The 72,089-nt window shown below is 34.5% G+C and overlaps 3 protein-coding genes across 3 annotated transcripts; 1 reads left to right on the forward strand and 2 right to left on the reverse strand.

Moving 5' to 3' along the window:
- Positions 1 to 40,364: 40,364 nt before the first annotated feature.
- On the reverse strand, positions 40,365 to 42,632 carry LOC142634307 (exocyst complex component EXO70A1-like). The gene has a single exon (XM_075808599.1). It carries the CDS (start codon positions 42,574 to 42,576, stop codon positions 40,456 to 40,458), a length of 2,121 nt encoding a protein of 706 aa, XP_075664714.1. The 5' UTR covers positions 42,577 to 42,632; the 3' UTR covers positions 40,365 to 40,455.
- A 2,588-nt stretch (positions 42,633 to 45,220) lies between these two features.
- On the reverse strand, positions 45,221 to 55,702 carry LOC142633912 (coatomer subunit beta-1-like). Its single transcript, XM_075808173.1, has 4 exons — positions 53,443 to 55,702; positions 49,234 to 49,746; positions 47,942 to 48,027; positions 45,221 to 45,747 (listed from the first exon to the last, which is right to left on the reverse strand). Exons 1-4 carry the CDS (start codon positions 55,492 to 55,494, stop codon positions 45,543 to 45,545), a joined length of 2,856 nt encoding a protein of 951 aa, XP_075664288.1. The 5' UTR covers positions 55,495 to 55,702; the 3' UTR covers positions 45,221 to 45,542.
- A 6,281-nt stretch (positions 55,703 to 61,983) lies between these two features.
- Positions 61,984 to 64,441, forward strand: LOC142635859 (uncharacterized). The gene is made up of 7 exons (XM_075809922.1): positions 61,984 to 62,560; positions 62,646 to 62,743; positions 62,868 to 63,070; positions 63,186 to 63,813; positions 63,890 to 64,036; positions 64,156 to 64,236; positions 64,319 to 64,441. Exons 1-7 carry the CDS (start codon positions 61,984 to 61,986, stop codon positions 64,439 to 64,441), a joined length of 1,857 nt encoding a protein of 618 aa, XP_075666037.1.
- Positions 64,442 to 72,089: the final 7,648 nt, after the last annotated feature.

Below are 72,089 nucleotides of genomic sequence, written 5' to 3' on the forward strand. Positions count from 1 at the left end.
CAGATGTTTTATCATTCAATTTTATACATTAAAATAATATTTACTACACATTAAAAATAATATATTATCTCCTCCCTATCCTCACCATCAACATCAACAACAACAACACATCCACCACTGCCACAACAACAGCCACCAACAACCACTGCCGCAACAACATCGACCACCGGCACAAACTCACATCCACCAATGCCACCTTATACAAGAAAAAGAAAAAGAAAAAAACAAAACAAAACACAACCAAAGAGATCGACACAAACCCACATCCACCAAACCAAACAAACCCACATCCCAAATCCACCAAATCAAACAAACTCACATCCCAAACCCACTACCGGCACAAACCCACATCCACCAAATCAAACAAACCCACATCCACTAACACAAACCCACATCCCAAATCAAACAAACCCAAAAGAAAAACCCACCACTATAGGCCGATTGAGAGAAATCTGATGGTGGGAGGTTTCAATGACGTGGTGGACGGCACGGCAAGCTCAGCAGCGTGGTGTGGTGATCAAGCCATGGGTTGCTGTGGATGTGGTGGGTTGGGTTCGTGTGGCTGTGTTGGTGGACGACAATCTGAGAGTGTGAGGTGGATGGCACTGGGTGCTGGACGGCAATTTGCCCATCCAAACCCACCCACCACCAATTTGCCCATCCAAATCTACCATCAAATCACAAAAAAACCAAGAGAAAAAAAGAAACCACTGCCACAAAGATCTGCCTGCCATAGAGATCGGTCAAAGAGGGAGGCAGTGACGTGAAGTAGAGGGAGAGAGAGCAAAGAAATGGTTGAACATGGAAGTGAGAGAGAGAGAGAGAGCAAATATTGGTCAATGAATGAAATGAGGAGACAGAGGGAAGAAAGAAAAAGGTAAGAAGAAAAGGAAGTGGGCCCATCATGAATAAAAAATAATATAAATTATAAAAAAGGTAAATAGTGCGCTCTCAAATTTGAGAGCGTACTATAGCATGTTTCAAAAAAAATGGCAGATATGAACACCTCATGAGGCTCATATTTTGGGGTTTGGTGTGTCAAATGCCAAAACTTTGGCATATGGCACACCTGCTACAAATGCTCTAAGAGAGAAATAAATGAATTTATTAGTAGCAGATTATGCTACTATATATTGACAGAAATTCCATTATTTTCAGTTGATGTCATTTTCATAATATCTTATCCATTATTTCAAAACTACACTATTTTGTACTTTATTTATTACATTTACTTTTTTTTTTTTAAATAGTACAACAATTGAGGAAGGGGGGGGGGAGAGGGGGTAATACTAATATTTTAAAGGTAAATGAATATTTTGATGTATTAATCTTGTTAAATAAGACCTTCATAATCAATAATTCAAGCACGCTTTCTCTCCCTCTTTTCCCTTTCTTTTAATTTCTTTTTTACTTTAGTCATGGCAAATCTTTCTTTCTATCTCATGTCACTTAGCCTTTTTAATTTTTTATGATTCATTCTTATGCATATCTCACTAGATAATTCAGTATTAGTATTAAATATGGGATTAGTTTATCTTTCACAGAATTTGGTACTTAGATCTATCAATTAATTGAAGATGCAAAAAATATTAATTGAAAATAATAAATGAGGAGGAGTATTTTTTTTCCCAATATAAATTTTATCGTTTATGTGTATAGCATTAACAAATACAAAACAACATGTACGTATGACATAAACATAGAATATTATATAATTTATTTTATTTTTTTATATACAAATTTATGTTTACGTATATGTATATGTTTATGTTTATGGCTATTTCTTTTACTAAAAAAATCATTGAAAATTTCACAATTGCACTATTGTAGTAAAAATGATAGTAACCAAAACACTATATGATACTTTACTCTCTTTTAATGCATTCCTCATTCTAAAGAAAAAATGAAGACACATCACCTTTTGCTAGTTGCTACTTCAATGGAGGCTTTGTGTTGCATCACGACACTTCGGAGGTCAAGGAATGACAACATGACTACAAATTACTTGATCGCCAAAATGCCCGCAACGTCGAGCATCCACCACCTTGGATGCAAACTTTTTCCCTCGTATCGATTACATAAAGTTGAAGGAAAAGAGGTTCAATAAGTCGTAACCATAAACATAACATGAATGTTAAATAAGCTAAATCACATATATATTAAATAGGCTAAATCACGATTACACTCTACTTTTGTTTAAAATTCATTTCAATATTCTAACATTAGTTACATTTAATTTAGTCCTTTAAGATTTAACTTTATCCAATTCGGTCATCTCGTCAATTTTCATCAAGAAATGTGTCGTTAACCTATTATTGACCTTTAAAACCAACATAGTTTCATTATTTTTATTGATTTGATTTACACTAAATTATCAAAAATTATTTTCCAGTATTATTTTATAAAAAAAGTTAATAAAAAACTAGAAACACAAACTGCTTCTATAATATATATATATATATATATATATATATATATATATATATATATATATATATATATATATATATAGACACACACATATATACATATATTCTGTTTTTTCAGTGTTCCAAAGACAAGACCAGATATTCCCCTACATGAAGGATTATTCTTTTGTTTATTCCATTATTGTATCCTCAAAATTATAAATAACAAAAATGATAGAGTATGGCTCGAATTGTTTTAAAGGTAACTCTTGCAACCCATTATGTGAATCATTACGTGACTAAAAAGTACAAATTATATGTGACTATGTACAAATTATATGTACAAATTATTCCATTACGTACAACCCATTACGTACAACCCATTACGTTTATTCCATTACGTACAAATTATATGTACAACTCATTACGTTTATTCCATTACGTGAGTATGTACAAATTATATGTGTATTATTTAAACAAGTCACATGAATCATTAAAAAGTCATATGACTAAAACCACATATAAATAGTATCTCCAATTGTCACATAGTAAATTGAAGGAAAATAGCTTCAAAGAAGTTGGGAATTGAACTTTTTCCTAACGAAAATACCATTGCTTATGTGACTAACTTATATATCATTCCTCATTCTAAAGAGTATAATGAATAATGAGAAGGGTTTGGTTCTGTGAGTATTCACCATAACCATAACCATAACCATAAACGTGGATGACTAACCATAAACTTGTATATGAAAATATTAAATAGATTATATTAAAAATTAAACCTTATAACTTTGCCTAAAGTTCAATTCATCTCTCTAATTTAACTTAAGTCCAATTCAATCTTTTAAGTTTTAACTTTATTCAATTTAGTCATCTCTTTAGTCTCCATCAGAAATGTACTGTTAGTGACCTCCAAAATGACGTAGTTTCATTCTTTTAGTGATTTTATTTACTAAATCAATAAAAAAAAAAACCATTATTATTTGAGGGGGAAAAAGATTTAATTAAAAAAATTTAATCTATCATTAAATTTTCTTCCTATGTCCTCTATGCTTGCAAAATTTCAAGAAAATCAAATATTAATAGCTATCATTAATCAAATATTTAAATTTCAAGTTTTCTAGTCTAAAATTATGCATAAAAATAAGTTTATAGATCGAATAGTAAATAACATTTGATTGACACGAAATTTGGCATGTATATAAGAACAAAAAGAACATGTAATCTAATAGTTAAATTTTCCAAATATGTAGTATTGTTTTTTTTTTTTTTTTTATAGTAGGAATCGTAGCCGCTACCTACAACCCAGTTTATAGCCAAACCTTGTCCATTATTGTTTTGGTTGTCTTTTTTTTTTTTGTTACTTCTTTCCTCTCTTTTTTCTCAAATAATAAAATAGAAAATGATTTTCAGTAATTTCATATAAAGAAATCTATAAAAAAAAAAAATGAAACTGCAATCGTTTTAGGAAAATTATAGAGTATGTAGTGGTACAATAAATGTATACATATTCATCTCGCATGAATAATGGGTTTCAACATGAATTTAATTAGTGAGACTATTCTTGGTATAGTGTATAATGGTGTATAATGTCATTTTGGGGGGAGGGGGGGGTGTAATGGTGCATTTTTTACGGAAACTAATTTGAGGATTAGATTGAATAAAGTTGAAATTAAAATGACTGAATTAAAAAAAAAATTTGAAAGACTAAATTAATTTTTAGGCTTGGAGGTGAAATTTGTAATTTAACCCATGATTTTAAAGACTATACCGAACCGACCTGTTCAACCAAAGGCCGAATGCTAATTCAGATTAGTTCTAAGTTGAAGGGATTCATATCCCGTGCAATACCTAGGTATTGCACGGGATACAGTAGTTCTAATCTTAGCCTTTGATTTAATCCAGTGGTTGTAAATAATTGTCACATCATTGATCTGTGTCTCACTTGGTGTTGGGCTATCTTTCTTCACCTCTCCCCTTTCTATTGTCCTCAGATTCACCAAATCCAAATTTCAAAACTTTTCTCTCTTCTACCAAGTTGAATCTCCATAACCATTGCTACAACTGGAAGCCTCCGAGGCCCACCGACTACCACCGGCGGTGCTTGCCGGTCTAACCTTGAGGAGGGGTGATGAAGTTGAAGTTTGCAGCAAGCAAGTTGGTTTTGTGAGTTCTTACTATGCAGCCACTGTGATTACCAACATAGGCAACCACTCCTATGTCGTGCGCTACGAGAACCTGGTCTCTGAAGAAGACCAATCCCAGCCACTCATTGAGATTGTCGCCGCTGACGAGCTCAGGCCCATGCCACCTAAGGTTTTAGCTACTGGGTTTTCTCTTTATGGTGAGGTTGATGCTTATGATAATGATGGCTGGTTGGTCGGTACTATTTCTGGGAAGTGAGGCTCCGATTACTACTATGTCTTCTTTAACACTTATGGGGTTGAGATTCTATATCCACTCTCTCGCTTGAGGCCTCTTCTTTAAACCAATGGCAAGTGGGTTTCAAAGAAAAGGGTCGAACGATACTAATGGTGCCATTCTTTTGGTCTCTCATCTGATGAGTGCTGCTGGGTTTTAATTTAGGAGAGTTTCTTTAATTAGGTGAATATGTATAAACTTGGAGAAGATCTTACCATATTTTTGGGTCTTCTTAAATGTAAATGCTTTTCTAGTCTGGTTCTCTTCAATCTTCTCATGAAAATATGTAAATCTTTTGCTTTTTAATGAGAAAATATGTTTTCTTTTGCCTTTTAATGTCTATGGCCTCTCTTTTTACTCAGTTTTTGCTATATATTGGTCTTTCTGAATATGAACGAAATACCAAAGTTCATTAAAGAGGTGGGGCGAGTAGCTTTCATCCCAAGATATTAATCCAGAGGCAACAAGACCAAATAATTAGCCTTACCCAACTTTGGTATTCATCCATCTCAATTATTTATTTATTTTTTTTAGATACACAGAATAGCAAGTATGACTTTTTGAAATCTTTCATGTGGCAATAACATATATCATCAAGAAGGTCAAGATTTACAAAACTACCAAGTTAAATCCAAAGCCATAAACATGCCGAACGAGGATGAGTTTCAGGGATATTTGGTCCAAAGGGTCTTCTTCCTCGCCTCCCCAGTACTTTCTGAGCTTAGTAGTGGTGGGTGGGCTAGCGTAGTCACCTGGAGCCACCCCAGTGGACCATTTGAGAGGCTTATTCTTGGGGAGGATGACCTTGGTCTACCTTGGGTCTGGCACAGATGGAGAGTCCTGAGATATGGGTGTGGCTGTAGAGGTCACTGAGATGTAGTTTAGAACTACCATTGTTGGTGGTGATGATAATTGATAAGGAGCTTGCTTGAAGTTTAGGTGCTAATGGAGAATCAGAAAATGTAAAGTTAAGAGGAAAAAATATCTGGGTTTTTGGAAGTGTTAGTAATGTGATTTTTGTGCTTGATAGTTTTCCACATCTGCTTTGTGTGATCATGCGCCTGTGTTTCAAAGACATCAGCTTTGGTTCCAAAATTTTCTGTTTGTTTGTTTGTTTGTGGGTAATTAAATTCACGGACAGGTGAATTGATGTTTCAGTGTTTTGAGTTTGAGATTGAGTAGCCGATACAATTAAGGGTCCGTTTAAATAAAGCTGAAAACTGAAAATACTAAAGCAAAATAATTTTTAAATATGTAAATAGTACCGTAGGACTCACTTTTAATATTTTTTTCTAAATAAAATGATTGTGGGTCCCATGAACAGTATATAAACAGTGCTCAATAGTTCTCTGCAGTGCAATTTGTCGAGTAAAAGCTGAAGGTCCTGAAGAAAAAAAAAGTGAAAAGGGGTTGAAAAAGGGTTGAAAAGTCAAACATATATGGTGAACAGTAACATAAACAGTAAAATCTATCCCTAACGCGTGTAATAGCTGGAAAAAAAAAAAGTGAAAACGCGGAACGCAACAAAGTTAAGCCGTATCCAAACGGATACTTACAAAGCCAAAGAGAGGTGAAGAAAGATAGCTTAACACCAAGTGAGACACGGATCGATGATGTGGCAATTATTTACAACCGTTGGATTAAATCAAAGACTGAGATTAGAACTATTGCACCCCATGTAATACCTTAGGTATTGCACGGGATATGAATCCAAGTTGAAGAACACGTACTGATGTAGCCTGTAAGGACAGTAGGGGAGAGAGAGAGAGTCTTACCCAAGAGAAAGAGGTTTTGGGGAAAGTAAAGTAGAAAACTGAAAAATAAAAGAGTTGGAATGTGACCTGCAATGTGTGGTAAAAGATTCTCTAGAAAAAAATGTGTGGTAAAAGATTTAGAGAGGGAAAAAAAAGAAAAAAGAAACCTCCCACTGGCAGTCCCACACGGCCACATGTTTCCTCCTCCTCCCCCCCCGCGGGGATTGGGAAAGTGGGTTACTGCCTTAGTGAAACATTGACGTTTATGGCTTTTTATTTTTAATAATAAATAGTTTTTTTAGTAGAATAATAAATATTTAAAATATATAAGTAAGGTTGAATTATTAAACCATTATTTATAAAAAAAATTAAAAAACTGAACTTAAATAGGATTCAAATAAAAAATGTTAATATTTTTTTAATATTTTCTTATTATAAGTTATAAAATTTCACGTAAAAGTTATTTATCTATTTTAAATATATTAAATATGATGTTATTGGTTAAGCTAGCGGTTCGAGGACGAACAAAAAACCAATAACTAGTCCATTTTTTGGTTCTTTGTCCTTACTGGTTTTTCAAACCATGATTTAGCCTATTTAATAAAATTTTCTTTTTTTTTAATGAATTTTTAAAATAAATTTAAACACAAATATGTACTAAACCATAAATTTGTAAGGATAAGACATTGAGAAGAATTCTTACTTTCAGCCACACGTTTCCCAAATTGGAGAAAAGCAAAAATAAGAGATTGAGAAGAATTTTTTAAGAAGCTTCCCGTTGCAACTTCGGATCCTATCTTCTTGAAGACATCATTGCAGAGTCTATGTCAAGCTCAAATACGTGCTTCACTGCCAACACCATATGCGTACTCCATTGGCCGATGTATCCCTCTATACTCAGCACATCATCAAATTTTGTGATTGACATCTCAAGGTAATTTAAACCCAGAGCTTTGTTTTGCATTTGAACTTCGAACTTCAACATATACAGACATGCACACATCGTGTGGGTTATCAGAATTTAATTTTTCAACATAGCCTGCAACTTTGTATTTCATAACTGAGAGGTAATCGAAGAGATCAGAACAGGGGTCAGGCATGTGTAACTTCTGAAGCTCATGAGCAGTATCAAAGACCTTTAGAACCGCGGCGGCAGGTCATATTGCACTATCCACATGGTCTCTAATTCTGACAAATGCACATTGTTGCATTGAGATGGATCTTCCTGCAGCTTCCAAAGATGGCTCATCTTTGGTTAATTTCCTCCAATCTATGCGCAATTGTGTCTAGTGCACAGCTAAGTGTGAGCTGAGAGGGGGAAACTCGTTTTTTGTTGGGTTTTTTGCTATTTATGTTTACGGTTTTCATCGGAGATTGAGATTGTTATAGCGATTCTATGATTTCTTGCCAGAGATTGAGATTGATGGGTTTTGATTGGATGTTGATAAAGTGGAATCAATTTTTGGATTTTAGAAAATTGTTTTAGTTTTATTTATTTTTTAATTATTCTATTTTATAAGATAATTAACTTGGCATGATTTGATTGACCCAATTAACATACATGACAATCTTACGTGGCATTTCATAATCACATCAGCATCAAATATGAAATTTAGGTCTTTTTTAAACATTATGTAACGTTAGGGGAGTTGATCAAAACATTAAAACTTTAGGGGGCGAAGTCAAAATTGCCCCAAACTTTAATGTTGTAATTTAAAAATTAGTCTTTTTGAAAAAAAAAGAAAAAGAAAAAACATAATAATATCGCTTTATACCAAACCTTAATAATGAAATCCTTTTATTACCAATTTCATGACTCAAATTTGTTTGGATTGAATGGATACTTTGATTTCAAAAAAGGAGAGAAAAATCATGCTTAATTCAGTTAATTGATTCAACTTATCCCAATTACAATTAAATAAATTATAAATTATAAAAATACATTAATAATATATTTCAGATATTAACCATAAAAATATTCTAATATACTATTATAAAAAATAAATCAAAACAGAAAAAAAAAAAAAATCGTTATGCCTAACTCCACATACAACAAAAATTTATTTCTTATTATAAAAAAAAAACAATTTATTTTTAATCTGCTTAAATAGTCAATGAATTCTGAAATACTAACACGGTAATATCACAGGCCAAAACCTTGCTTCATTGAATTATTTACTTAGATATTAAAAAATACATATACTCTCTTTATAGAGTCTTTTTTCTTTACCTGGTTGACTTTAAAAAATATTTTCCAACACAAAATTTGGTTTTAACTTAAAAATTCTCAATAATTTCTCTTTTATTAATGTGCATAGTGCACTACAAAAAAGTGTACATACGTTATGAATGTAGATGATTATTTAATTTATTATATTATTTAAAACTATATATATATATATATATATATGTTTATGTACATGTTTACATTAATGTTTATTTTATTGTATAAATTTTTTTGAAGATTTCAAAGTAAGAACAATAGTAACTACTATTGCAGTTAGGAATTTAGACAAATATATTATCTGTTACTTGACTAACTTTCATTGCATTTTTTATTTTTTGAAAAACTAAAAGATTCTCATTGCCTTCCGCTATTCAATGAACGCTTGTTTTGCATCGAGAGGCACTTTAAGGGTGATCCATCTATGCAAATTAAAATCCCACATAAAAGGGGATGTATATTATTTGACATCCATACCCCTTACCTGAATGGTGATCGTCATAGTAAACACAACTATGTATTTGTAATTATGGGTGTTAGTATTGAGGCCAAGAAAAAAAAAATTACAGCATAAAATCAAAAACTCCCCCCGCCCCCTCTTGTGTCGATTAGATGGGAGTTAATAATGGCTTTGAAATAAAGATAATTGCTTTATTATTGTATTTTCATAATCTATCTGAGGTTGCTTTTAGTTACATCACAAACATATCTTGTGCTGGTTAATCTTAAAGCTCACACCTATATTTCTATATCTGCCTTACCCCAAGTAATTGCTAAAATCAAAAACTCCCCCCGCCCCCTCTTGTGTCGATTAGATGGGAGTTAACAATGGCTTTGAAATAAAGATAATTGCTTTATTATTGTATTTTCATAATCTATCTGAGGTTGCTTTTAGTTACATCACAAACATATCTTGTGCTGTTTAATCTTAAATCATACCTATATTTCTATATCTGCCTTACCCCAAGTAATTGCTAAAATCAAAAACTCCCCCCGCCCCCTCTTGTGTCAATTAGATGGGAGTTAACAATGGCTTTGAATGAAAGATAATCGCTTTATTATTGTATTTTCATAATCTATCTGAGGTTGCTTTTAGTTACATCACAAACATATCTTGTGCTGGTTAATCTTAAGGCTCACACCTATATTTCTATATCTGCCTTACCCCAAGTAATTGCTACAAACTACAGTAACAATAACCAACAAAACTAATAAATTATGACTCGGATCAGTTTAAACCTAACTCCTGCAACTCACTATATGACTATGCACAAAATTATGTATGTGTATTATTTAAACAAGTCACGTAATTCATTAAAAAGTCATATAACTAAAACCACATATGAATAGTCTCTTCAATTGTCACATAATAAATTAGAAAAAAACAACTTCAAATAAGTTGGGAGTTAAAATTGTTCCTAATGAAAATACCATCATTCCTTATTCTAAAAGAGTATAATGAATAGTGAGAAGGGTTTGATTCTATGAGTCTTAAACATAACCATTAACATGGATGGTTAACCATAAACTTGTATATGAAAATATTATAAGTTACATTACAAATTAAACCATATAACTTGGCCTAAGTAACGAGATGGCTAAATTTAATATGCTAAATTTAACTTTATTAAATTTAGCCATCTCGTTAGTTTCTATTAAATTTGCCTCCAAAATGATGTATTTTCATTCTTTTAGTGATTTTAGTGATTTTATTTACACTAAATCACCCAAAAAAATCCATTATTATTTGAGGGGATGAAATAATTGAATAAAAAAAACCAAAAACACAAACTACCCCAGATTTCTTGCCTCTTGCCGTTCTCACTGTGTTCCAATTTCCAAATACAAGACCAGATCTTTATCTGGATGAAGAGTCATTCTTTATTTATTTTATTTTTTTCCATTATTCGGTTCCCTAAAATTATTAAAAACAGATAAAAAAAATTTTACAATGAACCTGTCAGGTTGCAAAGAAATATGAGGAAAGGAAAATTGTGTGCTCTTTTAATTTCATATTTGTATTCCGTCCATTGAACAACTGGAGATTGCTTGTTTCACTGGAAAAGGGATTTCTAGGGTCATGTTTTGTTTGATTATTCAGAAAATGTAAAATTTACAGATGGAAAGTTTCGATTTTTGAAGAATTGTTCTTCCTCTATTTGATCCCTTAGAAAATGTAGCAACAGGAAATAAGTTTGAATTTTGATTGTCATTGTCAATAACATTACAAACTGGGTTATTTTACAATATTTTTACAAATTATTAATGTGGCAAATTCTTATTAGTTCTAATATGGGTTCACCACTAACATCACATTTATGTTTACCAATAATTATTTGAAAATTACTAAAACCACATTAGCAATTTGTAAAAATGATATAAAATAGTTAATATCTGTAGCATTACTCTTTAGAATTATTATAAATAGATAAGGAAATAAAAAAAACTTTCTTTGAATTTGATAATATTTGGTCCAAAATGACCAAAAAATTTCGTAGTTGCTCCAAATTTTATGAGAAGAGCTTTAGCTGCTAATTCTGAAGTGGGAACCGGTAGTCTAAAACTTGATTTAAAGATGTAAAGGTAAGATTGGGATTTAAATGCCAAGAAACTTGGCAGGTCATTTCTCACAACCATACTATATAGCAAACTCTGACAAATCACTTATTTTTTGAGAGAACTGATAGAAATATTTTATTGATTGTAATATCCTTTGTATACAGAGTAAAAAGGAAATGGGAACACTTGACTCATGCTAACATTTCCTTGTACCAGTGGAAGAAAACATGTACCCCCATAAAACCGTGGACCCCTTGTCTCCCCATTATGTGCTTTCTTGAGTGGCTGTGAGTGTGTGATATGAAGTCAGTAGATCTATAGAGCCATCCAAAATTGTTGAGGTTGTGTCTGAAGCTTTTCGAAGTGAGCTCTGTTCCTTGCGTTCCAAACTGCCCACGTTGTAGTAGCCCACTGTTCAAGTTCCTCCATTGTCCATTTCTCCTCCAACACTCGGAATAGCTGGAAAAAACCCTCTACGTCGTTCCTGCACTTCTGCACTTTCCCACTGGACAGGGACCAAACATTGCGAGCAAATGGACACTCCCACAGCAGGTGTGCACCCGTTTCAGGTTGTTGGTGACAGAATTCATAGTTTCTATCCACGTTCACTCTTCGCCGGTGCAGATTGTAACGAGTTGGCAGGATATCCGCACAAGCTCTCCACATAAACATTCGGACCTTTGGTGGGACATTGAGTTTCCATACTTTTTTCCACAGCTTCCCATCCGCCCCTGCCTGTGAGTGTTCCGTTACTTCCTGCTTGTTTAGTCGTAGAGCGACATGATAGGCCGATTTTACTGAGAATTCATGCTTCCTATTTTCCTTCCATCTCAATGTGTCTTGGGTGCGTTCTCTACTGAGCGGAATTGCTAGAATTTCCTCACAGGTTCTGGGAGCAAAAATTTCCGCAATCATTGTCCTCTTCCACTCCCAATCTCTATCATCAATCAAGTCTCCCACCTGCAAGTTTGGCCATTCCTCCCTTCTAAAGATTGGCTTATGGGACAGCCAATTCCGTGCCTCTGCCCAAATCTGCCTCCCATTCCCCACTCTCCATCTTGATCCTTCCATTATCACATCTCTAGCAGCCACCAAACTCCGCCACACAAAAGATGGGTTGTGTCCAATCTCTGCCTCCATGAAGGAACAATTTGGGAAGTACCGTGCCTTGTATACACGATAAAAAAGAGTGTGTATGGTGTATCAACCTCCAAGCTTGTTTAGCCAACATAGCTAAGTTGAAAGCTTGAATGTCTCGAAATCCCATTCCTCCCTTTTTTTTTTTTGTGCATAATTTCTTCCAATTTATCCAATGTATCTTCTTCTCATCCTTTGTTTGTCCCCACCAATATTTTGCTAGTGTAGAGTTGATAGAGTCACATAGTGCTTTTGGGAGCTTAAAAATGCTCATGGTATATGTGGGAATAGCTTGAGCAATCGTTTTGATTAAAATCTCCCTCCCCGCCTTGGAGATAAATTTTTCCTTCCATTCCACGACCCTCTTGGTGATCCACTCCTACAATTCTTTAAAAGTGTTTACCTTTGATTTCCCACATGCCATTGGGAGACCAAGGTATTTTTCACAATCAGTCATAATCCTTGCCCCCAACATTTGTTGAATGTTCTGTTTTACCTCCTCCCTTGTGTTTCTACTAAAGAATAAGGATGTCTTCTGCCTGTTTATAGCTTGGCCTGATGCTGCTTCATATTGACCTAGGATATCCATAAGGCGTTGGCATTCCTCTACTGATGCTTCACAAAACAGAAAGCTATTGTCAGCAAACAATAGATGGGATATACACACCCCATTTGAACAAGATAATACCCCATGGATCTCCCTATTTTCCACAGCCCTTCTAATCATTCCAAACAAGCCTTCATCACAAAATAAGAATAGATATGGTGATAGGGGGTCACCTTGCTTTATACCCCGGGATGGTTGGACAAAACCTCTAGGCTCTCCATTTATTAAGATTGAGTATGATGCTGTGCACACCATCTCCATAGCCAAGTTCACCCATCTTCCATCAAAACCCAATTTTAGTATCATTTGTCTAAGGAAGCTCCACTTTATTCTATCATATGCTTTACTGATGTCCAGCTTCACTACCATCTGGCCCTTCTTTCCACTCCTCTTATTACGCATCCTGTGTAATACTTCAAAAGCTACAGTTGTATTGTCAGTGATTAGCCTACCCGGTACAAAAGCACTTTGGGCCTCTGATATTACATTAGGCAAAATTATTTTCAACCTATTGGCAATAACTTTTGAGATAATTCTAGCTACCACATTTTCTAAGCTAATAGGCTGAAAATCAGACATATACATTGGTTCATTTTTTTGGGGGAGTAGTACAATATGTGTGAAGTTCATTTTATGTAGCATATGACTCGAGTGGAGGACAAATAGTACCGCATTTGTGACATCAACACCCACAATGTGCCAAAAGTTTTGGAAGAAAAAAGGGGACATACCATTGGGGCCCGGAGATTTTGAGGGATGCATTTGAAAGAGAGCACGATGAACCTCCTCGGCGGTGTAGTTTTGGAGAAGGCTTTGGTTCATCTCCGAGGTTACCACCCTATCCATTGAATTCAACACATTATTCATATCTGATGGGTTTGCAGATTTAAATAATTCATGGAAATAGCTCTCCGCTGCCCTTGCTACACCCTCCTCAGATTCATGCCATACCTCACCTCCATCAAAGATACCTGAGATATTATTTTCCGTTGTCTTTGGCTTGCCCTCTAATGGAAAAACTTTGTGTTTTTATCTCCTGCCTTCAACTAGATAGATTTAGATCTTTGCCTCCAATATAGCTCATCATGGTACAAAATGGTATTGATTTCATCCTTTACCTTTCTAATTTCCTCCAAGTGTTCTGCTGTATGTTCTCTAGTCAATTCCTCCAAGATTCTATGCTTTTCTTGGAGATTATTTTTTGATTAACCAAAGGTGATCTTACTCCATCTTACCAGGGCACTTCTACAATTTTTAATTTTCTCAAATAGTCGGTACATAGGGCTGCCCATGTTCACTGTGTGATTCCATGCTTGTTAAATAACAACTTCACAATCTGGATGGCTCACCCATTTCTCCTCAAATCTTCGTGGGAATTTTTTGGGTCGGACCTGGTGGCTTGCAAGTTGTGTAGTGAGTAGGATGGGCACATGGTCAGAGTAAGAGGCTTGAAGATGGGAAATCTGAACCTGTGGAAATAGACTCCTCCATACAACTGTTGCACACACCTTATCAAGTCTCAATTGAACAAAATCATCTCCCCTCCTTCCATTATTCCAAGTAAACATATTTCCTGTAAATCCCAAATCAATTAATCCGCAGTGTAACAATGTGCTTCTGAAATTATTCATCAATCTAATTGGTTTGGGGTGTCTGCCTTCCTTCTCCTCCGATGCCAAAATCTCGTTATAGTCCCCAATACACAACCACGGGGCTGAACTCCTTGATTTGAGATGCTTTAGTAGGTCCCAAGTTTCATGATGAAGCTGCTCTTCTGGTTTACCATGGAACCCTGTAATTCGCCACGGAGAGTTGTGATCTGTAAAAATAAGGGCGTCGATATGGTTTTGTGTGTAGGTTTGGATATGCAAATCCACGTCATTATTCCACAACATAGCTAGGCCACCTCTTCTTCCCAAACATGAAACTGCAAGCATGGAATCGTAATGCAATTCACCTTGAACCCATCTCATCTCCTCATCAGTCTATTTTGTCTCCATTAAAAAAAAAAATATTGGGAGCTTTTTCCCCCACTAGGTGAGAGAGAACGTTGACTGCACTTTGGTTCCCAAGCCCCCGATAGTTCTAGCTTAATACGATCATTGCTCCCGGCGGGGCCGAATTTCAGCCTACACCGATATTGTTTGGTTATTATAGCTCTCATCTTCCTACTTCCGGTCTCCGTACCCTTTCCTATTTCTTTTTGCTCCCCACTCCCTCTTTTTCTCCCCATTGCCTCTGAGATAGACACAGTATCTTTCACGGTTGTGTTTATGGTTCGTTGAGTTTTTTTCCAAGTCCCCATTGTATTTTTGCTCTTCCCCACGGCCTTGTGCTGTTTTTTTTTTTTTTTTTTTTTTTTTTTGACTCACTTAAGGATGCACGTGCAATAGGCGTGCCATCAGATGCAGCGTGATTAATTTTTTGCTTTCCGTTGGAGCCTTCAGCAAATGCAATTGAAACGCTGAATAAATGCTCCCCTTGATCCTCGGCTTGCTCTTCAATTCTTGCCCATTGCTGCTCTCCCTTCTCTAATAATGTGTCCAGGTTCATTGGTGTTATATTAGTTATTGATGGAAATAAAATCCCATCTGTAACTGTTGTAACATTAGATTGCATATCAATGTTTGAATTTAATGCCTTAACCGTTCCTTGATTTACGGGGCTGACTTGAACGTTACTTTCTACTACCGGTGCTGTTGGACTTTCCGGCCTCATCTCCCTCCTCGGTGGTTGTCCGTGAGTGGTGTTTCTTCCCTGGACTTCCACCCTCCGGTGCCCCCGCCCTCATTCATTCCCCATACTGGTTTTCCTGCGTGTCTGAATCCCACGGTGATTCACAATTTCTGACTTCATGGCCGAGTACTCTACATTTGAAACAGAAACTTATTAGTCTTTCATATTTAAACGCTACCCATACGACTCCGCCCTCCGGTCCCCTGATCTTACTGCCTCGCCGAAGCGGTTTCTCCAATGGTACCTCTACTCTGATTCTTAGGAACTTTGCTTGATCTGATGCAACACCCTTGCAATCCACTTCCACCACCAAACCAATTCCCCTCCCAATGTCTCTTGCTACATCTTCACTCAAGAGTTCAAAGGGTAAGCCCCACACTTGTACCCATAGCGGGTAGTGGGTAAACTTTATCATGGCAACATTCATCCCCTTTTCCCATCACCTAAGTAGCAGCAGGTAGTTATCAAAGCCCATGGTCCATTGTTGAGTACCCACATCAATCAGCTTTCCATAGCGAATTTGAATGGGAATAGTCCTTCACCCACGTCGATAATGTTAAGGTCCGAACCAAACTTCCACGTAGTGCGCAGAAGGTTCTTCGCTGCTCGTTGATTGAATGGTCTGTTCGTTAAGATTTTTCCAAATAGACTGAGTGAACATTCTTCCAAGATTTTTTCCCTTTGGCTTGGACAAACTTGGATAATTTCATCCTCTTCATTTGTAAGTTTAATTGTCTACATTCTCTCGATTAACTCTGCTTCCATTTTGAGCTTGGATGGTGTAATTGTTGTATGAGAAAATAGTAGAAGGAAATACCACTACATTGAGTAGAACAATAGTGGAAAGAAAGCTCACCCACGGTGAGAGGAAGAGCTCCTACCTAGAGGAGAGAAAAAAGTTAATATCACTTTCTTTTTTTGACAAATTACTTATTACTTTCATATGGATCCACCAATTTTTCCCCAACAATCAATTAATTACATAAAAGAGTTGTGATAAAGTATGTGGAATAAGTTGTGGTCTAAAATTATTGTTAGACAAAATATGACTACAAACTTAGTTGTAGCAAATGACAACAAGTCCACTCAATATCTTTTCATTAGACATGAATTTTGATAAATCCACTACTGGATAAAAGTTTTTTCCTATATTCTCCATGCTTGTAAAATTTCAAGAAGACCAAAGATTAATAGTTATGCCATTAATCAAATATTTAAATTTCAAGTTTGTGTAATTTTACTTATGCATAAAAATAATTTTATGGATCAAATAGTAAACAACAACCAATTGACACGAAATTTGACATTTGTATTAAAAACATAAAAAACATATAGTCCAATAGTTAAATTTTTAAAATATGTAGTTATGTTAATTTTTTTTTTCCCGGAAATTTTAGCCATGGCCTACAACCAAGTTTGTAGTCAAACTTTGTCCATTTTGTTGTCTTTTTTTTTTAATACACTTCTTTCCTGTTTTTACTATTGAAACCTACTCCTTTCCCTTTTTAAAAATAGATAATGATTTTTAGTAATTTAATATAGAGAAAATCTTTAAAAAATGAAACTACGATAGTTTTGAAAAAATTATAGAGTATGGTACAATAAATATAGACATATTCATCTCACATGAATAGTAGATTTTAACACGAATTTGATTAGCAAGACTACTCTTAGTGTAGTGTGTATAATGTCATTTTGGGGGGGGGTTAGTAATAGTGCATTTTTTACAGAATCAAATTTAAGGATTTGATTGAATAAAGTTGAAATTTAAATAACTGAATTAAAATAAATAAAAAATGAAGTTAAAAAGAGTGAATTAAATTTTTGTCAGAGTTGGAGATGAAATTTGTAATTTATCCTATTAAATAAGATTTTCAATTTTTAATGATTTTTTTAAAATAAATTTAAACATAAATATATACTAAACCATAAATTTGTATTCAAAAAATATTAAATTTTTTTTATTTCACTTCATCCCATATAATTGAACTCTCCCTGGACCGTATAATTAAGTCTAACTAGAAAAAATAAAATTAGCCCCAAGATGTTGAAGTTTCAAAAATAATATAACAAACTCAAACTCTAAAAGCATAATTGGGTACTTCATTTTGAAGTACATAATTTCTTTTTCTTTTTTGGTGAAAAGTTCAATTAAATAAGTAGGAACATCTATAAAGCTCCCTAACACCCATAAGCTTAGAAGTTCTATAATTGCACCATAAAAGCCTCAATGAATGACTTTAGCCTCTCCACCGATTGTTCACCAGACAATGAAGTCAGACCCTTTTGGTTTAAAGGTGTCAGAAGCCTTTCCCAGCTCTTCCTCAGGTAGAGTGCTGCATAAAAGTCTCTGTACTGCTCATGTGCTGTTAACCAAGAATCTCCCATCATATCCCAAGCTTTGTGCCTTTGAAATTGAAAAAATGGAAGTGATTATTCATCATGAAGAGGTAGGACATGAAGATATCCTCATAGGCCATTGACCATCCATTCAAATTTAGCCCAATTTCTTTCATAAGATCCTCTTGGTACTTCTCTTTTTCCCACCTCTGATGGGTTACAAGAACCTCAGTCAAGTTTGACTGTTAACCATCACCAAGCAGCTGATTGCAGCAGCAAGAACTTCGCCTTTGCAATTCCACTTGAAGAGGAAGTTGCACAAAAATCTCACAGGCTCGTAAAAATCCTTTTGATGAGATCCCTTGCTGATTTTGGATTTCAATGCAGCCTTCCACACCAAAAAGACGATTGAAATCCAGTTTCAGATTGTTCAAAGAACCAAACATGTCTAACAGTTTCAAGAACTTGATGGGATCCCAAATTGGAGAGAATAAAAATTCCAGATTGAGAAGCTATTTTTGAGAAGTATCCCATTTCAACATTTGATCCTATCTTCTTGAATATATCGTTGCATGTCTATACTCAAACTCGAATAAGTGCCTCACAGCCAACACCAAATGCTTACTCCATTGGTCTATGTACCCGTCTGTATTCTACACATCATCAAATTTTGTGATAGACATCTCAGGGTAATCCAAACCAAGAGCTTGTAAGCTTTATTTAGCATTTGAACTCTGAAAATCGACATATACAGTCATGCACATCTTGAGTTGTTATCAGAATTTAATCTTTCAACAATAGCCTGAAACTTCTATATGACAGGCACAGGCAAAGATGATGAAGAAAAAGCGTAGGCTTGCTCTTGCAGTGAATCCCAAGCTAGAGGAACACTGTTTTCTGTCAGAAGTTGCTTGCATTCAATTTCTAGCTTTTCAAATGCAGCACTGAGAGGCCCTCCATCACGACGGGCAGGTTCCGGAGTTACCAATTATTGGTTTTAGTTTAATCATTTTTTGGATTTTAGAAATATGTACTTGGGATCGTTTTGCTCAGACATTATGTGATGATCAGTACTTTGAAACATTAGGCTTAGGGGGACAAAATCAAAATCACTCCAAACTTTAATTTTGTAAGGCGCATGCACACGCACATTTTTTTTTTTTTTTTTTTAGTAAAAGTTAATAATTTGCATCTATTATAATTTAGAAATATATTTTTTTTATTTTTCAAACAATTAAAAATGATTAATTTTAGAGATAAGCAATAATTGTAATTTTTTTTTTTTGAATGTGATGGAAAAAAAAATCCTAAATTTTAGGAGTTCTCTTTTTAAATTCAAAATGAAATTTGTTATTTAACATTTATGATTCTATTTCTAAATGAAGTTACTCTTCATTAATGAGAGTATTTTTAAATCACAAAAAAGCCCAGTTGAAAGAAATGAATCCACTAATAGATAGTATATATATATATATATATATGCTTTATTCCAAACCATATTAATGAAATCTCTTCTTTGCCAATTTCATGCCCCAAACTTGTTTCAAGTGAATATATACTCTGATAAAAAAAAATTAAAAAAGAAAAATCGAGTTGGATTAATTCAACTAACCCAAATTAAAATAATTAATAACATGGAGCTGATTTTTTTTAGTAGATTTCAAATATAATATTATAAAAAAAATACATTAATAATATACTTTAGATATATTCTAAACAAAATACATATTCGCCATAAAAAAAATATTGCTAATAATAAATCATTATGCCTAACTCCATTTACTACAATTGGTTTTTAATTTGCTTAAATAGTTTATGAATTCTAAAATACTAACACCACAAGCCACTATTTTGCTTCAGTGAATTATTTTTTATTAACATGGTTTGAGAAAAATATTTATACTCTTATCCTTTTTTTTCCTCTTTATAGAACTATTTTCTTTACATAGTTGAATTTTAAAAATATTTTGTAACTCAAATTTGGTTTTAACATAAAACTTCTCATTTCTCTTTTATGTGTATAGTATAGTACAAAAATGTGCACATATGCAATGAACATAGAAGATTATTTAATTTATTTTGTTGTTTAAAATATAAAATCAATGTTTAAGTATATGTTTATGTTTATTGTTTTATAGAAAAATAAAATCATTAAGTATTTCAAACTAAGGACAATAAAAATGATCATTTGTAGTAAGAATATTAGTAACAAAAATAGTATCTCTCATTTGACTAACATTCGATGCATTCCTTATTCTAAAACATAAAATAAATAAATAAAGACACCCAGCACCTTACACTGCTTCAGTGGAGTCTTTGTTTTGCATCTTAAACCACTTGGAGTTCAAGGAGTGTCAACATCACTACAAATTGCTTGATCAACAAATTGCCCACAATGCCAAGCCTCCATCACCATGGGATGCATAAATCATCTGCACTAACAGATTGCATTTTTGGAACCCTTGTGCTATTATTGAGTTCATCTTCCTAAGTAACATGGTGCCAGCCATCCTTATTACACAATGCGTTCCACAAGTCTATTGAGTTTGGATTTAATCTCAAAACTAATGATTCATTTATACTAACATATTACATTTTTGGAACCCTTGTGTTAGTGAGTTCATCTTCCCTAAGTCACACAATGCCATCCATCCTTCATTACACAAGGCGTTCCACACATCTATTGAATTTGGATTTAATCTCAAAACTAATGATTATAAAGTAGTGAAGATTATTAGGTGATTGGATTCATTGTAGCTACGCTTGTCCACCTAAGGTTGAGACTGGCTTATTAGCCACTGGTGAATGGAATACATTGAATCGTCCTGTATATCTCGGTTGCATCAACATTGCATTTTGTCAGTGCAGCTCCAAATTAGGATACGAGAATAAGCTAAGAATCCTAACATAGTCAAAATGCTTCAACCAAATCATTTTATTACAACTAAGTACAATTAACCTATTCTAAAACCCAACCAATTCTTTGGTTTTGGATTATTGAAAATAGGTTTTTCCACCAAAATCCTAAAATGGAATTTCAAGAAGTGCTACAACTAGCCCCCTTGTAGTTGCTTGTACATATTATCATGATGTTTCAATTTTGAATGAGATTGTAGTTTATAGTTTTTTGACAAAGTGAAATTGAAGTTATAGGAGCTATTGTGCTAGACCTTTTAACATAATTCAAAAGTTAAACTTAAAAATGTAAAGGGAGCAAGAGGACAAAATAGTTTCTTGCCAAATTTTAAATAATAACTCACAAACTAGTGGTGCCTAGGAATTTAATAATATGTTTGGAAATTTTCAAATTTATGGTTTCATTATCAGCAACTTATATACATATATCCTATATGCTCCTCTCAGAAGGGGGAAAATTAACTCTTCCATAATTTTTTTCTTTTTTGAAACTTTGTTTTTCCTATGAACTTGAGTTCTAAATTATCAAGTTTGCCAATGTTTAGTGGTCATCCCACTAAAAACAACCATCGACTCATAGCTAGAGATGATAATAATGAGATAACGCAAAAACAAAACAAACAAACAAACAAATATTATAGCATAAAATTGAAAAATAAAACCATTAAATAGGCTTTTAGAAATAAAACCCTATAACTTTGTCTAAATTTTAATTTATTTCTTTTAGTTTTAATTTATTTAATAAAGTCTTCTCATTAGTCTTCGTCAAAAATGTGTTGTTACTTGTTAATGACATATTGTTACTATTAATGACCTTCAACACAATGTATTTTCATTTTTTAGAGATTTTATTTACACTAAATCATAAAAATTATTTCAATTATTTTTTGAGGAAAAAATAGTAAATAAAAAACCAGAAAGACAAACTAAATCTGATTTCATTACGGTTCTCACCATGTTCCAAAGACAAGACCAAGTCTTCCTTTGCATGAAGGTTCATGTAAGTGCATAATTGCACCTGGACCCAAAGACAATCACGGGCTCATGCCCAATGAGCCTTAAACAATAAAATTTGTAGAGTGTGGGCTTGAAACCTAGGTTAAAAGTACTGGGAGCTTAATAACAGGCTTTTATGAACAAACACAAGTAAATAACGAACGATAATGACAAATGGATCTCCTCGGACTCGAGCCGAGGACTACTTCTTTATTATTTCTCTTTCTTCTTTCTAGATTACAATTTCTTAAGTTCTTTCTTCCTCCCCCATCTCTTTGGCCTTTACCCCCCTTTTATACTTCCTTCCCTGATACTTTTTTGAACAGTGACTAGAAGTTTCCACCTCACTGTTTAGGGTCACCTCCCCATTAATGCGGCCAGGGAGGTAGGTGCAGAGCTTTTAATGCGGAGGTGGCAGCCTTTACTCTTGATATTTTCTTTAATACTGGTGCATCTAGAAGATTCAGGATGTCCCCTTTTAACCACTAGTCTTTCTAGAGTTGTGCCTTGACCTTTATAATGAAATCTTGAGTTCTCTTGGATCTGTCCGAGGTGAAACTCTCCCTCGGCTGTATCCTCGGACCCTCGGCGTATGGGCCAACTCATAGAGTTTAATCCTGGAGCAGGTCGGCCCTCCATGTTACAGCCCAAAGGCCCATATGCCCACTTGGGTCCTTTTACTCCCCACAGTTCATTATGTTGTTTATTCCATCATTTAGTTCCATAAAAATATTAAAACTTTTGGAAAAAATGAATATGTTTTTATGCCAAGAAAGATGAGGAAAAGAAAATTGTGTGCTATTTTAAATACAGATTCGTATTTCATCCATTAAATTATTGGGGGTTGTCTCTTTCACTAGAAAAAGGATTTCTTGGGTCATGCTTTGTTTGGTTATTGAGAAAATGTGAAAAAAATTTAGAAATGAGGAATTGGAAAGTTTAGATTTTTGAAAAAAAATAATTCTTCCTCTAATTTATTCTAAAGAAAGTGTAGGAAAGGGAAATAAGTTTGAATTTTGATTGTCATTGTCAATGACACGGCGTATGTTGGAAACATTATGGACTTCGTTATTTCTAGGCAAAAATACAAAACTGACCCTTTAACTTTCACTGTTTTTCATTTCAGTCCGCTAACTTTCATTTTTGTCAATTCAGTCCTTTAACTTTCAATTTTTTCGTCAATTCAAGGCTCCGTTACTGCTCTGTTATTGCTGCCATCAGACCCACTAAAACGACACCGTTCTAGTTGTGATTTTTTTTTTTTTTTAAATAGTCGTTCCCCTTCCCCTGAAATCAAAAGAAAACCCAAGTGCCCAAATCCCTAACCCGTGAAACTTTGAGAAAGAGAGAGAGTGAGCCGGTTTGAGAGAGAGAGAGAAAGTGAGGTCACCGCCACCTCCACCATAACAACGTAGAACGATGCCAACATTATCAGCTCAGCAACAATGCATAAAGGCTATCATGACCATGCATAAAATCATCGTTCTGCTACACTGAAAAAACGAAGCAAGAAGAACTAGGAACAACAGGTAACTCAGGTTCATCCACGCCGGCAAGAAAGGGATGATCCAAAAACATCTTAGCCGTGAACCTAAACATGGGTTTCCTCACAAGACAAGCCTTCAAGAAATCCCTTGCCTCCTTCGAGATCCCACCTAGAATTTTGGGCAATATGAGCTCATTGCCTATAACCCCCAAAAGCTCCTATGTATCCAACACTTCCTCTCTATCCCAAGAAGATTTCCCAGTAAGCATTTTACACGGCGAATTTTATGATGGGGTGGTGGCAGTGAACTCAATCTCTCTCTCTCTCTCTCTCTCAAACCAGCTCACTCTCTCTCTCTCTCTCTCTCAAAGTTTCACGGGTTAGGGATTTGGGTACTTGGGTTTTCTTTTGATTTCAGGGGAAGGGGAACGACGTCGTTCCCCTTAATGTTTTCTTCTTCTTTTTTCTGATTTTTCTTATTTTAATTCCAAATATTAAAATAAAAAAAAAACACACACACACACACACACACAACCAAAACAGCGTCGTTTTAGTGGGTCTGACGGCAGTAGTAACAGAGCAGTAATGGAGCCTTGAATTGACAAAAAATTAAAAGTTAGAGGACTGAATTGACAAAAATGAAAGATAGAATACTGAAATGAAAAACGGTAAAAATTAGAAGGTCAGTTTTGCATTTTTGCCTTATTTCTATTAGATCCTTCTTCTTCTTCTTTTTTCTCTATATTCTGTTTACTTTTTATCAAACTTGGTTGCTTTTCCTTTGCCAAAAATGATAACTTTGTTATGCACTATATAGAACGGTGGATTATTGCAATCCTTTTAGGCAGCTTTTAGAATTGTAAAAAAAACTTTATTTGATTGGATATTTGGTCCCAAATGACCTTAAAATGGAAAAAAAAAAAATACACACACACATATATATATATATATATATATATATATATATATATATATATTACTTCATAACTCACATTGCACAAGCTTGTAGGCCTCAATTGATTGAAATCGGACGCACCTTGGGTTTTAGGAATTAGTGTGATGAACATTTGATTCCTTCAGCCACCAGCCTTCTCTGAAAAAGCTCTTCACAACTTCAATCAACTGACTGCCATCAATGGACCAATAATGTCTGTAAAAAATCCCTGGCATTCCATCAGGACCCGGGGCTTTTAGAGAGTGCATCTAAAAAATCACTTGCTTTATCTCCTCTTTTGACGGGACCATTGCTAATTTTTCATTATCAGCCTCCTCTATGCACGGCTAGCTCAATGAGCCCTTCAAGATCAGGGGAAACCTTGGGTTTTCAGATTTATATAGCTATCTGAAACTATTTTCAAAATACTCTCCTATTTCCTTTCTGCTTAGAAGCCAAACTCCATTATCTAATCTTATCTCATTTATTCTATTTCTTCTTCTCCTGATTATGGTGGATAAATAAATAAATAAAATTGAAATTTCAATCACCTTCTTGTAAACACAATTCTCCAAATTTTTGCTTGCATTTTACCTCCTCTCTTTCCATCCACTTCTCTAATTCAAGGTATATAGCAGCTTCTATCTCAAGGTTTTCTTTAGTGGGCTCAAGCCTTTGTACCTCAGCAAGACGTGATTCCAATTCCTTGATTCTTGTTTTTGTATGCCCAAAGTGATTTTTGTTTCACTTTATCATCTCCTTTCTTGAGTTTTGAATCTTCCTTGCTAGCTTAAAGCACGGCAAACCTTCAATCCTCAGCTGCCATGCCTTTTCTATCACATCTGCACTTGTATCATCGTTAGTCCACATGGCCTCGAAGCAAAAAGGTTTGCTTCTAGCTTCTATTTCCAGATGGGTATCCAATAATATGGGGGTGTGATCAGATGACAATGATACTAAGTGCTTAACCCCTGCCTTAAGATACATGTACTGCCACTCTTGATTACAGACAGCACAATCTAGTCTTTCCTTGATATTCACTAAACCTTCTCTTCTATTTGGCCATGTGAATATATTACCATTGAAACCCAAGTCGATTGCTCCCGAATCAAACACAAAATTTCTAAAACTGGACGTGGATTTTTCCCCAACTTGCAGTCCCCCCTTCTTCTCCCCTTTATTGCTAATACTGTTAAAATCCCCAATTACCATCCAATACCCCGAAAAGGAGTTTACCATGTTACTTACCATTTCCCAAAAGTGCTTTTCCCCACTTGAGAATGCGGTCCATATATACTCAACAACATCCACACTTGGTCTGGTGTATCTGAGTAAACCAGGGAAGCCACTACATTTTTATTTACAAACGCCACCTCCAATTTCACCCCTTGTTTCCACAACACAGCTAGCCCACCTGCTTTACCAACAGCCTCCACACAATGGAATCCCACAAAATTAGGGGTGGCAAAGTAAGCTCAAACTCATTTGCCCGCCCAAACCCACCCACTCTAATTGAACCCAAACCCACCCAATTATTAGTTAGGTTAAATGGACATCAACCCAATTAGATCCAGTGATTATTGGGTTTTAACTAAAAGCCCAATGAGGCCCATTTAACCCAAAAACAATTTACCAAAATTCAACTCAGCCCTTACCATAAAAATAAAAATAAAAGAGAGAGAGAGAGAGAGAGAGAGAGAGCTCAGACGTTTCAGTGTTCTAGAAAATTCTTTAACTTAGAACTTGTTTCTAAGATTTTCTTTTCCCTGTTTGTTTCTCAGGAAAATTTCAGACAAATGGAGAATGACGCGTCTCCTCCATCAACCACCAACACGACCACCGCGACATCAACTCCGCCGCCTGAAGAAACTGTCAAAACTACTCTTCACCTCGAAAACCAAAACTTCGGCACTGACTTCGCTTCCCTCTACCACTCTATTTTCCTGCCAAAATCACCATTACCGACCACCACCACCACCACCTTAATCTCGCTCATGAGCAGCCCATCCACGTGTTCCTCCTTCATTGACAACGCCATTTCGTCCACTCAAAACTGCCTCAACCAAGCTCAATTGATCCTCCAGTACCAAGAACTCAACGACCACTACAATCTCTACCGAGCTCGCCTCATTGATCTTCTCTCTGAGGCCGAGTCTCTCCGCCACGAGAACATTGAGCTTCTCAAGCTTCTCTCATCCCAAGCCTCATTCCACAATCTCCTCCTCTCTTCTTCTTATCCAACTGAGGCCATTGTAAAAAAAAGTTTTTTCTTTGTTTTTTCCTTTTCCCGGGAAAGTTTTGAACTTGAAATGACATTTCTTTGTATTTGTTGTACTGTTTGGTTGCCAAGAAAGTGAGAGAGAATAGAAAAGAAAAGAAAATATTTTTTTATTTGGATTTTTAATATAATCGTTGATGTGGATGTGCTTATGTGGAATTTTTTAATCGAATGGAGACTAAAGAGAGTGGAAAAGGAAATCCAAGAAAGTGTCGGTGTTTTTACTTTAATGGCATTTTAGTAATTTAGATAATTGGGTAATTGGGTAAGTTGGGGTTTACCCATTATAATTGGGTTGGGTTGGATTTGGGTTAGAAGCCAATTAGTTAAATGAGTTTTAATGGCTAAATGGTTTTATATACCCAACCCAATTATGTCCAACTCAAACCTGCCTAAATCCACCCATTTGACACCCCTACACAAAATCAATACTTCACTTTATTTTTTCAACACGAGCAATTTTCACTTTAGCTTCAACCATAAACACAATATCTAGACTCTCTTCCCTAACAAGGGCCTTTAATGCCCTTACTGTCGGGGCTTTACCTACTCCCTCTACAGTTCCAGGCAAGAATCCTCAATAGCATACCCCCACCATATCACAATCAAATCTAACAAGATAAAACATCAAACAATCTCATGCAAAGTTTCAGCAACCCAAACCAGCAGCCAAACTACCTCAACAGAAATTAAAGCACGACAAAGGAACTACTGACTAGAAGAAGTGGCCACTAGTAGATTGACGGAGTTTCGTTGGTGCGAGACCCACAAAGGACCAAGAAAACCCACCAAAGGGGCAGATAAAGGACTCACTAAGGAGCTAGTAGGACCCACAGAGGGGCAAGGAGGATCGACCACGAAGTAGAGCTCGCGAGGTAGCCAGAGATGGCTCGAGCGCACAATAGCAAAGAGAACCAAACATGCGCCGAGAGAGAGTACAATGTTGTAGAGGTTAGATTGGGATTCAAATGCCAAGAAATTTCAGGTTAATTTCATATTTCGGATGGTGGGAAAATCATATGGAATGTTTGCACCTAGAAGCACGAGTGTAGGTGCGGTGTGGTGCGGTGACAAGGTAATTTTTGAAAAAATAAGGTACAAGTACGTGAGACACATTTATTAATAAATATATTTTTATTTTTATTTTCTATCTATTGCTAAGCATTTTTTCATATAATGATATACATATACCAATTTAAGAGTATTAGTAGATAATAAAGTGAGAGAAAAAGAGAGTCTGAGAGAGAGTTGGACTGCTGGAGCCGTGGATTAGAGAGAGAGGAGACGAAGAGATTGAGAGATACTTTGAGATGATTTTAGGATTATTTCTCTAAAGTAGGTTGTCAAAGCGGTGAAATATTTTATGTTTTGTTCTAAAACAATTATTTCGACCCATATCAAACTTCAATGTTGTAATTTTTGAATTGTGGTTTATTTGAAAGAAAAAGAAAAAACATAATAAGATCACTTTATACCAAACCTTAATAATGAAATCTTTTTATTACCAATTTCATGACTCAAACTATTGTTTGGATTGAAAGGATACTTTGATTAAAAATAAGGAGAGAATCATGCCTTTTTTTTTTTGGAAGAAACATCATGCTTAATTGATTAAACTTATCCAAATTACATTTAAATAATTAATAAAATTGAGCAAAAATATATAATTATGAAAATAAATTAACAATATATTTCATAAAAAAAAAAAAAAAAAAAAAAAAAAAAAAGGAAAAAAAAAAAAAACATTTTGCCTAACTCCATGTACAACAACATTTGATTTTTAATTTCCTTAAATAGTCTATGAAATTCTGAAATACTAACATGGTAACACCACAAGCCACAACCTTGCTTCATTGAATTATTTTTTATTTACTTCGATATAGAAAATTATTGGGTAAATTGCAAATTACACATCTGAAGTTTGGGAATATTTGGATTTTACACCATTGAAATTTCAAAATTTGGATTTTACTTCCTAAAGTTTGAGGGTGCCTGGATTTTATACATTGACCTTTTAGAATTTAGATTTTACTCCTTAAAGTTTAGGGGTATTTGGATTTTACATCCTGAAGTTCTAGAATTTTTTAATGTAAAATCCTAACACCCTCAAACTTTTAGGAGGTAAAATTCAAATTCCGAAATATTATGAAATAAAATTCAAACACTCAAAAACTTCAGGCTGTAAAATTTAAATTCAGAAAATTTAGAATATAAAATCCAAATACTCTCAAACTTTAAAGATGTAATTTACAATTTACCCAAAAATATATATACTCTATCCTTTTTTTTTCTCTTTATAAAACATTTTTCTTTACTTGGTTGATTTTAAAAAATATTTTCCAACACAAATTTTGTTTTAACACAAAACTTCTCAATAATTTCTCTTTTATTAATGTGTATAGCACACTACAAAAAAAAAAAAAAAAAAAAAAAAAAAAGTGCACATATGTTATGAATGCAGATAATTATTTAATTCGCTAGCTGTATTATTTAAAATTAATAACTTATGTTTAGGTACGCACATGTTTAAGTTTATGTTTATCTTATTATAAAAAAAAATTGTTAAAGATTTCAAACTAAGAACAGTAGTAACTACTATTTTAGTTAGAATTTAGACAAATATATTATCTCTTACATGACTAACTTTCAATGCATTTTTTATTTTTTTTGAATAAAAACTGAAGATTCTCATTATCTTCCGTTGTTTCAATGTACACTTTGTTTTGCAGCGAGCACCACTTTGGGGTTTGAGGAGTGATCCATCCATGCACTCTAAAATCCTACACAAAAGAAAATATCAATATGACATCCATAGCCCCAACTTGAATAGTGATCGACATACTAAAAACAATCATGATTTGTAGTTATAGATGATAGTATTGAGACTAAGAAAAAATAAATTATAGCATAAAATAAAAAAAACTTTCTCCCCCTCGTTTCAGTTAGGGGGGAATTACAAGGAATTTGAAGTATAACTGATGTTTCGTTATTGTGATTGTATAGTTTTCATATTAATGGTTCCATTTGCACTACCAACTTACATCTTGGGCAATTAAACGAGATGTCCTAAACCAGAGCAATAAAATAATTTTATCCCAAGTAATTGCTAAACTACAATAACAATAACTAACAAAAATGATAAAGTATGGCTCGAATCAATGTAAACCTAACTCCCGCAACCCACTATATGACTATGTACAAAATTATGTGTATTATTTAAACAAGTCACATGACTCATTAAAAAGTCATATGATTAAAACCACATGTAAATCATCTCTTCAATTGTCACATAGTAGATTAGAGGAAAATAGCTTCAAATAAGTTGGGAGTTAAACTTTTTTTATGAAAATACCATCACTTATGTCACTAACTTCTAGATATCATTCCTCATTCTAAAGATGGATGGTTAACCATAACCATAAACATGGATGAGTAACCATAAATTTGTATATGAAAATATTAAATAGGTTACATTACAAGTTAAACCTTATAACTTTTTCTAAAGTTCAATTCAGCTCTCTAACTTCACTTACATCCAATTCAGTCTTTTAGTCATCTCCTTAGTCTCTATCAGAAATACACGGTTTAGTGACCTCCAAAATGATGCAGTTTCATTCTTTTAGAGACTTTATTTACACTAAATCACCAAAAAAAACCCATTATTATTTGAGGGGAAAAAGAAGAATTAGATAAAGAAACCAAAAACACAAACTACCCCTGATTTCTTGCCTCTTGCCGTTCTCACTGTTTTCAATTTCCAAATACAAGACTAGGTCTTCATCAGCATGAAGATTCATTCTTTCTTGTTTTCCATTATTTGGTTCCCTAAAAATATTAAAAACAAATAATAATAAAAATTTACAATGAACCCGTTAGCTTGCAAAGAAATATGAGGAAAGGAAAATTGTGTGTTATTTTAATTTCAGATTTGTACTCCATCCATTGAACTACTAGAGATTGTTTGTTTCTGTTAGAGATATATTAGCCCATTAGCATAAACCCAATCCTAATTCTACTTTGTGTGCAAGCCAAGTTTCCTACTTGTACTAGAAGTCTATTAGTTTAGGGTTTAGTCTACTCTATATACACATGTTATAGTTCATTGTAACACAGGATTTGTACTACACTCTAATATATTATTGATGAAGCCCTTTAAGGATTCCTCCGTGGATGTAGGCCGTTAGGCTGAACCACGTAATTCTCGTGTGTTATTGTGTTCTATATTTTATACTTTCGCTTCCGCATCTATAATAGCATATTCAACATGGTGTATCAATGCTAATATTTAACATGGTATCAGAGCTGCCTTCCTATGGCCATGGTTTTCTATCCTTACGGTGTATTAAGAGCAATCTTTGTCTTCTTCGGTGTTTCTTCGCAGCGTTTATCTTCTTTGGTTTTCCACTGCTGCTGTCAAAATTCTCCGGTATAGTCATGTCACCATTAGAAGTTGCATCAACACTGCAAGACCATTGCCTTTCTCAAGCCACCATCACAGAGCCAAATTTCATTCAAGGGATCTTTTCAACCTAATCAAATCTCAAGATTTCGTCAAGTTTTCATCTTGAGTTTGAGAGGGGGTGTTAGAGATATATTAGCCCATTAGCATAAACCCAATCCTAATTCTACTTTGTGTGCAAGCCAAGTTTCCTACTTATACTAGAAGTCTATTAGTTTAGAGTTTAGTCTACTATATATACACATGTATGGTTCATTGTAACACAAGATTTGTACTACACTCTAATATATTATTGATGAAGCCCTTTAGGGATTCCTCCGTGGATGTAGGCCGTTAGGCTGAACCACGTAATCCTCGTGTGTTATTGTGTTCTATACTTTATACTTTCGCTTCCGCATCTATAATAGCATATTCAACATGGTGTATCAATGCTAATATTTAACAGTTTCACTAGAAAATAATTTCTAGGGTCATGTTTTGTTTGATTATTGAGAAAATGTGAAATTTGGAAATGGAAAGTTTAGATTTTTTAAGAATTGTTCTTCCTCTGTTTGATTCCTTAGAAGTATACACTTTGGCTTTGAAAAACCTTGTCAACCCAAGGGTTTTACACTTACCATCTCTCCACTAGTGTATGGAAAATAATTAGTTCTGGTTTGTCTTCCACATGCTATTTAAATGCATACTCCGCAGACCTTTGTTAATGGGGCTTTATATGGGGCTGTAGGAACAAAGCTAAAACATGGCACTTACTCAAAATGCAGGATCCCAATAAACTCATTTGTATTACAAATAAGTACAATTCACAAACCCTACTCCGAACACCAACCAATTGTTTGGTTTTGGATCAATGAAAAGTTTTTCCATCAAAATCCTAGAAATGGATTTTCTAGAAGCGCTATTACTAGTCCCTTGGTGGTTGCTTGTACATATTATCATGAATTTTTTTTTTTCTCGATTTTGAATGAGATTGTAGGTTATGGTTTTTAACAAGTTGAAATTGAAGTTATAGGAGCTGTTGTGCTAGACATTTAAGCATAATTCAAAAGTTAAACTGAAAAAAATAATGGAGGCAAGGGGATAAAATAGTTTCTTGCCAAATTTTAAATAATAACAATTGGGAAATTTAGACCCCAGTTGATAGAATTAACAAGTTTTAAACATAAGTTGTTAATTAGATTTATTATGAATAAACCTTGTTAAAACAAACAAACATCAATATCATGCACATCGAAATAGTAAATAAGACAAGATATGATGACCCAGGAAAACCAATGAAACAAACTAGTTTCACAGTAAAAAACTTGGGAAGAAACCTTCCCGAAAAGCAATTCACTATAGTAAAGAGAAATTTCAGATCTAGTACAAAACTTTTGTCCCTAGACTCTACAATCCTCATAGATAAACTTACAGCAAAAACCTTCTACCGCTTCAGAACCTCTGAGCTCTTCAATATATGAACCACACCAATGATGCACGGATCTCAGTACGTGACTAACTCCTTTGCACGAATCGTAGTACGTGACTAACCCCAGCAACTTGAAGAATATGTTATTGATAGCAAAGTCCTTCATTTCATCAACAATGAAGATCAAGAAGTACTTGGTTACAAAACCCTAAAACACAAAGACGCAGTAACTTCTTGCAAAGAGAATAAGGCACTAGGTCACTTTTTGCTTGTGTTCTCCTTGTATATGTCTAGGGTTGTGAGAAAAGAAATCCTACGCAAATATACAAGCATAGGCCAAAAATCAAATTTGAAAATTCTGATTTCGTAAGTCTCAATAGATTCAGCTTCTGTCAAGCTTCTTTCATTAAGTCTCGATAGATTTTCTGTTGAGATATCTATCGAGCTTTAATCAATAGCTTTTCTTCACTTGTTTCTTAAACAGACTTGCGTAACTTTAATGCTTGATTTTAACAACATGTTTCTTGAAGTCTTAAACCATTCTAGATTTACCCAATTACAAGCAAGGAAGTCAATACCGTACCGAAGGCTGTACCAGTTTGGCCAGCGGTACAATATATTTCGGGTACCGGCCAATACCGGTGTACCGTTTCGGGTTTACCGCTAATTTTATATATCCTTACATAAATTGAAATTCCTTTAAGTATATATATTGCTAAATATATGAAAATATTTACATTTAAATTTATTTATTTATTTATTTATACGTTGGTTGGTCAAAATTCATATAATTTGTAAGTTTATACTTATTCTTTTTTTATTTTTTAAGAAGATATGATTGTACTTATCTAAAGTCTAACAAAAATGGCAGTAGAATTTATCTAATAAGAAAAAAGAAAGAAGAACCTCAAAAGAATAAAAGAAAAAAAAGAAAAGAGTGGTTATAAAATATTTTAAATTACCATTTGTACTTATCAAAAGTTATTGTTTACAGTTGGATGGCAATAAAAAGTTTGAGTCTAACGTGTAGCAGTAGATTATCTCCAAAAAAAAAAAAAAAGGTGTAGCAGTAGTATTAGTGTGTTCTGTCAGTGGGAATATTATTGTTTAATAAGAAGTGTTACGTTCTTAATATTTTACAATATTTTCACAATAAATCATACCTGGTAAGTTATTACTGATTTTAATTTGAACACATCGCTTAAATATATTTTTTTATCAGTATTAGTTAGTAACAACTAACTACTTAAGATTTATTGTGAAAATATTGTAGTAGCATTTCTCAATTTTAATTTCTTATTCTTTATTTTTTTATTTTTTCCTTATCTCTTTTTTTTTCATCAACACATTTCTTTTCTTTTTCTTTTTCTTTTTTTTCCTCTTTTTTTCTCCTCCACAACTTTCCCTTATCTCTATCTTCATGTCTTCTCTAGCGGACTAGCACTTCATCAATTCAGCTCTCTTGACTTTTCTTCTTTCTTTTCTTCTCTAGCACTTCATCAGCTCATCTGTAGCTCTCTTCAACTTTCTTTTTTCTTTTCTTCAATAGCACTTCATCTGGACAACCTTTTTTCCCCTCCCACCAGCACAAGTCCTCCTCCCCACAGAGGCTCATATGGGTCAGCTTTGCTCTTTTTTCTTTTTTTTTTTCTTTTTTTTTTGTTCTAATTTGATTAGTTTTTAAATTGTGGTTCGAGTTTGTATTTTGATTGAGAGCTCCATCGATTTTGAGCTCCGTCGATTTTGTGCTTCACCGCTGTTTTCTGATGAGAAGCAAATAGAGACTTTTGTTCTTCTTTTTCTCCTTCTTCTCTTTTTTTTTTTTTTTTCATTACAAATTAGACTTTTTGTGTTTCGGCCCGGTATCCATTTCCGGCCGAAATAGCCGAATTTCGCCGGTGCGGCCAGTATGGCCGGTATTTTTTTCGGTATGAAACAGTGGTGTACCTGTACTGGTGCACTGGCTAGCACGGTATATACAAGTCGTACCGGCCGGTACAGTACGATATCACCCACACTGATTACAAGTAAAGTGCATTTTATTAAAGAATTAGCGAATTACATCAATAATGTCTCTAACAATAACTCACAAACTGTGGTGCCTTAAGAGATTAATGTGGCTGGAAACTTTCAAATTATAGTTCTATTATTTGCAACTTATGTGCAAGATAGGCATCCTATACGCTATACTAAGAAGGGGGAAAAATTTACTCCTCCATAATTTTTTTTTTCTTTTGAAAATTTGCTTTTCGTGTGAACTTGAGTTTTAACTAATCAAGAGTCCAATTTTTATTGTGGGTTTTGACTTTGAGGAAGAAAGGTCCATATGAATAAAAGTCATATGACCAAAACCACATATGAATAGTCTCTTCAATCTTCACATAGTAGGTTGGAGAAAGATAGTTTTATATAAGTTTTGAGCTAAACTTTTTCTTAACGAAAATACCATCGATTATGTGACTAACTTTTATATCATTTCTCATTCTAAAGAGTGTAATAAATGATGAGAAGGGTTTGACTTTTATCATGGCTTTTGACTTCCAAGAAGAGAGGTTCACTGAGTCACAACCATAACCATAAACATGAATGATTAGCCATAAACTTGTATATAAAAATATTAAATAAGTTAAATTAGAAATCAAAACCTCTAACTTTGCCTAAAGTTCATTTCAATTCTCTAATTTCACATATGTTATTCAATCTTTTAAGTTTTAACTCATTAGTCTTTGTCAGAAATTCAACTTTAGTAACCTCTAAAGTACAAGGTTTTAAAACTCGGACCATTCATTGAATTGTAAAAGGGAAAGGTTTAAGATTTTTGAGGTCGAACCAAGGTCAAACCGTAATGACGTCATAATTAATTAATAATTATTTAAAATATAAATAAATATATTAAATTAGTGTAAATTGAAAAATTAACTAAAATAGTTCAATTAAAATAAAGATCCATATTTCAAATATATTTTTCGTATCATAATTTTTACAAAATAAATATAAAAAAAAATATCAAATCTTAAGAAAATATAGATATAGTATTTATTTATTTATATGTTAATTAGTAAAACCTTGATAATAATAATAATAATAATAATAATAATAATAATAATAATAATAATAATAGCAGTAGTACAATAATTATTATAATATAAGAACTTGTGGGCATGTGGCAAATTGGCAACACACATATACTGGAGGCTTAGTAGTACAATAATTATTATTATTATCAAGTCACATCATATACCTTCCCATGGCTCAACATTCAACTCATTTTCTATTCACAAATTCAAAGTTCCTTCATTTCCAATACAAGTGCCAGGCAGTAATCACGTGAAGGCTCAAGAAACTTCAAAAATAAATACAAAACAAAGAAAGAGAAACCACATATAACATAAGTTACATAGAGGTGTTCAGCAAAAAAAAAAAAAAAAAAAAAAAAGAAAAAGATAGGAGATTGGTGATTACAAAGGAGTGGAGACAAACAGCAGAAGAAGAAAAAGAAAAAGAAGAAAGAAGAAGAAGCTACTGCTTCATGGAGCCACCCTGCTTCGTCATCTTTTTGACCTATGAGGGTTGATTTCTTCATTTTTTTTTTTTCTTTTTTCCTTCTTCTTCGGTGTCTTCTTCTTCCTCTGCTGCTTCTTCTTCTCTGGTTTTTTTTTTTCTCCCTTTCATTTGGTTCCAAATCTAAAAAAACCCAAATTACTGCTGAAGTATTGGCCGAAACTTTGCCCAAAAAAAGGAACCGCCCGAACCTCAAAAATCGGTCACGATTCTCAGAACCGTACGGTCCAACCACAATTTGCACGGGTCCTTTCTTTTTTCCCATAGGGCGGTTCTTGAAGCTAAAAAACCGCAAAACTGAGAGGTTGACAGTTTTTCCAGTCGGACCGTACAGTCCGGTCCGGATTTTAAAACCTTACTAAAATAATGTAGTTTAACTTTTTTTTTTTAGTGATTTTATTTACACTAAACCCCAAAAAGGCAAACAACCTCTGGCCCCTTGCCGTTCTCACTATGTTCCAAATACAAGACTAGGTCTTCATCTAAATGAAGATTCTTTCTCTCAAAGAAATTTTTTCCAATATTTGGCTCCTTAAAAATATTAAAAACAAATAAAAATAATTTAACAACGAACTTGTTTGGTTGCAAAGAAATTTGAGGTAAGGAAAATTTTGTCTGCTCTTTTAACTTAAGACTATTTAGTTGTCCGTGCGATATACAGATAATGTTGTAATGTTTTATGTAAAATGGTTTTGGAGAATATTGTACATATATTATAATATAATTAATATAGAACTTTGTTAATAATGAGTTCGAAATAACAATTATAAATTGCACAAACATATCAATTATAATTATTTAGTTCAAGTTATAAGCATTAAACAAACAACTTTGGACGAATATTGTAAAATGAAAGTTGATATAGAATGTGTCTTTCTCTTTTTCCTTAATTTTAAAACAAAATACACTCATGGCTTTGCCACATCAAAATCTTAAACACCCACAGTCAATCGCAGACTTTACAAAATTCACAAGTCCACAACATTAAATATTTACATCAAAATCGTAATTGCCGTTTTCACTCAATATAAAATGCTAGCCCCATTTCTTACTTGTAGCCAACGCATACAGGGTAGGATAAGATGGAACAACAATGTTGGAATTAGGTAGATGTTGTCTAAAGATTGAATGTAAATGACATCGTTTTTGGCCTGTGTGTATTTAACATGGAATGGCATGAAAGATTATGGGTAGGTGTATATAAAGAAGTAGAAGTACAAGAAGTGAAAATGGTGAATTGAAATGCAAAGAGTTTTGTGTGTATGTGTGAGGGATGAAAAAATCTTAAAATGTTGAACCAAAAGAAAGAAAGGATCTTTATTTTTCTAATTTGAAAAGTCTTGAAACATTGAATCAAATGAAACAAAAATTAATATTTAATTTGTTTTTATCTCTCACATAACACTTGAGAGTATTTCAATTCTCATTGCAAAAAATGCACCACATGACAAAACCTCACACTCTCCTACATGATCCGTCCATTGAATTACTAGAGGCTGTTGTTTCACTAGAAAAAGGGATTCTAGGGTCATGTTTTGTTTGATTATTGAGAAAATCTGAAATTTGGAAACGGAAAGTTAAGATTTTTGAGGAATTGTTCTTCCTCTGCTTGATTCCTTAGATTCTTAGAAAGTGTGGCAAAGGAAATAAGTTTAAATTTTGATTGTCATTCTCAATAACATTACAAACTGGGTTATTTCTAGTAAATCCCTTTTCTTCTCTATATTCTATTTACTTTTTATAAAACTGAGCTGCTTTTCGTTCGCCAAAAATGATAACTTTCTTGTGCGCTATATAGATCAGTGGATTGTCTTCTTTTTTAGGTAGCTATATATATAAAAACCTTCTTTGAATTGGATATTTGGTCCCAAATGACCATGAATTTTAGTAATTGCTCGAGATTTTATGACGAGTTTTAGTTGCTAATTTTGAAGTGGGAACACAGTAACTGGTAGTCTAAAATTTGATTTAACATTAATGTTGTAGAGGTTAGATTGGGATTTAAATGCCAAGAAATTTGTTGTACCCTTTTCCACAATCATCCTATGTGACAGACTATGACTAATTACTTATTACTTATTACTTTCATATAAACCCATCAATTTTTTTCTCTATTACTCACAATCAGCCGCATAAAAGAGATGCAATAAAGTGTGTGGAATAAGTTGTAGTCCTCGAATTATTGTTGTTTTTTTCTTTTTCTTTTTTTGAAGAGATTAAATTCTATGAGAGTGTGGTGTAAAACCTAAGTTTTACATCCTTCAATCCTAACATGCCACATTATCATATCACATATTAAAGAATAGCCACAATCATATCTAATCAATTTTAATACTGTAAAGTTGTGATTTTCAACTATGTTGTGTTGGCTTTAATCCGTGCCAAATTTGAGTATAATTTCTTTAATTATTTTTCTCTGTATGTATGTGGGATTAATTGTAAGGGATGAGTGTAAGATCAATGAAGACTCAAGTTTCAAAGGATGAACAAATGGATTTCGCAACTGGCTCACAAGAAGCTTACCCAAGAAAAGAGCCACGTGTAGAGCACATGACTGGAAGATGAAGAGTAGCACCAGGCTGTATTTTTCGCAAGTATCTCGCAAGTAAGGCTAACCCGCAAAAGACCCGCAAAATATTCTGTTTAGCAAAAAGTTATGTTTTGTTTTACCATATCTTTACCCACACTATATATACCCTCATTACCCACAAATTGTAAGGAGCGTTTTTCAAAAAGAAAACTCTAGAAATACACTTGAGAGTTAGAGATTGTCATACCCACAATCATCTACACATTTCCTTATAGTTTTCCCCAACTCCTACCTCTCCATCTCTATATCATTGAGAGGTTACTAGCTCAAACACTTATCACACCCATCCTAAGTGTAAAGTAAGATTTTGGTGCTACTAGGAAGCATCGGAAGGAGTCATTCATTGGCAGATGCAATCGGGCTAAATTACGGGATCCGAAAAACTAAAGAAGACAAAGCTCCAAGAAGTCAGTTGGCAATAGGAGTTTGAAGGGCTCAAGTACATGGAGTAGACTAGGCTTGGAAGGTCTTTTGTTATTCATGTACTCCAACTTTATTCTCTAGTGGATCAATTTCGACTTTGAGGGTCGTGGAGAGGTTTTTCGCTAAGTTCTCTGGTTTCCTCTTCGATAACACGTCTCAGTATTATCTTGTGTTTGCATCTCTCTTCCCTACTCTTTAAATTATCATTTTATTGTTAATAATGGACAAATATGGCTTAGGGTAGTGATAACGGTTCTTTGCGCTTATTTACTCTTGTTCCGCACTTAATATAAGTTAAAGTAAAAGTTATCTAACCGTAATTTTTATTTGGGGGTCTGAACAAGCTTTTGTGTTTTTGCACAAATCTGAGCTTTCAAATACCCATCAAAAAATCTAATTCAACTGGGAGTTTATTGAAATCTTATTAGGTGTGATAAGATATATTAAATCTTATGTAAAAATTGATGTCACAAACTCTTATACGATTGTTAAAACATGAGTTTTATACCTCATCTTTACCAATTCAGACTCTTTTTGAAAACCTAATTCTTTCCTTTTTCTTTCTCAAATAATAATAGAAAATTATTTTGGTAATTTAATGTGAAAAAAAATTCTAAATAAGGAAATTACAATCGTTTTGGGAAAATTGTAGAATACTCAAGGTTCACTAAATGTAGACTCATTCATCTCACATGAATATTGGATTTCAACATAAATTTAATTAGCAAAACTCACGAATATGTAAGAGGAATGAATATACACTTATTATACTCTCAGAACAGTGTATAATGGGGGGAGGGTCACAAACGGTGCACCCGTAAATCTTTATGTTTAACAGATTTTCTATAACTTTATACTCAAGATAATTTACAGCATTGTCATCCTTAAAAAATAAAAATAAATAAATAAAAAGGCATGTGCCTTCAGCTTATGAACATGCAAAATCTAGTCGCAAAGACATGGGCAACTTGTTCAGGCAATGTGTTACTTTGAAAAATATACACAATTTGTAGAAGGCTACAAGCAAACTAGGTACTTTGAAAAATAAGACAATGTGTTACTTTGACAATTTGTAGAAGGCTACAACTACAAGCAAACAAGGTACTGCAGAAAACATCTTATAAACATCAAGATAAAAAGAAATTAATTAGTGTTCCCGTGCAGTAAGCTTAGGGAAAGCTGTTCTTTTGCCTCTTGACAATGGCATACATACTATCAAATTGCGGTAACTGTCAAGTGGAATTGGTTGGTCACAAAATTTTTTATTTTACCAATCCAATGTGCTTGTTTGATACTGCCGTACCTCCTTAACTTTTGCTGGAACAGAGAGCTGACCATATTCTCCATACCCCGTCGGGTGGATTTCACATTACCAAGCAAGAGTCCTTGTTTAGTAACCCCAAGACTTGTTAGGTTTGGCTGGAACAGAGAGCTTAGCATTTTCTCTAAATTTTGCACGCTGTATTTCACATACTTGCCCGCATTAGCATCTTGTTCAACCAAAAGACTGAAGTTTTGCAGGTAACACATATAAACAGGTATAATAGCTTGCACAAGATGTTTACATACTTTCTCCCTCAAGATTTCATTGCAGATAATCCAGTTGGATTGCTTCTTATAACAATCACCAAAGGCATCGTTGAATGTAGTTAGCCTCTCAACCAAATCTTCACCAGACAATGAAGTTAGACCCTTTTGGCTTAAAGGTGCCAGAAGGCTTTGCCAGCTCTTCTTCAAGTAGAGTACTGCATAAAAGTCTCTGTACTGCTCATGTGCTGTTAACCAAGGATCTCCCATCATATCCCCAAGCTTTGTGCCTTTCAGATTGCGAAAATGGCAGTGATTATTCATCATGAAGAGGTAGGACAAGGAGATATCCTCATAGGACTTTGACCATGCATCCAAATTTAGCCCAATTTCTTTCATTATATCATGAACTTGGTTGGGAATAAGACCCTCTTGGGACTTCTCTTGTTTCCAACTCTGATGGATTACAAGAACCTGTGTCAAGATTGGCCTATAATCATCGCCAAGCAGCTGGTTACAGTAGCAAGTTACAAAGCTTATCAGCTTTGGAACACTGCCATCTGAAGGAGGAGAACTTCGCCTCTGCAATTCCACTTGAAGAGGAAGTTCCCAGAAAATCTCACAGGCACCATCAACAATCTTTCTTATGAGATCTCTTGTCTGATTCTTTATTTTGATGCAGCCTTCTCCACCAAAAAGCCGATTGAAATCAAATCTCAGATTGTTCAAAGAAGCAAACATGTCTAACAGCTTCAAGAGCTTGATGGGATCCTTTTTACTTTCAGCGACATGTTTCCCAAATCGGAGAAAAGCAAGGATTCCAGATTGAGAAGCAATCTTTGAGAAGCATCCCATTGCAACTTCTGATCCTATCTTCTTGAAGACATCATTGCAGAGTCTATGCTCAAGCTCATATACGTGCTTCACTGCCAACACCAAGTGCTTGCTCCATTGGTCTATGTACCCCTCTATACTCTGCACATCATCAAATTTTGTGATTGACATCTCAAGGTAATCCAAACCAAGAGCTTGTAAACTATGTTTAGCATTTGAACTTTGCACATCAACATATACAGACATACAGGACTCAAGCTGGTTATCAGAATTTAATCTTTGAACAATAGCCTGCAACTTCTGTATGACAGGCACAGGCCAAGATGATGAAGCAAAAACGGAGGCTTGCTCTGCAGTGGATGTTGCTAGGGAATCCAAAGCAAGAGGAACACTGTTTTCTAGCAGAAGTCGCTTGAATTCAATTTCTAGCTTTCTAAATGCAGCACTGAGAGCCCCTCCTTCAAGACGGGCACGCTCCTCATAGACTTGCAGCTCCTGTAGAATTCTCAAAGATTTCTTCACATTCAAGAGGCACCAATCATTGGTGACTGCATTGTCCTCCACGCATTCAAAGATGCCCTCCAACCACTTCATTGCTAGCTCACAATTGTCAGAAAGAAATTTCAATGCTTCTTCAAGAAGATTCATGACTGAGAGGTAATCAAAGAGATCAGAACAAGGGTCAGACAAGAGTGACTTCTCAAGCTCACGAGCAGTATCAAAGACCTTCAGAACTGCAACAGCAGGTCCTATAGCACGATCAACATGGTCTCTAATTCTGGAAAATGCACATTGTTGTATTGAGATGGATCTTGCTGCTGCTTCCAAAGATGGCAATCTTTGGTTAATCTCTTCCAATCTAGGCCCCATTTTGTCTAGTGCAGAAGCAAGAGTTCTTGATTTCTCCAAGCTAGTCTGCAACAACTGCCTAGCAGATACTAGATTCTCAATGCTCTCCACCACAGCCATGGCCATTCTTAGAATGCACCAACCAACTACTAGTAGTTAGCTCCTATCAAAAAAAAAAAACTACTAGTAGTTAGGCTTTTAATTCAAGCTGAGAGTGTAGTAAAGAAATCCTTTGTGGTTTCTTTTGCAACACTTATTGTACTTTTCCTCACCAACCATCACCCAATAAAGTAAAAGAAGAAGTTGGCAATATTCAAACCAATCCTCACTTGCAAAACAGATATCTCAGATACCACAACCAACATGACCAAATGAGTGAATTCCTTGAACAGGAAAGAAAACTGTGATCATGTGCTAGACAACATTATATTTTATGGCTTGAGTTTTACTTCATGAACTGCACACCCAAACCATTTTTTTAATGAAAAGAAAACTGTGATTATGTGCTAGACAACATTATATTTTATGGCTTGAGTTTTACTTCATGATGCACGCTAAAACCATTTTTTTAATGACACTCTATTTTTCATCAATTGGAATTGGCTAAATTCATTGGTACTTCTAAACAGGTCATATCCCCTCCATTTATACAAAAGATCAAGGTTTAAAATTTCTTCAACATTTCCGAAACAAAAAAGAAAAAGGTTTAAACTTTAAAAAGGTGATTATTCTTGGGATCGTTTAACAAACCACAAAAGTAATTTAATTTGATTGTGAAAACAAAAAATGACAAAATAAGAACTAGCTTTGCATTTAATAACATTATCCACTAATACACTTTGTGATTTTCCTAGAGTCGCGGGGAAACTCTCATCTACCATTTACACTGAGAAAGTATTATCTCTCTTGATAAGGCGATCTAATGTTAGATTGCGTTGGTGCAACTCCACATTCAGTTCAAACTTGCCCGATAAAGTAAAGAAAATGCCTAATGAATTTAGGTACAGTTGGGTGGACAGCACGTTTTAAAGAGAAGAAACTAATCTCGCACTATCCAATAAGAGCCGCCCTAGCATCAATGGCTATTGAACACCAGAGTCTGTTGCAACAACCATGCAATAAAAAGTTTTTAAAACTCTGACTTGTGAGAGTAGGATCACTGGCTATTGAACACCACAGTCTGTTGCAACAACCATGCAATAAAAAGTTTTTAAAACTCTATGACTTGTGAGAGTAGGATCACCATCAGAAGTTGAGAAGTGAGAACTACTCCACAAAGCACCCATCAATAATGATTCTGTGGGACACTTTTCTTGTGCATTTGGGAATTGTTGAAAAAAGTATTGCTCTTGGCTTTTCGTCTCAGTTTTCGTTTTTTTCTTTTTTTTGGCAAATAATCTAGCTTTTAGTAGTTTTTTTTTTTTAAATAAATATAAATAAATTAGCTTTTGGCTTTTTGTAACGCATTTAACATAAAATTGTCAAAAACCATATCTTTTGATAAAGACTATGCAAATAAGCTACCGAAAATAAGCAATTCCCAAATAAACACGATTCATCTCAAAATTCATTCTGAATTTATTTAAAAATAATACTTTTTTTGGGTGTGCGCTTTTGTTAGAGCATTCTCATTAAACCTCTCAAATGCTAAAAATCTTATTTTTTAGCATTTTTGAGACAAAAACACCACTCCATTAAACCGGCTATATCTTAAAATTTTAAGATTCAAGCTACAGTGCGGTCTCATGTAGCTACAATTGTAAAACAAAAATTATTTTTTATTCACCTCAGGCTCTCTCTCATCTATCTTTCTCTTTCCTCTCTTCACTTCTTTCTTCTCTCTTCTCTCTCTGTGCTTCACCAATGTGCTTTGCCAATGAGTGTGCTCTACTAATGATTGTGCTCCGCCGATGGTCGTGGTCTGATGTGCTCTGACGATTTTGTGGGGCTGGGTTTATGGGTCTAAGTTCATGGGTTTGAGTTTGTGGGTCTGGGTTCATGGGTCTGCATTCGTGGATCATTGATGTGACTGGAGTTGAGATCGAGGTGGTGGGTTTTGGCTGGGGTTGAGATCGGGGTGGTGGGTTTTGGTTGGGGTTAAGAACGAGGTGGATGGGTGGTAGTGGGTTTTGGTTGGAGTTGAGACAGGGGTGGGTGGGTGGTGGGTTTTACGGTGGCGACGATGGAGGTTTTGTGGTGGGTTTTCTGCTGTGGTTTGTGGTAGTGGTTTTGGTTCAGCGTAGAGCGTGGGTCGTGGGTCACCGATCCTGGGTTTGTGTGTGTGATGTGTTTTGATTGCTACAATGGTGGTGCTGTGACTTGTGGTGGTGGTGGCTATGGTGGGTTGTGGTTGCTACAATGGTGGTTATGGCAAGTGGAGCAGTGGTAGGGGTGGGTTGGCCGGTTGCTATAGTGTTGTGTGTGGAGTTGTTTTGTTATTATTTTAATAAGTAGTTTATATTATTTAAATGAAATGGTAAAAAATATAGAGGGTTTGATATTGAGTGTATTGTAAAATAAGTGGCTAAAAGTTAAAATTTTGGGTTTTGTAGTAAATGCTAAAAATTTTACACAGCTTGATAAAAATGCTCATAGAATGCATCCTACTGTCTTCTGCACGCAAAAGTGCTCTAAAATAGAGAAGTCCCTGTCTCATGACAATAACTCCAGCAGATTTCTTCATGAAAATTGCTTGCTTTCTAGGTAGCAATAAGAAATTAAGAACAGGTCAACATATACTCGTGCGCCCGCTCACACACACGCACAAAGAGAGAGAGAGAGATTTATCATATTCATATAAAAAATCAACTAAAAGTTTGACATAACAATATAAGGCCACAGCACAAAACTGTCTCACATCAATGTATGCCAATATTATCACATGCCTATCCCTATTTGTAAAAGTGCAAAGACTGATGCAAAATTCAAAACAATAACAAATTTGGATCTCCAAGTTAATATAGATGTAAATAATAAGCGACACAAAGACACAGATAAAAGTAATGCTGCCATCAAAGGGACACAAATAAGGTTGAAACAGAATAAGGCTAAGAGCTTCAAAAAATGGGCAGAAATTAAGCATCTGGTCCAGTCTAAGTGCCTCCCTTTTGTTTTAAAGTGATCTTGTCCCCAAGACTCAGGGCAATACCTTGAGTTTTACTTCTTATTCTGATGTATCCACCCAGCTTACCGTCTGTTTGTTTCTCGATGCTCACATTCACCAGGGCATCCTCCCCAAAAACACTCTTTGCATAGAGGTTAGCAGCAAGGAACCCACACTCCCCTTCTAGAGCCGATCTGAATTCAATCAAGGAATGATCAGAACAAGCACAAATGAAGATCAGTCAGTCACCAATCATTTCTTCCCAAAAAGTTTCATACAGAAGGATGTAATGGGAGTATAAATGTAACTAGTTAACTAACTTTTATAACAGTAAAAGCAAGTATATTAGGCAAATTTTTTTAAAATTAGTTAGAAATATTTACACGTTGCAACCTCATAGCTCAAACCCTTCCCCCCCAACTGGACCCCCAAACACTTAGTGCATGGGGGAAGTACCATCCTGTCTACAATGTCAGGTGGTTAGGCAATTTTGGGATTCTTTCAAATTAAACACTATGATTCCACTTATCAAATGAGTTACGATCATAAATTTAAAAAGAAGATTTAAGCTTTATATTTCCATCATGCATAATAAGTTGGGGGAAAATAATAGTTGTGTGCTAGATAATATCCCTTATATTAGCAAAATAAATATCTATAGCAATGGATTCCACTACTGTCAGCCAATATATAGCTGCTGCATAATTTGTGCACATATTGGCAGTGTCTAAGAATTCTGATCTTGAACTTGGGAATTATAAAACAGAGATGATTCTGTAGGGTTTCATCCCTTTTTTCTTTTTTCTGTTTTGATAAATATAATAATTTTTTCTTCTTTTGGGCTTGATAATTTGACTCATGTACCTCACAGGATTAGAACCGGAACCTCTTATCCACAGCCTGTGATTAAGTGGGGTGAAAGTTTCATTTCGCTGCAGCGTTTTGATAATTTAGTCAACCCCCCCCGCCCCCCCCTCCCCAAAAAAAAAAAAAAAAAAAAACAACCACAACAAAGCCTTATTCCCAAATCCCCTATCGTATTTTCATTAATTCATCAGCCTAAACCTAAATCTGCAAACATTGTCAAGTAATCCAAAAATTGAGCCTCCAAAATCTACAAAAGCTTATGAAATTCTATTCCAGGATATAAAATAGCCACTGATTGAGGTTTTCCAATGTAGAATTTTGGAGGTGAATAGTTAAATCTGAATTTTTTTTTATTATGCTGTTATACTATCTCACTTTCCATTTTAGAAATTTTCAAAATATAATACAAAAGGTTAATAGTAATAATTAAAAAATCATTCTATATAAGATTGCAAAATGGCAGCATTTAAAATGTATCATAAGACAAAGGTCACTGTCAAACAATCATCATAATCCCAATCAACACTAACATAAAAACCATTTTTCTTTTAATCTCTAATCTTTTTTGTTGGCTCATCCATTGTTTACTCTTCCCCTATACTAAGTTGCACTCCTTTTAGCCTTTTATTAGTTATATATAGAATTTATATACTTATAAACAAAACACAGAATGGGCAACAAAAGATAAATCACGTGTATTGACCAATAAAGTTCGTGTTGAACAAAAAAAACAATAAGTTGAAAAGTGAGGTCATACATATTTAAGCTACACTTTTTTAGGGATTGGTAACCCAAAATAAAAATCCCCATCACTGCATCATCATATTACTACTAACACATGAAGACTGACAAGCTAAATTTAAATTAGTTTAGGATCAGAAAATATAAATCAAGTCAAAACCACTGTATTTGATTTTTTTTCCTTTGTTTAATATAAGGCATCAAGGTTGCCTTCACTAAGTTCCAATGCCCTAAAATTATATCATGTTGACTGGGCAATTATTTACTTTCTATTTACAATTACTTATGGCACAGTAGAAAAAAAGGAACCCAAAAGGAATGGGAGCAGGTGGCTCAGATGGTATTTCGAAAGAAAAATCATGTGATGAGCATTTTATACAGGAAAAAAAAAGGTAAAATAAGGCGATTTTTATAGGAATCATCATAGATTACTTTCCCAAACTATGCTGCAGCATTTATAATAAAATCATCTTTGTGCATGCCATAAACCAAAATTAACAACGAAATCTGTATCCCTCTCAAGTCTTACCTAAAACAAAAAAGAAACAAACACTATATAATATGACCTACATCCAAGACTCCAAACAAGAGTACAACATAATTTCTTATACTTTACATCATAATTCACAATGGTTCAATCAAAATAGAAACAACCCCCTCCCCCCCAACAAAATAAATGAGACAAATATGATGACTGATACATTCAAATGATTCACACAAACAGATCCTTAATCAATTAGCATAAGGTAAAGAAGATTAATGCAGAGTTATAGAACTTACGGTGGTGTGAGGCACTTCATGTTGGTCGACTTGATAATATGGTCAAGAAATTCCTTCTCATCTTGAAGGACTGTATTTACAGCAACCTGAGAAAAAACATTATATTTATATAAATTATAATGATGACCAATAATCCCAAAATGCTGAGATACCACAAGCACAAGATGAGGAAGAGATGCTAAAACTAAAGCCAAAAGAGATATAGACATTGTCTATAGGATATGAATCAACTTATGCCACAGGAACTTAGACATTGAGAAATTTGAACTAAAACACTGAAACCCAAGCTATATAGATGGGGAATTACCCAAAAGCAAATGCAAGCATAATGTCACAAACATCCTACTTGAGTGACAGATCACTAGCAAAGGTAAATGATTAGATAGCAAACATCCTATAAGCATAACATTGTTTTTTTTTGATAAATTCCTAAAAGCATCACATATGAAGATCAATGAATGAAGATGTCCCCTGGCCTATTTATCAAAAAAAAAAAAAAAAGTTAATTCCCTGGCCTAACATACAAAAGCACCAGCTTCCAGTCAGTAAATTTGCTAGTGAAAAGAGAGATCAAGCGCAGCACCATCAAAATGAGCCTCGATTTCTGCAAATAAAATGGAATACAAATTCTGTATCCGATAAGGAATGATAACTGATTTTAAATGATGTGGCACCATGTACAACCTTAGATTCATGAAAACTAAATATCGGTGATGAACTGGGCCCCCTCCATTTCAAAGAAAAATAAGTGGATCATTTTCCTAGAATAATATAGCATGCAGCAGCAGCATGCATGGATGCAACCAACTAATAATAAAAACCAACGTACATTCAGTTCTGTTAAAACACACCTTTGGCAGAAACATTTTGTTCACCATCTACCATCATCACTTTAAACATAATTTAAGAGTTTTTATTTATGGTTTTTGATACATGAATACAACTCATGCACGCATACAGGATTGAACTTAATGAAAGTCATTCTCACCCCCTTGTTATGGGGGGAGAAGATATCATTTGGTCCAAAAACAATTGGTCTCAACTTCAACATTTCATGTTTGAATGAAATGGTTTCAAACAATTACCAGGTATGGAAGAAAACAAAATTTTCCAGGGGCAATTTAAATATGTTCTAAAGGCAGCATGTATGATCACTTCAATGAAGGTGAGAAAAAGCCTAACCAGGTTCAGATTATTATTATCAAAAAATAAATAAGGTTCAGATTATTGAAACAAATACATAACCAATAAATACACAGTTGAAAATAACAGCAATGATTAAAAAGACATACCTTGTTTTCCCACTCAAATTCAGCCCACATTGTTCTAAATGCCACATCAGCACATGATGCAGGGGAGATGTAGTCCATTATATCGATATGGATGTCATTGAGGACAATAACATTTCTCTCAAGAACATTTGAGGAAGTCTCATATACAATATTACCAAATATGACTCCTGTTTCAGTTGAAGAGACCTTAATGTTTGCCTTAATTTGTTTGCTTGACTCTGGAGCTAGGGTGTAGTTTTGTGGTCGCTCAACAAGTTTGAGATCACCCATGGTTGCCAACTCCAAGCATAAATTCTGGAGGGTCTCCTTGGTTCGGTTGATGACAGTAACATCAAGGACTATGTCATAATGATGAACTGTCACATATGCTTCAGCATAGACAGGATCACTGAAACCTGTAAGCTGAAGAATCCGATTGAGCTTATTTGCATCATCTCCATCCTTTGTGAACTCTCCAGTGGCACGCTTGAGATCATCTTGGACCTCATCTTCCAACTCAAGTTGGCTCATACCCTGAAAATATGTGCATATAAGAAAGCATATAAAATTCAAATACTTGAAACAAAAATTGAGGAATACAGGCAGAGAGAAGAAGCTGACCCTAAAAACTGATCAATGGATAAAAAAAATGTTCACAAGCTCTGTATACATCACCACAAAAAGATTTTCTCCTTTAAGAGTGTGTTTGTTTGGAGAGATTTTAGGGAGGATGGAAAATTTAGGAGAGAAAAGTGGAGAGAGAAGTTTTAGTGGGTGTTTGGTTAGGAAGGGGAGTGGAAAAAAATGTGGTGGTGCCCATGTGTTTTCTCTCTGGGCCCACACAAAAATTTTCTCCCCAAAATGGGGAGAAAACTGTGGGGAGAAGCTCACTAACAGGAGCTGCCCAAAATGCCCCTTCACACTCTTCTTTTTTTTTTTTTTTTTTTGATAGGTAATCAAAGAAGTAATATTAATAGGAAAAGTAGTACATGATATTCATGATGATGAACAGAAAGATACAAAGAAAGAAAACTAAGGGAAGGAAACTCTAAGGGAAAACATAAACTCTGAAAGAGACAGAGAATCCGTAAAACCCCAACAACGAGACCACTCGAAAAGGCTTCTCTGACATAACACCTTTAACTCATCCAATGTCTTCTCCATGTTCTCAAAGGAGCGACGATTTCGTTCCAACCAAATAATCCACAATAAACACCCTGGAATCAAATTCCAAATATTCGAGTTGTGCTTCCCTAACCACTGATGCCAACAAGATAACAACCCCGACACTGATCTAGGCATAACCCAGTGGATACCAAAAGCCTGAAGCATAAGAGACCATAATGAATGAGAAACAGTACAATGAAGAAGAAGATGGTCAACCGACTCCCCATCACAACAACACATACAACACCGATTTGCCAAAGGACGCCGACCCCTAATCATGAGATTATCCAAAGTGAGAATCCGACCATGAGCGGCTGTCCACAAGAAGAAAGCTACTCGCTTAGAGTGGGAGTTGGCCATCCGAAATTTGAAGAGGTTTAATGGTCATTACTTTATCTACCCCTCCCCCTCCCCCCTCCCTCTTCTTTGCTAACTTTTATTTATTTTTTCTTTCTCTGTTAATGTTCACATTGTTTTAGGATTTTTTTTTTCATTCCACTATTTTCTTTTTCTTTCTTTTGTTTTTATCACTTTCTTCCATAGTTCATTTTTCCTTTTTTTTCTCTTTTTTTTTTTATTTATGTTACTAACATGCACGTTCACGTTGTTTTGGGTTTTTTTTTCATCTCACTTTTTTTCTTTCTCTCTTTTGTTTTTATCACTTTCCTTTCTCTTTTTTTTTCCCACCGGTTTTCTGATCTGGCTTGTGCCTTTAAAATAATAGTTAAAAAAAAAAGTGAAATTTCCATACATAATTTTTTAAATAAATAAATGTGTATAAAAAAAATTGTATTGCCTTTTGTTTTATTTAATAGGGTCATACTTGTAAATTTATACCAACTTCATTTTTCATAGTTTTCCATCTCTCCACTTTTCTATCCTCCAAACCAAATACATATGAGAGAAAACTAAATTTTTTTCTATCCTCCCACTTTTCCACCCTCCAACCAAACGGACCCTAAACGTTTAAGGGCCTCATGTGACCAAGGAAGCACAAATACTCCCGGATATAAAAGGATTACTTAATTAATTATTAATATCTCCTCTCTCTCTTGCTCACACACATACACACATTAAACAAAAACTAAATACAAGAAGAACCAAAGAAGTATACAGGATATATACCCTAAAGTTCCTATTACAAATTACAAATACAAAGAGTCTATGAAAACAGATGACTTCAGAGGTCTATGGGCATCCAATGACATGCAATAACACAAACCTATAATTGAGATTTAAACTCTCCATGGACAACTCTTGGTCATTAAATTTCCTCCTATTCCTCTCTCCATAAATGCCACATTAAGCAAGATGGGGCAATATTCCGAAATTCAGTTCCAAAGGACTTTGAGCTTCATTGCCTTTCACTGTCTTAGGCATCACTCACTTCACTCCAAAGATTACAGAGATAAAATTCCATAATCCATAGCAACTGGGAAGTGCAATACCAAATTATCCACATTTTTGTCATTAATCTAACACATAACGCACTTATTGGCCAGCAATACGCCTCTCCTGATAAGATTCTCCAACATAAGCAGTTAAGTAACCCCACCCCCAGCACCCTCCAAACAAAAAAAAATGCCATCCATGCAAAAAATGCTTCCTTCATAAGAACTTTGGTCTTCCAAACTGCCTTCCAAGGGAAATCAGAGTGAACACCACCTCTTAGTGCCCCAAAAATGACCTAACAGTAGATTACCCATTTTTACTCAGCCTCCAATTCATCTTGTTCTCCATAAGCTCTTGAATAGAAGGTAAACATAGAAGATCAAAAAACTTTGTTAACACTTCCAGCCCCAAAATATTGAGCTGACCTCAATAAAACTTGGATTCCAGCGCACTCCCCATTGTTTAGCTCCATGCCAGAACCTTACAAATTTACCATTGCCAACAGTATATTTAGTAAATCAACTAAAAGACACCTAATCCTCCCTGATTGTCTTCAAGACCCCAAACCCATGAGATTGACGGCCAAGATCCAAGACCAAACCCCATATGCAATCCCCACCAATATCCTCCATAAATGATCACTCTCTTAAGCGGAACTCCAAAACCCTTTCCCAATAATGCCTGATTGAAAGTAGTCAACTTCCTTATACCCAACCCGCCTATACAGAACGAAGCACTTAAATTTTTCCAATCTACTAGATAGAATTTCTTTTACTTGCCCATGCCTCCCCAATGAAATTCCGATTGAAGTTTTTCCAATAAGTTGGCTATATTTACAGGCATGGTTAAAAGAGTCATAAAATTCTCTCTCTGAAGCTAATAACTTTTTAATTAATTCTAATCTTTACATAAAATTTGTTATTTACATTTTATACTAGAGATTAGCATACTATCTCATTCAAAATATTTATTTAACTACTAATGTATTAAAGTATATCCTTCCATATTGTATACAAGATTTTCAAATTGATGTACCACTGTGTCCATTATGATTCATATGCCTATCCCATCAGTCTCTATGAAAGAGAGTCCAATAATAAGCTATTAAGTTCAGTTCAAGAAAGACTCTGGGAGAACTTTAGTTTTTTTCCTATTTAAATCATGAATCATCCGTACATTCAGGAAGTATCAATAAGTACTGGTAATAATCCTTTCTTTCTCCTAAACATGAAGTTCATCTATGATTTAAACCCATGTATTGGCAATAATAGCAGTCTATCACAATTTCATCCATTGATCTCCAAGACCATATTGTAGATACATCCAAAATTTGATAACACTTGATGTCTCATAACACACAAGATTTGTTAAATAAACATCTTCAATATGAAGTTCATCTATGATGGTTATTCGCTCGTTTCCAGCCCTTCTCTCTTCTCTTCTATTTCTTAACTCTAGTTTTTGATATTCATGATTATGTAACTATCATATACAGCTTGAGATTCTAAATCCTATGAATGAGCTCTGCCTAGGCATACTATCCAAATAAATTTCATGAACTACTATCAGCATAATCTATCAAGCATCAAATCTGAAAGTAATGATAAAACATTTCATGATGCCATGTAAGTTTATCGCGCGCAAGATATAAGATAGGCAATAATGCCTTACCTTCCTGCTCTTCAAATGGTAGAAATCGATAAGATCATCCGGTTGTGCATTAGATATTTGGGCCTTAGCTTTGAGTTCCTCTGTCTCCCTACGCTGCTTATCCGCAAGCATTTTCACAAAGCTCTCTCTGCAAGACTGCAGCCATATCTTCCTTACCTCATCACCAGTATTGCACAGCAATCTCATGCAAAGAACAATCCTATCACGAGAATCATTATCAATCGGCTGTGGAAGAACCGATGATTCACCCAATTGGAGCATCGACACCATGTACAATAAAGCCTGAGTAGATGCCTTATTCACTTCAACTTTCGATGGCTGCACCTCTTCCAATCTCAACACAAGCTTTGTCAATGTACAAGCCACAACTGCCCCGAGGAAAAAGTCGCCCGATAGAATCAATGATCTCAAGTTTCCTGTCGAAGACAACAATCCTTGAACGAATGTAGGAGGCGACATTGCAGTTTCTAGTGCAGCACTTTGAGTAGCATAAGTGCCGTCCGCGAGAATCGCGGGCCTTCGAGAAGAAACAGTGGTGGAATTCACTTGCTGAACTTTCTTCGCACCTTGATCTTGCACTTCCCCTTCTTCAGTCACTGTAAAAAACGGCAACTCCCCGAGACACTGCTTGATCGCCGCGATCCCTTTCTCCACTTCAGAGAGAGACAAGCAATACTCACCAATGATCCAAAGTGCACACGAGCAAACCCTCGCGGCGCGGATCTGGTAAAACGTATCCAAAAGCCTAGTTATAATCGAAACACGAAGCTTCGGATTGGTCTCAATGATCTCCCTAACGAAAACCACCACATCAATAGCCGAAGCCACATTGGAATCGCCTAAGAAATCCATCAACAAATGCACCACAGTGCTCGCAACCTCGGGGAACTTGATCGCGCAAGAATGAATCGCTTGGACCAGCATTTGCCTATACTCTCCATTCTTCTCATGCTCCAAATTCTGCGTCTTCACAACCTCCTTCTTCAACATCATCACCACCTCATCCACATTCCTCGGCGTGATCAAATCCAACACAATGTCAATCGTCTTCTTCCTAATATCCAAATTCGGCGTCGAGAGCGCTCGCAGCACATCCATCACCATCTCCACCATAATCTCCCGATGCGAAATCCTCAGCTCATTCAACCGATCCAAAACGATCAGCTTCACGTTGTTATCGCTCTGCGACAGCAGCAACTGGCAGTACGTGTTCGCCGCCGCGCGAATCGCCGTCGGCGCCGACGAGAGCGACACGAGCGTCGTCGCGCACTCGTAAACCACCGCCGTCGACTGCGCGTTCAGCAGCGAGATGATGATCTTAATGTACTTCCCTTTCTCGGCCTTGTTCGCTCGGCAAACCTTCCGAATCAACTCCAGCACCACCATCTGGAGCTGCTCGCCCCAATCGGCGATCCGATCCACATTCCTAAACAGATAATCCACCGCCCGATCCTGCGCGCAGTTGAACAGCATCAGAAACGCGTTGCGCTTGCTCGAACTATCCTGCTCGGAAGTCAGGAACTTCTCGACGATCTCCGGCGCCGAATCCAGCAACTGCTCCCCCTGCGGCAACCTATAAACCGACATCACCGCCAGCACCGCATTCCGCCGCACGAACGGGTGGCGGTGCTCGAGGTTCGACAAAATCGACGGCAGAAGCGGCTCGACGATCTCGGACTCGTTGAGGCGGCAGAGGAACCGGAGCGTGACGCCGCGGATGAACTCGTTGGGGTGCTGGAGGTTGTTGCGGAGGTTCTGGCAGATGAGGATCATTTCCGGGAGTACTTTTCCCTTGGAATCGGTTTTCTCGATGAGCTCGAGGTAGAGCAGGAGGAGTTTCTGGATGGTGTGGTCCTCGGAAGGGAGGACGTAGCGGATGATGGTGATGAAGAGCTGAGGGATGGTCTCGCCGTTGAGCAACAGCATGATCGCCTTCTTGAGGGCCTCGATTTTGGATTCGACGTCGTTTCCTTCTAGGGATTCTTTGATCTCGTTGGCCAGTGCTGGGGTTGCTTTGTCGAAGTGGACGAGGAGAGTGCATGATTTTTCCATTTTGGGGATTTTTTTGGGTGGGAATTGGAATTCCGATCTGTTGGGGAATTGGATCTGTGTGGGAAATTGGTTTTTGTGTAGAGAGAGAGAGAGACTGGAGAGTAGTATCACATAGTGTGAGAGAAGAGAAGGGGAAAATAGATCTGGATTTTCTGGTGAATCGAGAATTGGCAAGAAAAGAAAGCGGGTGGGAATTGGGAAATGGGTCGGGTTGGATCGATAAGGTGGGTGGGTGATGTGACGGACTAACGGGCAATGCTAACAATTAATAGAACCCCAGACTATAGTTAAAAAATTTGGGTTTGGGTCCCGGCCCCAGAAACTAGACTGGACTGGACCAGATCGAACAAATAATGAGAAAAAAAGCCCATAATTAGAGTTGGGACCTCTTTTTTCTTCTCTACAATCGGCAAGAGATTCTCTCTTCGAACTTATTTTTTTTAAAGAGGTGTTACGTTCATAATATTTTTATAACAAATTATAGGTAGTTAGTTATTATTGGTTCAAATTTGAACCTAACACTAAGATTACTTTTTTGCCCCAACAATAACAACCAGTAACATCCTGCCACTTAAGATTTGTTGTAAAAATATTGTAAAAATGTTGTGGACATATCATTTCTCTTTTTTTTATGGTTCAAAAATATCATCATTAATGAAAATTTTGAATTCAAAAGGCAAACTCCTGAAATTTAGGATTATTTTTTTACTTCACGTTCATCTTTTTATTCCCTAAAATCTTGCCTTTTTATTCCTTTTTCATCCAAATAATAGTAAAATACCTCGATTTAAAAAAATAAAAAACTAAGAAAACTCCTAAAATTTAGCTTTCTTTCCCTTCATGTTCATATTATTTTTTCTACCCCAAACTTTTCTCTATATCACTACACCACTTTCAAACACATGTTCAAAAAAGAAAAAGTAATGCTACTACCACAAACTATTTTACAATATTTTTACAAACTATTGATATGGCCAATTTCTTATTGGTTTTCACGTAGTCCTTATTTGATTTAGAAGATTTAACTTAAAAAATAATCAACACTTCTTTTTATTAAATTTTTTTATTAAACGTATTTAATCATTCATATTTATATAAGGCATGCTAGTTTAAGACTTGATTGTCGGTTTGAGATTAACGCTAAAATAGCAAAATTTCTAAAGCGGAGAAAATTAATGGTTAAAAAATTTATGAAAAAGCTGCTAGTTGTAAAGATAGATGTTACAACTTGAGGGAAGACTGACCTCCTAACTGATAGATAGACTACTTCAAGGGTCTTTCTTTGTTAAGAAACATCAAGCCATATCCCCCTCAAAAAAAAAAAAAAAAATCAAGCCATATAAATAGATGGCTTTACAAGATAAAGCTAACATTTAAAAAAAAAAAAAAACATGCTAACAATTTATCTTGTTCATTATCTGATTATTCAACTCCTAATAACAAAAATAAAGTCTTAAATAATTGAATAAAAATTAATTAAGCACGTAACATTCCTTATGCCTTAAAATCAGCCCTTGTCCTCAAGGGTTTAATTTGAAAATGACTGTTAATTTGAAAATGATTGTTGCATAAGAGCTCGATCTTCCCAAGTTACTTCTCATCTACTGGATTGCTTCTTGGGCTATTTGACGCTGCAAAACTATCTATTTAAAAGTTGTTGCATGCTTATATAGTGTGAAGGTGGAATAATTTGATTTTGTGGAGCTCATATGGCCCCATCATTTTCCTAGTTAGCTTCTCTTGTTCATAGAGAGCCAAATTCCTCTCTTTGGTTGCACATTGCCCACCACTCTCTTTAGTTGGTGTCTCTTGTTCATATCTAGCCAAACGCAAGTACTTGTATATCACTTATATATATATATATATATATATATATTTTTTTTTTTTTTTTTTTTTTTTTTTTTTTTGCTTTCAACTTCTAGAGTTTGTATCACTTTCAATTTGTGCATACATTCCAACAATTGTTCCAACCATGGTTCCTTCAAACTTGGCTCTGATACCAATTGTTACAAATCTAATTAACCTAACTGAATTTGTTGGTTACTTCGAGAGAACCAAGACCTTCCAATTGATAAATAAACTACTTCAAGGGAGTCTAGACCTCCAAAGTAAATACTCACTCAATAATAATGTTTTTTTAGCTTTCTTTATTAGTCAACATCAAGCCATATAAATAGTCTTAACATTTAAATTCATTAGAAACCTAATCTTTATTAACAAATTAAAAAGTAGATAAGATTTATTCAAATACTAAGCTAAAAATTTATCCTATTCATTATTTGATTACCCAACTCTTAATAACAAAGATAAAATCTTAAATAATTAAATAAATTCTAACCACATCACTGTAGAATTGGTTATCCTTATCCTGGCGAAAATAGCCAAATAGCACCTTTTTGCAAATTATGTTGCAATTTACCACTGTTTCGAAAATATGTAAAAATCTACCACTTTTTGGGTACTCGAGTGTGGCAAAATCAAGTTTTCCATGGTACTCGAGTTTATGGAACTCGGGTACCATGGAAAAATTTTGACAATTTTTAATGGTACTAGAGTTTCAAAAAAATGTGGTAGTTCCCTACATCATACATATTTTCAAAACAATGGTATATTACTAATTTTTTTGGGAAACAGTGGTAGTGAGCCATTTTCGCCTCCTTATCCTCGTTAAAGTGCTAGCTAATGACCACTATTTATTGTCATTGGGATTCACCTCCAATCTTGCATGCTCGTCGGTTTAAACATTTTCAAATACCATTTCATAAGTGGTTTATTGCAAGAGAGCTTGAGAGTTGTGTAGAGTTTCTAAAAGAAGATAAGCATTTAATTTTATGCAAGACGTATTATAAAGAGTTTTGAATATTGCACTAGCGAACTGAAGCATCATCCAAAAGGCCCAGCGTATCTTATCTCTATGCAGTTCATAGATCAATGCAATGAACAATTTATTGTAAAAGGAAATGAAGAACTTATTGAAAAACAATTGATGCAAATTGTTTATTAAGATATTATAAATGGAATAATAAGGAAGTACTGAGACACTATTTATATGCAAAATTCAAAAACTCTATCAAATTTTAGATTTTGTGGATGGTTCCTAACCCCCCCCCCCCCCTCTCTCTCTCTCTCTCTCTCTGTCTCTCTCTCTCTCTCTATATATACACACACATATATATAACACACACACTAATGCAAATAATGCCAAAATGGTTTTGTGCTTTCAACTACTTTTAGATGACAATTGAATAGTAAAAGTTAGTTTTTGCTACTATTACTTCCTTAATGATTCATGTTGCTCCCCACTAGAGTTGATTTCAATTGAATGGTAAAAGCTGATTCTTATTACTATTACTTCCTAAATGATTCTTGTTGCTCTCCACGAGTGTTGATTCCAGTTGCTCCCCACTACGCAAATAATGCTTATTTTACCTATAAAAGGGCTATCCATTTCAAGTTGTATTCATAACTTATTTTCTTACTAGCTTTAAATTTCCCTTTAGTCTCTAGGCTACTTATGGAAGTTCCTAAACTTTTAATATATATATATATATAAACAATATATGTTAACACCCCCAAATTCAAACATAATAATCATTATTCTCTTAATTACATACATAGCACATCATAAAAAGCGAATTTTATAATTTTATAATTTTATAAATCCATTCTAGTATAAGTACACTACACTTAAAATTAATAAGTGAATCCTTCTTTTTAAGAGTCCATTATCAACTTACTTGAGTAATACTTGGGCTAAGAAAGTTTTAATTTGATGTGCTTTTTTGGATCAAGAAGACAAGTGAATCCTGTTTTTGAAGAGTCCATTATCAATTTATATGTGTAATACTTGGGCTAAGAAAATTTTAATATGATGAGCTATTTTGGATCAAGAAGACAAAATGGAAGCCGATAATTTTTGAGTGGGCTTGCTGGGCCAAATCCTTAGCCCAATACCCTAATAAAACAAAAAACAAAAAAATTTCTTCAGTTTCTCTCTCCTTTCCCATAGAGTTGCTATCAGGCCCATCCTTAAAAGTTATTGGAATAAAGATACTTAAAGAATGCAATCCCATCCACTCCAACATAGATTTCAAGCATCTGTAACCATAATTATCTACTTGCAGAATTAGGTAGGCTAGCATTTTAGTATTATTAGTGTCTTCTAATGAGCATTTTGCTAGATTAATTAGGAATTCTAGTAATGAACTGGGCACATCTACATGAATGGCAAGAAGTGAATATCATGAGGCAAAGATCATACATATGTGGTATAATGCCAATGTAGCATACTAACAAACTGATAGTAGTATTGTCCAAGATAAAATTACACTCTGCAAGTAAATGATTGAGAGTCAATGATCTTTGATCTCTTTGCTTAGTCCTTGAATTTATTCTTCTTCATGAATTACTAAGATTGTACCTAAAATGAAAGTTTAAGACCTTGATTAGGTACACATGCTAGATGTGAAGATCTGGAAGGAAGTTCCAAAACTTAGATATATTGTCTTGGTATCAATATCTCAGTTGGAAGTCGGAACAGAGGACATGGTAAATTGAGAAACATTGAAAAGAATTGGGCCAAAAATGAATGTTCATTGTGGAGAAAGATGTACATCTTCTGACATGGTACTTCGCAACTGATACCATGAGAATTCTCTCTCTATGAAATAAAATTCGAAGGGAACAACTGTTTTAAAGTTTACAGATAGCTCATTACCCTTCAAAGAGCAAGAATTGGCTCTAAGGACACAATATCTTATACATTACCGATATGGCCTGTTGTGATTAATTCATAATAAAAGTGGTGGATCCAGATAAAAGTGATATTACTCCAATCACAATTGGTCATATAAACATTTGTAAAAAATGTTATGTCTTTAACATTGCTTAAAAAGAGAATTCAATATCATGGTCTATCAAGGCATTCCTAAACAAAAAATAAATCTCCACATATTGCTAAAAGACTCATGTTCATTATCACAATGATGTTATAATTCTAGTATCCCACATGAATTAAGTGTAAGTTCTTGGACACCCTTCTTTTACAAGCCAATTTTCAAGAGTAAGTTCTACTAATGGGTTTCTAACAAATGAGGAGGTTGTCAAAATCAATCTCAGCTTAGTGACACGAGGCATTGTATACATTGAGAAAGATGGCGCACCAAAGCTGCTTTTCTATATCAACTAACCTGGCTTTCAAAAGCACTATTCAACAAATTCTTTTATTTCTTTCTTTATTCTTAGATGTAGAATATGACCACTTGAGGATATGCATGTCTTATTCTCCCTTTTACTTTTTAATTTTGAACATGGGAAAAGTTTAATTTTTCCTGCCCAGTAATTAAATAGAAAATTTAGTCAAGTTTATGATATTAATGATTTTTTTATATCAGTTATTTAGTTTGTGTCTTTTTATTATAGAAAGAGAAATTTTTAACAAAAAGAAGACTGTATAGTGTATTTGGTATCTCACCTCAATTAAGGTCCATGTTAGATTTTTTTTTTTTCCCCTGTGTTTGTATCTGTTTTGGCTAAGACTATGTTTATGATCCAGCCCTTTGCTATGTCTATTTTTAATGGTAAATTCCTTGCTCTTGTTGTAGGGATGGATGACTTTGACTTCACAATCACCCTCTACTATTGGGGGAAGATTAGGAATAACGCATATAGATATGAAGGAGGGGAGATAAAGACAAATGAAGATAATAATTCTGATGAAATGTCACTTGTTGAGATATGGAATAAGGCCAAAGATTTTGGGTATGGTGAAAATGATGTATTTATGTATAGAGTGCCTACTATGCCATTTGTAGGTGGTTTAAAACCTTTGGAGAATGATGTTGATGTAATGAACATGGTGAAGTGTATTAGGGGTTATAGTGAAGTGGAAGTGTACGTTGTGTTCTTAGATGATTATGAGAATGCTATTGGTATTGAGGGAGATGGGGAAGATGGTGATAATGAAGGGGGTAATCTTGATGAGGGAGATAAAGTATATGGAGCTGTTAGTGAAGAGGATAGTGCTCATAAGGTTCATTTTGGATGCAGTGAAAGTGACAATGATGATATGTTTGCACAATATATTAGCAGTGGTGAAATAGCCTCCAAAGTAAAAGGCTTACCTGATGAAACCTTATATCTTAGAAAAGATAAGCAGGTTAAACTCAAAGAGGGGAGAAAGGGAAAGGCTAGTGCATGTGGTGTTAGTCCTAGTAAGGTTGATGGCAGTGGGGTTGATCCTAGTATTATTGGTCAGAGTGAGGTTGGTGCAAGTAGTGTTGGTCCTAGTGGGATTGATGCAAGAGGTGTTGATCCTACATGGGTTGATGCAAGTGGGATGAAGATAAGTGGGAGTCAAAGACATCTGCAAGTCTAGTTAGTTCATCTGATGATGAAACTAGGCCTAGGTATCCTCAATACCATGCACCAGAATCCTTCTCTGAGGTGCACTTTGAAATTGAGATGCAGTTTGCCACCAAAAAAGACGTCATGGATGCTATCAAACTCTACTCTACTTTCAGAGGGGTTCTAGTAAAGTTTAAAAAAAATGACAAAGTAAGGGTAAGAGTAAAATGCACAGATAGTTGTCTTTTCAAGTTGTATTGTGGAAAGATGAAAGATGAAGATACTTTGATAGTGAAGAAATTGAACCAAGAACATAATTGTGGGAGGCAATTTAGGAATAGATTTGCATCTTCAAATTGGCTTGGGAAGCATCTGGTGGATGATGTGAGGAGTGACCCAAATGTGAAGATGTCTGTTATTAAAGACCGAGTTGTAAATAAGTTTAAGGTTCATATTAGTAGGTATCAAGCATCTAGAGCAAAAGGTAGGGCTAAAGAATTAGTGCACAGAACTTTTACAAAACAATATGCCCAGTTGGGGGATTATTGTGAAGAATTGTTGAGAAGCAACCTTAGGTCTACTATACTAATCTCTACCAATAGACCTCAACCACACTTGCAACCAAAATTTGAGAGATTATATGTATGTTTGGATGCTTGTAAGAGAGGCTTTTTAGCTGTTTGTAGGCCTTTCATTGGTGTTGATGGATGTCATTTGAAGGGTGAGTATCCAGGACAAATCTTGACAGCAGTGGCTGGATGGCAATAATGGTGTCTACCCAATTGCATTTGTCGTGGTTAAGGCAGAAACAAAGGACTCATGGACATGGTTCATGAAAAGGTTGCTTGATGATATTGGAAGTTTAAGGGCTGAAGGGTGGACCTTCATGTCTGACCAGCAAAAGGTGAATTGAACTTTCATTTTATTTCATTCTTTAAATTTGGATGATGTACCTTGCTATAAATTCACACCAAATTAATTGTATTCTAATACATCCAATAATTTTGTATTTTATGTCTTTGTTGTAGGGATTAACACAAATGTTTGATGAGCTCATGCCAGGTGTAGACCATCGATTTTGTGTTCGACATCTATATAATAATTTTAGTAAGGATTATAAAGGTAAGCTACTAAAGGATCGCATATGGGCAACTGCTAGAGCCACTAACATGTCTGAGTTTCAGTTTGAAATGGGGAAGATCAAGAAGTTAAACACAAAGGCATGGGAATGGTTAGTAGGAAAGGAAACTAGGTTTTGGACAAGAGCAGCTTTTAGAAAGTATCCTAGGTGTGATGCACTAACCAACAATGGATGTGAAAATTTTAATTCTCAAATATTGGAGTAGGGATAAACCAATAATCACTATGTTGGAGGAGATTAGATTGCATCTAATGGCTTATTATATTAAGAAGAAGGAGAAAATGGCAAGGTATCATGGTCCTATTTGTCCTAGAATCCAGAACAAGTTAAAGACTGAAAAAGTTAATAGTACAAATTGGGTTCCAGTTTGGTGTGGGGATAGTAATGAGTCAAAGTTTGAAGTATCAAAATTGCCTGACAAGTATGTAGTTTACATAAAGCGTACATGCTCATGTGGATCATGGGACCTAACTGGGATTCCTTGTGCACATTCTATAGCTGCATTGGGATATATAGGTCACACGATTGAAGATTATGTGCATCATTGCTATAGTATGGAGTCCTTAACCCAGACATATGGGTCATGTGTATACCCTATTAATGGTCCCAAGTTGTGGCCACAAAGTGGTAGAGAAACCATACTCCCTCCTAAAAAAATAAGACAAGGGGGTAGGCCTAAAAAGAAGGAATTTGGTGAACTAAACAATCCATATAAGATGAAGAGAAGAATTGACCATGTTAAATGCAGCCAATGTGGGAAAATAGGCCATAACAAGAGGAGGTGCACTCCTGCTACAAATAAATCAGCAACTCAAGCCAGCAAACAACAAAGAGTAAGGCTTGTAATAGTTAGAATTTTTTTTTCCCTTGTTGATAATGCACTACTTAGTTGTGATATAACATTTACAGGTAAGAGAGCCAAATGTAACAACTCAGAGTTTGGAAGATCATAATCATGGGGCATCTTCAAGCCATGTAGAACCTACTAATGAGGCAGTACATCCATCACAAACAAGCCATGAAGCACATGCAAATCAACACAATGAAAAACGACCTGTGAGTTATTGCCTCAAATGAAAACAAGTACATATTCATATTAGTTAGTCTCATGTGAAAATAAGAAACTACACATTTCTATGGAATTTAATACAACACAAAGTTATTACATATTTCAGATTAGGAAAGGAAAAACCACAACACAAAGTCAGCCAGCATCCCAATGTGAAGGAGTGCATCGAATTCAACCAGCATCTCAGGTTATGATCATTACATTTATATGTTATAACCAAATTGCCTATGTTGTTTCTACTAGATTAATATCCTTGTGCACTTTCTTAGGTTAGACACAAAGAAGTTACAAGAAGTTACAATTTTGGAGTGTCAACAAAGACAATGGTTGCTGCAAGTGAGACATCCAGAAGAATTACAAAGTTTTATATGAATGCACAATTGCAGAAGTGAACAAGATTTTTTGTGGATAGATGGGCAGAAGTGAACAAGATTTTTTGTGGTCATTTATTGGAAACCTTGTCAAATCATGGAGATTTTAGTATTGCTTATAGAATCAGAAATTTGGAGAAAGATTATGCTCAAAACTGGAAATTCTTTGGGATGAATGATTTGTTAAGTTTTTCCTTTATTATTGGTGGAAACCATAAATAAACTGATTAATCAATCACATTGAGATCTGAGAGACCTATGGTGTTTTGAGTAATTGCGTTACTGTATATGTCTATGAATTGTAGGCAATAGACTTTGAGTAATTGCATTACTCTTACATGTTTTGGTTTTGTGGGATGAATGTGAGTCTTTAGCTCTTTTGTACATTGTCATACCTTTTTCTTGAAAGATTTGTGCAATTTCTCTATGTTCTTTCCTTCACATGCTCTGGAAAATACATCACTTTCTACATTTATAGCAACTTAGTTTTGACTCTTTTGAGGCTGAGTTGAAGTTTAGAATGTTATATGAAATTGATTTTATATATATATATATATATATATGCCATCAACAAGTTATCTTGGCTGTCACAAGTACAGTAAACAATGTAGTATTGTCTCTTAGTTGTAGTATTCTTTGCATGGATGATTGAAATGTTTTTCTACTACTCTTAACTCATTTGAGTTAGCTGAGTCATCATTTTACAGGAGCCAAACCAAATGAAGTTGTTATTTTCATCCAAATGAAGCATAGAGTGAGTGCAGGGGCAATTTCATGGCTGCACTCAAAGCTGGAGCTTTTCAAGTATACTTTACCAGCCTCTCTTGGAAAGAATTAGAATCTAGCCTCAATTGTTTATGTATGATTCAAATAATATATCTAAGAAGCAAACAAACTTGAGCTGCCAAGATGGTGCTGGGGGTTCAGTAGTTGCAGCAGCTTTTGTCATTTGGTCATGTTACCAGTATTTCTACATCAACATTAATAATTTATTAATACTGACAAATCACAATTATATATCTATCTATCAAAACAAATCACAATTATCTACCAGATCAATGATGAATTAATGGACCATCATTATTCCAAGTGAAAAGAATTTAAAGAAAAGAAGAGTACATCTATGAATTTGCTTGTAGAACATTCCAAAACTATAAATTTTATATTTGCATCCTATATCCCACAACTAATGTACATTAAATTTTTACAACATTTTAGGAAGTGGAGGAAGTCTGTAGCTTTGAAAGCTGATTTTTATACACATAAAGGTAAGGCATATATTGAGACAGTTGATGTTCTCCCATCAAGAGTGCTAGAAAGTAGCTTGTACATCCCTGCAGCGGAAGCATCTCCAAGTCTTTCTGCAGTAGCATATGCTCAGGGAGTGTAGTGATGAGCTTTGCTATTAATCCTTTATGTGTGTGGCATCCAATTAATGTAGTATAAGTCACCCACTGAAACAATGTCTTCCTATAATAGATGGCATGTTCTAAAGCCATGTTTTCTCTTTAGATCAAAGCCATGACTTGTGACTTTACATAAACACAACCAGCTGTCAAAATCCAGAACACCAGCTAAGAATTTTCTGATAAATGGGAGAAACTAATAACAATAAAAAACGATCAAATGTGGAATTCTTTTCCAGAACACCAGCTAAGAATTTTCTAGAACTTAAGAGGAAAACAAAGAATGTGATACATAATTTCAAAAGCAAGAAGTTATCAACATATCGATAGAAATCTGTTGTGCCAGCATGTGATCAATATGTACAGATAACTAAAAAAATACAAGTGATCCAAGCTAAACAAAAATGGAATGATTTCCTAAATCTTCATTCATCTATTTAACATAATATTTAGCATTAAAAAAAAAATCTCATTTCATTAAATCACTTGATGTATTCATATTAAAAATCACGTCTGCAATTTGCTTAATCAACAACTTCATATGTAGGTCTCCTTAAGATTTTGTTCACTCCAAATTGCCTACAATTTGCAATTAAATTTATGCATTCTCCATCATAACCAAAATCCAATGTATACCCACAAATTATTTTGGGAAACACATAGAAGTACTCGGATCATAAACATAATACAAAATCAACTGGTTTAAAAATCCAGAAGAAAATTCCAGTCTTTAACCAATCAAAAGCAACTGACTCTCAATAGGCTGCTTGGTTTAGGTGAAAATATCTTTAAGTTTAGTTAACTCCCCTTAATTCAGATAGATAAATATGCTGCAACAATATTGGCATTCGCTGTATGTGCCTCCGTGCTTTATAAAAAAATTAAAATTTTCATTTTAATAGGAGATTAAGGCACATAGACAACAGCAAGCAAAACTGTACTCAACTTCACTAGTTCAGCCACATGTTTTGGTTGGTCTTACTAATTCAACTCGAAGAATAAATCTATGCAACCAAAAACCCCAAAATTGGTCCACTTCCTAATGTAATGCATACAGCTCTAAACTATTCCTAATGTATTGAATCATATTGTGACATGAAATCCAGAAACACCAAAACATTATCTGAAACAAAGAAAAGCAAAAATACCTTTCTGAAGACCTGGACAAACATCTTCTCCTTTGAAAACAACGGGCACATCAACCTTCAACTCCGACCCGTCGGCGGCCCAAACAAACACCAAATTCAATGCCATCTTGAGTGGGTTTTTACAGGTAGAGAGTAATTTTTTTAGTTTGGCAACTGTGAATATTTTTTTTCTCACGTGTAAATCTAGTTTATAATTTTTTTAATTAAAAAGATGTCACGTCATTAAAAAAAAATGTTTAGTCATTATTCTATTAGTCACGTAAATAATACCGTTAACAACAATTAGTAAAAGGACCAATACAACTCAGTTGTAAAACTTAAAGGACTAATTGTGCTCGCTTCAAACTTGAGAGACTAATTGCGCATATAAGATAAACTTCAGAGACTAATAATGTAGTTTCGTCAAAAATCTTAGGTCTCTAACATTACAATTGGTCATATACACTAATTACCCAAGTTATGCTAATAATTACAAAATTGTGAAAAATATTGTATTCTTAAACGTATTTTATTTTTAAAAATATTTGTAAAAAGAAAAATTCACAAATATGTCCAAGATCTTAATTGATATTCGTTTACCAGACAAAGCACTTAAAACATTCGTTGACTCAACCAACTTTTTGTTGTTTTTGTTTAAATTTCTAAGAGCATCCACAGCAGTGGAACTAAAAATTTAACAATTTAGTTCTACCAAAAGTTACTTTATCTATTTTACCTATACACATGCTGTAGCAGTGAATCTATTTTAGCTTTCAATACAATAAAATAATATAAACATCATAATAAAATAATATATCTACCACAATAAAATAATGCATCTCTCTACAATAAAAACACTACAATAAAAAAGTAATGTGAACGTAAAATAAAAAATTAATTTTTTTTAGCTCTCATGAACAGTGCACATCTATCTATAGATGTGCACTGTAGAATGAGCTAAAAAAAATAGATTTAACTTCACTGCTGTATGCATCTTTTTGGTATTTTAGTGAAGCTAAAATAGCTATATAGCTATTTAGCTCCACTGCTGCAAGTGCTCTAACAATGTAAACCATCACAGAAGCAATTGATTAAATAAAAGTTAGAATTTTTTCGCTACACGCCACACATATTACTTATCTAATATACTATTTCAGAAGAAAGTAGAAGTGTCAGTGTCACATGCACTACCATCTTAATCAGTTGATTAATATTATATACCAGACTTACTAGTAGAGCGCAGTTACCGGCGTGAGGAAGGCATAAATGTGGAGCTTAAGACGGGTCTTGTACTCTTGTTCAATTGATTTTGGTCCAATTCTAAGAAACACCGTAGTCAACAATATCATACAAACTACTTTTTTGTGTTATAATATTAGGGAGGATGGATTTGAAATTTTAATGGTTTACTAGTTTAATAATTCCAACAAAATAAGAAAAGAAGACACCATATGCTCAAAAAGTTAAATAAAAAATATAGGCCATGCTCTCCCTGTTACAAAGACTGGAATAAACTTGAATTACAATGCTCTTGGCAGTATACAAAATACTTAAATTAATAACTAAATAGGGTCTATAAATATAGTTAGAAATCATATGGTAAATTTATAAGGACAAAGTTTAACTAAAGACTTAGTTTTTTTTTTTTTTTTTGAGAAGGAAACTTAGCTGTATTTAGTAGCTACAACTCTACTCAATATCTTTTTATTGGATGTAAATTTTGACAAATCTATATTTTTTTCTCATATCTTTTATGCTTACAAAATTTCCCAAAAATCAAAGATCAATTGTGTGGGGGCAGAAGGGTCAGAATATGTTTTTGGGCCTTGGACGTGATTCGAGGGTATTAACTTGTCCGAGGAGGGTTTAGTGGTAATAATTATATCAAACTTAAAAGCCCACAAGCAAGCTATTGAGAAAGAGGTTCGTGGAAATAGTCCAAGGAGGGGGATCTCCTCGGCTCTATGAAATAAAGACTATGCTATGTGTCATGATGTTTATAAGGAAATTCTAGGAAATCGGGTGGATAAAGATGTGTTTCACAAGGATACAAAGAAAAAGAGTGAATGAGAAATATCTTAGAAAAAGTTACTACCACCGCATCAAAGACTCTGCACCTACCTTTTTAGCTGCATTAATGGGGAAATGACATCTGAATAGTGGTGATTAGCCTTACAGCTATTGTTTGAAGACTTCAAGAAGGCGGTGGATGGGACAAGCATCTGGTTCATGGATTGGATCTATACGTGGAAGATGGAGGGAAAAAGGAGAATGATATAAAAGGAAAAGAAAGGCATTCAAGGTGGGGGATCGAAGAAAAAAGAAAGAAAACACTGGACACATCACCCTAAATTGTAATCTATCCTTAGAATAAAGAAAAGCAATACAAATCGTTCTCGGTTTACGTTCGATGAGACTTTCTGCTACGTAAACGCTTGCTGCATGTGAATTGCGTATCTAGCCTATCATTTATGTTATCCAATATCCATAGAACCTAGGTTTCAAGCCCACTCTCCATAAATTTCATTGTATTGGGTTTTTTGGGCCGATTCCCTTCACATTGTTGGATCCGGGTGCAAATTGTGACCTTACAAATTGTTATTTCATTAGTCGAATGTTTAAATTTCAAGTTTTTTTAATCTAAGATTGTATATAAAAAAAATAAATTTATAGATCGAATAATAAATAGCACTCAATAGCACAGAATTTGATATATGTGTTAAAAACTTGAAGAACAAGCAAATCAAATAATTTAATTTTCAAAATATGTAGTTATGTTAATTTTTTTTTTTTTTTTGTGAGAGTTGTAGTCATTGTTTGTAGTCAATGGCTACAACCAAGTTTGTAATTAAATTTTTTTCTGTTTTATAATATATAAATTACACCAACCTCTCCTTTGAGTTTTCATGGGATGACACCCTTAAGCATGGATAGAACAATACCCTCTTTTGAGTTTTAGATAAATGTGATAAATAAACTCATGCTTGAGTTTCTTATCGAAATACTCTATTTGTTTTTCCTCAAATATTTCCTCTCCTTAAGGGGATATGGATAAAATGACACCCTTGAAGGAAAATTATTTATGGAGCAAGATACTACCTCCTCCTTGTTGTTGGTATAAATTAATAGGAATCTTCTTTAAAAAAAAAAACAATAAATAAAAAATATATTATGTTATGGAAGTGAGGAGGTATGAACTTTTTTGTTGCTTTTATACAAATTTCATAGGAGATCATCATTTCACTCATATTTGGAATGAGGGTGTTATTTGTGAAATTTTGATGATGTGATTTACTCTTTTATATTCCATATAATATTGTTACTATTATATCTTCTTCATTTGTGTGTGTGTGTGTTTTTTGTTGAGATCTTTCTAGTGTTATATCTTTTTTTATTAAAATAAATTTATGAAATCTTAAATCTCTAATACATTAATTATTATGGTAGTTGGTTGGATCAACCGATAATCAAGATTCTAATAAACTATGTATGCAGACATGCAAACATCCTTAGTACCCTATGTCTGCGGTGGACTGGTAATGCTAATTCCATAAGGAAAGTTGTAATTAACCTTTTTCTAGTTCTTTGTCTCATAGTGACTATCAAGATTTGTAATTAAACTAACTGGTTAAATATAGAAGAACAAGGAAGGTTAATGAGACCTTGAAGTAGCTATCTGCATGGGATGCCATGTTACCATTGCTTTAGTTATGTACTTCCACATCCACAAATCAAATATAAGGTTATTTATAATATCATCCTAATCATCAATGTAAAATGTAAAATGCCAATGATAATATTAATAACATGAGGTTCAACTATTTCAAACAAATAATATTCACAACATTAAGAGAATTTTGGCTTGTTTCCTTTGATATTTGATCAACACATTAACAGTAGCAAAATTTTCATTTTCGTGATTGGTGCCACTATTTATTATTTTTTTTTTTGGCACTACTATTTATTTATTTCTATAATCAGCTTTCCAAAATTTAAAATTATAAGTGCATAAGATTAAGGCTCCCAACTAGAGAAAAGCTGCTTCTACCTTTTGTTTAATCATGTTGTGGGAAATCAATGCAACGTGTTATGTGTGTTATGTTTTGGGGTTTCGGTGAAATGCATTCTACTGTTTCTTCTTCTTTTTTTTTTGGATGAACTTGAATGGGCCCAACTATTGTGATAGACTCCCATGGGCATGATCATTGGGGCACTCACCCATTAGGGAATGTTGGCCATAACTACTACTGTCCAGGGTGACAACAGAACCCACTTTAACCCCACGAGAAGGCTAATACCTTTCAACTAGCTGCAGAAGAGAACTCCCATGTTCCGACCATTAATGGGGTTCGAACATGGGATCTCAAGTAGTGCTGTACTCTTGCATTCATGCCAAGACTACTAGGCCACCCTTCTTCTTGGTCTACTGTTTCTACTTGATCAAAAGGAGGATAATAATCTAACATGATATATACTATCAAATGTCGCATGTTGAATTGACTCTTCTAGTTGTGTGGGCTGATTGTAATTAAAGACATAGAATATCATGTTATGCTTATCAAATCTACAAATCTAAAACCTAAAATAGGAAAACTGATTAGATGAATCATAATAGCACAATGAAGGCATCTAAAAACTCACATGATAAAAATACAAACATAAAATAATTTATTAAAGTCTTGGAAATAGTAATATATGAGTTTATTTCTCAAGCAGATCAAATGAGGGTTATTAAAAAGCCTATAAATTAATGGGTTTAGGCTCAACTTGTTTTTTAATTGTGCCCTAATATTTTATAGCATGCTCATGAACAATTTTTTATTTACAATATACTTTTATTTTTTATTTGTAATTTTTTGTTTGGGCTCGGCTCGTTTATTAAATGATCTTAAAACTAAGATTCAAGTTTGAATTGTTTATAATAAACAAACATGAGCATACTTTTTATCAAACCAAGCTCGAACGGTTTATAAACAACTTGGTTCAAATAACCAATATTTTGTGTAAGATGCTTGAACAATTATGTCCAATTTATCCGTGATTCCAAATTCAATTATTTCTTTTTGAAAATTTACCAAGAAAACTAACCATAAATCAATAAATAATAAGTCCATAATAAATAAATAAATAAACCCA

This window comes from Castanea sativa, chromosome 5, assembly GCF_040712315.1.
Source record: "Castanea sativa cultivar Marrone di Chiusa Pesio chromosome 5, ASM4071231v1".
In the NCBI taxonomy this organism is placed as follows: domain Eukaryota; kingdom Viridiplantae; phylum Streptophyta; class Magnoliopsida; order Fagales; family Fagaceae; genus Castanea; species Castanea sativa.

Excerpts from the sequence above, each read along its gene's own strand:
- LOC142634307 (XM_075808599.1), bottom strand. The coding sequence starts at position 42,576 with ATGGCCATGGCTGTGGTGGAGAGCATTGAGAATCTAGTATCTGCTAGG.
- LOC142633912 (XM_075808173.1), bottom strand. The coding sequence starts at position 55,494 with ATGGAAAAATCATGCACTCTCCTCGTCCACTTCGACAAAGCAACCCCA. Across the intron at positions 48,028-49,233 it reads AATTTGAGTGGGAAAACAAG|GTTGCTGTAAATACAGTCCT; the intron begins GTATGTCTTTTT and ends GTTTTTTCTCAG. Across the intron at positions 45,748-47,941 it reads ATGAAGTGCCTCACACCACC|ATCGGCTCTAGAAGGGGAGT; the intron begins GTAAGTTCTATA and ends GATTGAATTCAG.
- LOC142635859 (XM_075809922.1), top strand. The coding sequence starts at position 61,984 with ATGGATGCTATCAAACTCTACTCTACTTTCAGAGGGGTTCTAGTAAAG. Across the intron at positions 62,561-62,645 it reads TGATGGATGTCATTTGAAGG|AAACAAAGGACTCATGGACA; the intron begins GTGAGTATCCAG and ends TGGTTAAGGCAG. Across the intron at positions 64,037-64,155 it reads AACACAATGAAAAACGACCT|ATTAGGAAAGGAAAAACCAC; the intron begins GTGAGTTATTGC and ends TACATATTTCAG.